The sequence below is a fragment of the Hemiscyllium ocellatum genome, chromosome 47 (genome assembly GCF_020745735.1).
Source record: "Hemiscyllium ocellatum isolate sHemOce1 chromosome 47, sHemOce1.pat.X.cur, whole genome shotgun sequence".
Classification (NCBI taxonomy): domain Eukaryota; kingdom Metazoa; phylum Chordata; class Chondrichthyes; order Orectolobiformes; family Hemiscylliidae; genus Hemiscyllium; species Hemiscyllium ocellatum.
In genome coordinates this window covers 29,181,983-29,254,071 of record NC_083447.1, presented here as the reverse complement: position 1 = coordinate 29,254,071, position 72,089 = coordinate 29,181,983, and positions in this window count along the sequence as shown.

Genomic DNA, 72,089 nt, shown 5'->3' with positions numbered 1-72,089 from the left:
TTCTAATTAGACTTCATCATCAAGCTGAGCTTGCAACGCTTGCATTATAAATGGTTATGCTGCAGCAAAATGATCAGATATTGGCCAACATTTACAGCTGGAAATAATCTGATACTGGCTTTGACTTGCATTTGTACATGACAGAGGACAGAACCTTAATGTACACAAGGAGGCTATTGGGCCATTGTGTATGCATCAGCTTGTGAAGTGTCTCCCAAATCCTCCTATTTGCTACCTCGATCACTGTTGCCCATTAAATTCGGAACTTTCAAATATATATCCAGTTCCCTCCTGAATCTTCATTCACAAATCTCCCAAGCCGGGGATTCCAAATCCTAACAACTCTTTCAATGAAGAACTTTTGCCTTATCTCACTCCGAGGTCTTGTGCTGACGGTCTTGAAACTGGGATGCTGTAATGCCAGCTTAGAGAAACGGAATATTCTTATTTTACTCTGTTTTTGCCATAATTTTGATCACTGCAATAAGTTCACATATTCGTCCATTCTGATCAATAAAGAGTAATTTTATTACTCTAATTTCACGCATCCTACCTTTAACTAATTTCTTCATTCCACTTATCATTCTGATTATTTATAAGGTTACAGGTATTCATCTTCAATATAATGAAGTGTGTGTGTGTGTGTGTGTGTGTGTGTGTGTGTGTGTGTGTGTGTGTGTGTGTGTGTGTGTGTGTGTGTGTGTGTGTGTGTGTGTGTGTGAGAGAGAGAGAGAGAGAGAGGGGTGGAGAGAGAGAGAGAGACAGAGAGAGAGAGAGAGAGAGAGAGAGAGACAGAGACAGACAGAGAAAACAATTCTCTGTAATGTGTGAATTACACCCAGTGCCTTGTGTAAAATGACTAGGTAACGATTAACATATGGTAAAAGAGCTAATTCAGTGGCAAGGGTTTCAGATTTCTGGATCACTCTTCCATGACAGGTGGTGGCTTTAAGAAATGGATAGATTGCATCTTAACTTGATGAGCACCAACATCCTGATGGGGAAGTTTTCTAATGCAAATTTGGTGCAATTATACTAATAAACCAGGAGGCTGGGAAACAAAGCAGCATGTCAGGAACTGAGCAGAAGGTAGAGGTGAGTAGGACATCAGGCACAGCCAGTCTCATGACCACACTGAGAGAAGGAATCAAATCAGTTCAAAATGTGAGTTGGAGGTTGGAATAAATGACAGAGATGTTTATCAGAGATTAACAAATGAAAATGAAATGTATGGGGAACGTGAAGGAGTGAGGTGTGTGAGATCAGGAAGCTCGTACTCAACAAAATATTAAAGGGGAATAGCAAATCAAAAAAACTTATTGAAAATCCTTAGGCCTAAAAGCACACAGCTTTTGGAATAAAATTGATGAGCTGGCAGTAGATACAGAGATAAATGGGTATGACCTTATAAGAATGATTGAAACATGGTTACAGGAAGGTGATGACTGGACCGGGAACTGGCCATAAGTAGTCGGTATTCCGAAAGGATAGACATGAAGGCAAAGGAGGTGTAATTGGTGAATTGGTTAAGGATGATATCAAGGTTATATTAAGAAATGATATTGGCACGAGGGAACAAAACGAAAATCCGTTCAGTTGCAAAGAAAAAGCAACTGAAGAAACCTAAAAGTTGCGAATCTGGTTAACAGCCTTGTTAAGAAGGCATACAGTATGTTAGCTTTTATTGGTAGAGGGATAGTATTTTGGAGGCACACGATCATACTGCATGTGCACAAAACTCCGTTGTGGCCACACTTGCAGTACTGCGTATATTTCTGCTTTCTGCATTACAGGATAGACGTGGAGGGTTTGGAAAGTGTTCAAAAGAGATTTCCGAGGATGTTGCCTAATTTAGAGGGAAGGTCATACAAGAAAGGTCTGAGGTAGTTGCTGCTGTTTTCATTCGAGCGAAGAAGGTTGAGAGGTGTCTGAATTGATCTGTATAAGATAATCAGAGGGTTAGATAGGGTGGACAGTGTCATGAATTTTTAAGTGTACTATAGCTTCAAGAGAGTTGAAAGGCTGGGCAAGGGCTTATCAAGCGCACAGAATACTGGAAAAATTAATAATGCAATACTTGGTCAAACAGCGACCAGTATCCGGGCTGCTATGAGACAAATTCAAATTCAAATTCAGCCAATCAGTTTAAATAATGTGCCAAGATGCCAAATGGTAATCAAGTTTGTATTTAGTGTTTTGAAAATATTACAAACAATGAAACAATCCATTCTTTCGTGGTATAAATATCAGACATTTTGAAAAGTTGGCCAGAGCAGCAAAGGGCAGCAAGCTGCCAACAAGTCCAGCCTGGCAGCAGAAAGATCTGCTGTCTGACAGGGACCTTTATCAGCCAAAGACCTGGGAAGCAGATTTCCCCAAAAATAAGGAAAGAAGACAGGAATATGGAGAAGAATCTACAGTTGCCTGGTTTTGAAATAAGATTTTTTTTAAAATCGTAAACAGGATTTCTTGATCGGACTATTATTGTAGAGGTGGAAGTATCAGAGTGCTAAAAAAGGCGAACTTGCCAAATTTTGGGCAATACCATGATGACCTTTATAATGCTAATGTGCTTGAATATCAGGTAAACCACTCAGCAACTTGGAGTATAACTAGCAGTGTAATCTGGACCAGCGAAGAGATCAATAGATTAATTGAACTGGAAAAATAGTGTATTGTCATAGATTTATTAATAAGGCAATCGCTGATCATTTAAAAAGTAAATCCCCTATATAAATTTCAGATAAAAGAAGATTTATTAATAAGCAAATTAACAAAGTTAAAGATAATATAATGGAAATAAATGGAACAGATAAATCTATAAATAGTTATAGGGCTGAAGGCTTAGAGGATGTTGATCATAAAGATATTAATTTCGATAGAGAGAAATATGAGAATGTAGAATTAGATGGAGAAAGTGAGGATAGCAAAGTTTTTAAATTAAAAGTCAAATAATGAACTTCTTGAATTAATCGAGAATGAGAAAAATAACAACTCAAAACGAAATAATGCTAACATTATGGAAAATATACTTAAGAGAACATTGAACACTGATTATAGTAGGAATAGAAAGAAAATGAAAATTGAAGTCAGTAGTGACACAACAAGGTGGAGATATGATCTGGAAATTAATAATGCAATAAGAAGATATATAAAATGGAAAAGCAAAGAAAGAGAAGTTCAGATATTATTCAAACATAAAGGGCAATATTTAGCGAGTGCAATATCGGGTGCACCATCGAATTGCAACTGTCCACTGGGAAAAAAATGTGAAATGCATTATATCAGCAGATTGTCTGTGAGCAACGAGAAGTGCAACATTGGAAGCTTTGCTAAGTATGAGAATATTAATTTGAATAGTCCCTCCTTTGTCTCCACAGTAACTGTAGCTGAGGTCAATCATGCTATATTAGTGTTGCCATAAAGTTTGCATCTGGTCCGGATGGAGAAAGTGAGGTCTGCAGATGCTGGAGATCAGAGCTGAAAATATGTTGCTGGAAAAGCGCAGCAGGTCAAGCAGCATCCTGTTCCATCTGGTCTGGATGGAATGGAAGTTAAAGATATTACTTTAATATTCATTAAAGATAATAATATCATCCCAAGATATTTCTCTGTTTGTATTAAAACCAATAAAAATTCCAGATTGTTTCAAAATAAGTAGAACGGTTCTTACCCCATATCCTATAATAAAGAAGAATTAAAGCAAATAGATAATAGGAGGCCCAACACAATTGGCCCCATAATACTGAGAGTATTTACAAAGATAATGGATTAAGCATTAAGTATTAGTATTAATTTAACCAATATGTAGAAAAGATTCCCAAACGGTGAAGCCAGGTGTGATCAAAATGTAAATATTCTAGAAAACATCATCGATGGAGCTGCAAGAGAAAGGAAACGAGAATTAGAGATAGCATTTATCGATTTATCAAAAGCATTTGACTCACTCGGACATAAGCACATAATTAAGGCCATAAATCAAGCGTAATTTCCAGCACAATTTAAAAAAATGATTACAAGTCTATATTCTAATAATTACACAATTGTGGATGGATACAAATGTAAAAATGAAAAATTCCATTTTTAAAAGTGGTCAGAAAGGGTGAATCTTTGTTATCCATCGGACCCTTTAATTGGTACATTGAGAAAAATAGCAATGAATTTTTTTTTAGATTTGAACGGTGAAACGTGCGAGGGCATTTCAAATATGCTTACAATTACAGAAAAATTCTGCAGCCACACGGTACTGAAAGTAAAAGTGAACTAAACTAAAGGATTCCATTTCAATTATCAAAACGTAATCATTTTTGTATAATAGTCGGGAGAATTGGAATCTTAATGGGAATAAAATTCAGTCTCCTGAGCCTGGTTAAACGGAAACATATCTGGGAACCAAGATAGATCCGTGGATTGGAATAGGAACCGAAAATGCGATAAAATTTTAAAAGAGTGAACGGAACATCTTTAAAAAGTCATATTTAAAACCCATTCAAAAGCATAATTGTTTACTCAAGGTTTGTGAATGTTTGTAGCACACGTTGATGTTTAGGGTGCAGGTTTGCGCGCTGAGCTTTAGGTTTGATATCCAGGCATTTAATTACCTGACTGGGTAACATCATCAGTGGCGACCTCCAAGTGAAGCGAAGCTGTGTATCCTGCTTTCTACTTATAGGTTTGTCCTGGATGGGGTTCCTGGAGTTTTGGTGATTTCATTTCCTGTTTTTGTTCTGCGAGTTTGATAGATGGTATCACGATCTATGTGCTTGCTTATGGCATTGTTGTTGGAATGCCAGGCCTCTTGGAATTCTCTGGCATGTGTTTGCTTATCCTGTCCCCGGATAGATGTGTTGTCCCAGTCTAAATTGTGTTTTTTCATCCGTGTGTAGGGCTACGAGGGAGAGAAGGTTGTGACTTTTTGTGGCTAGCTGGTGTTCGGTTTCCTGGTGGTTAACTTTCTTTCTGTTTTTCCTACGTAATGTTTGTGGCAGTCCTGGCATGGAATTTTGCAGAAGCCGTTTTGTAATGTCACACCCATGGGATCTCCGCTAATAGGATTCATAGCAGAAGCGGCAATGCAAAGACGAGAACTAACAGCCCTTTCAACCAACAAATCAAAAATCTGGGTCCACTACGTCGATGATACGCTTGTCATCACAAAACGAAACAAGATAGAAGAAAAATTTAACATCGTCAACAACACCCTCACAGGCATAAAGTCAACAATGAGGAAGAAACCGACAACAAACTCGCATTCCTGGACGTCACAGTCTAAGGAAAGGACAACGGAGAACTACAAACCTGCACATACAGAAAACTGACAAACACTGACCAAATCCTTAACTCCACCAGCAACCATCCCAACACACACAAACGAAGCTGTATCAGAACACTATTCCAACGAGCCACCACACACTGCAGTACAGATGAACTTCGGAAAACAGAGGAGAACCACCTATACAACGTATTCAAAAAAAACTTTGCTCAAAGAACACAGCACGCAGATTCCTCAAGACCAAACCACGACAATCAGACCAAACACATCCAGACACCTAACCGCCTTACCATACATCAAAGAAGTTTCAGAAATGACAGCCAGACTGCTAAGACCCCTCGAAATCCGAGTAGCACACAAACCCTCAAACACTCGCAAACAAAAACTAACAAACTTAAAAGACCCAGTACAACCCATGGACAAAACCAACGTCGTCTATAAAATTCCATGCAAGAACTGCCCCAAACACTACGTAGGACAAACAGGAAGAAAGTTAGCCACCAGGATACACGAACACCAACAAGTCACAAAAAGACACGAACCTCTCTCCCTCGTAGCCCTATACACGGTGGAAAAAAAACACCATTTCGAATTGGGACAAGACATCTATACTGGAACAGGCTAAGCAAAGACATGCGAGATAATTCCTCGGCGCCTGGCTCTACAACCACAACGCCATAAACAGACCATCTATCAACCCCTCAGAAAACGAACTGGAAATGGCATCACCAAGACACAGGATCCCCATACAGGACAAACATATAAATTGAAAGCAGTAGACAACAGCTTCGCTTCACTTAGATTTCGCCACTGATGATGTTACCTAGCCAGAAAATGAAAGGTCTGAATATCAAACCTGCTGCTCAGCGAGCAAACCTAAATTCTAATTCAAAACAGATTGAGGCCAACATGCTGAATAAAGCAGAGAGAGGGATACCATTAAGAACAAAGAGCCGCCATTACTAATTTCAGCACAATCGTGTTCAATATACTATGACCTTTTTTCATGAAGAAGTTTGAGGAAATAACTGCTTATGCGTTTTCTACTTTAATTTTAAAAAGGGTGTCTGGCATAATACATTCATTAATGGAACAATGTCCGCAAATCATCTTCTGAAACTACGTTAAAAAGAACGTTTTGTTGGGTGTGTGGGTCTGTGGGAATTGTGCATACTGAGGTGTTTCAGTGGCTTCGAAGTGATGTAATATTTTGATAAGTGATCCAATGACCCTGTTTCTGACATGACAATCCTTGGCCTCTTGTATGTCCAAAATATTTTATGAATAAATGAGCAGATATATGGTGTTTTCCCGGTTTACGATTTCCTTCTTGATTTGGAGGTACAGAAAAGCAAATTAATACAAAAGAATTCGTCATTTGAATGGCGATGTATTAACTCAGCAGTGTCCGAGGTGATTAAAGACCCCCTCTACGTAACATGAAACAGGGAACACGCATAACTTTGAAGAATGCACTGAATATGCACATAAAGTGTAATGACATGGAAGGATGGCTCCTCCTCGATGCACAAACCGTGAAATTGTGGCGTGTGTAGAGAGTGGTCGTAGTTTAGATAAACATGTTACGTCAGTCTCTTTCACACTCCAATCAGGAAGTTATCTTTCCCTCCCTCCTGATTAAGTGGAGCAGGACATCAGCTTCCAGCGTTGGCCTGTGTTTAAATCTCTCATCTTAATTATGAGGCAATGAGGCGCAATGAGTGTGTGTGACCACCATATTTGTAGGAGTTCAGCTTTTCACTGACTGGAAAAAGTGAGAAACAACAGGTCAGTATTGCAGAAACGTGAGTATTAAGTTGATGAGGCCTCACTTCTTCTTGAAAATGCAGAGCAATGGTAGACATTTGAGGAAAAGTGAACAAATCTTACAGCAAAAAAAATCGTCTGAAGGAAGTTTGCATATTTATCACAATCTGTACAGGAAAAGCAGAATGAACATTTAAAGTCAAGTGACCCTTCGTTAATTCTTTCCTCCATTATCCTCTGTCATCCGCCCCCATGTGTCAATGATCTGCAGCTTTCTATCAAATTTCAGCTGAAACTAATGAAACTAAGTAACAGTCATCTTCGAATGGAGAGTAAACCAATGATGAAAGAGGCAACAATTAAGGAATTTATTGCTGTGGACATTGTGAACCAAGTCACAGGAGATTACAATATCGTGAATCCTCAAATGATAGTTATGATCCACCGGAAAATCAGAGCAGGCATGTAACCTTTTACCAAGGAACAAACAGGATGAACGTACCAGACCTGCCTTTTCCAAAACTGTCGGAAGCGTGCAGAAATCACATATTGTGCATGAGCGAGGACTGTGTAATTCAGCTTTCCGTTTTATTTCCATTATATTATCTTTAACTTTCTTAATTTGCTTATTAATAAATCTTCTTTTATCTGAAATTTATATAGGGGATTTACTTTTTAAATGATCAGCGATTGCCTTATTAATAAATCTATGACAATACACTATTTTTCCAGTTCAATTAATCTATTGATCTCTTCGCTGGTCCAGATTACACTGCTAGTTATACTCCAAGTTGCTGAGTGGTTTACCTGATTATCCTGTTTATGTTTATGAGTCTTCTTATTTTGTTTACTCTTTTGATGCTTAGGGGCAGCATGCTTATATCTCTCATGCTGCCCTAATACAATCGATGAACTAAATTTTAGACGTCAGAGTTCACACTGATAAATCCTACCAATTTCATCCTCTTTAGTACCTCTACACTTACGATAATGACACGATATTATTTGATATCCTGTTACGCAGTCACATTAACTACGTTTAATTATTACAGAATTTACTCTTTTACAACTTTGTAATTGTTTCCTTAACTAATCTCTGTATTATAGAAGTTTAAGCAAGATTCGCATTTAAAATTATCAGTTGGATGCTTGCTAATTGCGTCTATTTTACGATTAGTGCTCTGTGTATGCTCTGTAAGTACAGGCTCATTGGAGGTGCGTACCTACCCGAATCTATGCTCTCTGCAGATATAAACTCCATAGACCTTTTCAACATTGTGTTATAATTATCCTCGCATTTAAAATTTCAACTCTTGCAAGGGCCTTCTCATAGTCTTGTATGATTTTGTCATTGTCCTTCGTTGTCACTAACTTGGCAATTGCGTGCCTGACAGAACACAGTCTGACAGGGAGTACTGTTAAGGTCTATTCCGTCTGGATTGTAACGGACGACATACATTCCTTATCTGGCGAATATATTAAGCGCACGGTTCCGCCAAAAGCAACCGTGAGAGTCAGTTATTTTCCCGGTTTTGAACCTATTCGTAAATTAAGGATTTTAGCATCATCGCCACACTGCCAGAAGGATTTTAACGCAAAAGTTACCGAAGGTCAACAGCCGATTCGTATTTATTTTCAGGGCTGTATTCGACGGCAAGACAATTGTAATACTCTCGCAACGGGAAGAATTAGTTGAAATTGCCAATGCATTTAACATCAGCACGGGATAAAATCAACCTTAACAATGATTAAATCCGAGCCAATAAAACCTATCTGAGTTAACTAAAATAATACACCCATTATCAAGATTCATCGGCCAGGCCGTTACTGGGGGGATCCACGTGGATGTTCGACCGTCTTCACAGTAAATAAAAGTACGTAAAAACAACTGTAAGGTGACTACTCAGGCACAGTTGGGAGACCAACTAACAAAATCTTTGTGGTCACAACCCTTTTCAAGAAGTCCTTGCTAAGCACTTCTGTGCATCAAATCGAAGATCACATTATTTTATTCCAGTCTCAGGAGATAATTTCAATTGATAATTATATTACATCTTTGGATTCATTTACAACATCTGGTTCGCTAATGTCATTTAGAATTTCAGTTGACAGTCTCCTGGCTTACGGAGAGTATCGCACCCGATGAAATTTGTCTGCACTTTACCTGTATTTTGAAATCTCCAGACAATGAAAGAAGTACAGTGTGTAAGGCAGATGAACTTAGGGCTTGGATTGCTGCCTGGGAATATGACATTATTGCCATCACAGAGACTTGGTTGAAGGAAGGGCACGATGATTGGCAACTGAATGTTCCATGCTGTAGACGTTTCAGACAGGACAGGCAGGGAAGTAAAAGCGGGAATGGAGTTGCATTGCTGGTCAGGGTCGATATCACAGCAGTGCTCTAGACACTATAGCGGTCTTGGGTAATGAGGCATTATTGGTGCACCTGAGAAATAAGAAGGGTGCAGTTACATTTTTAGGGCTGAATTACAGCAGTGAACGTGAGGTACAAGAACACAAAGGTAAACAGATGAGGAATAGATATCGAGGCAATAGGGTAGTTGTGATGGGAGATTTTAATTTTCCCAACACTGACTGGTATACACTTAACGACAGAGGTCTGGATTAAATAGAATTTGTACGAAGCGTCCAGGAGAGTTTTCTAGAGCAGCATGTGAATAGTCCGACGAGGGAAGGGGCCATATTGGACCTAGTGCTGGGGAAAGAGCCAGGACGAGTGCGAGACGTTGTGGTCCAGGATTTGTTGTGGTTCTGTTCGCCGAGCTGGAAGTTTTTGCTGCAAACGTTTCGTTCCCTGGCTAGGGAACATCATCAGTGCTATTGGAGCCTCCTGTGAAGCGCTGCTTTGATGTTTCTTCTGGTATTTATAGTGGTCTGTTCTTGCCACTTCCGGGTGTCAGTTTCAGCTGTAGTAGTTTGTATGTGGGGTCCAGGTCGATGTGTCTGTTGATGGATGTTCTTGCCGTTTCCGGGTGTCAGTTTCAGCTGTAGTGGTTTGTATATGGGGTCCAGGTCTATGTGTCTGTTAATGGAGTTTGTGGATGAATGCCATGCCTCTAGGAATTCCCTGGCTGTTCTCTGTCTGGCTTGTCCTATGATGGTAGTGTTTTCCCAGTCAAATTCATGTTCCTGGTTGTCTGAGTGTATGGCTACTAGGGATAGCTGGTCCGGTCGTTTTGTGGCTAGCTGATGTTCATGGATGCGGATTGTTAGCTGTCTTCCTGTTTGTCCTATATAGTGTTTTGTGCAGTCCTTGCATGGTATTTTGTAAACTACGTTAGTTTGGCTCGTGCTGGCTTTTGGGTCCTTTGTTCTAGTGAGTTGTTGTCTGAGTGTGGAAGTTGGCTTGTGTGCTGTTATGAGTCCTAAGGGTCGCAGTAATCTAAAAAAAAACACACCAAATCATCAACGCCACACTCACAGGAATACGATTCACGAGAGAAGAGGAAAAGGATAGCCAACTCCCATTCCTAGACGTGTTAGTAGAGAGAACACCCAACGGCGAATTCACCACAAGGGTACACAGGAAACCAACACACACAGATCAAGTCCTAAACTATGAAAGCAACCACCCCAACACACACAAACGAAGCTGCATCAGGACATTATTCAAAAGAGCCACAACACACTGCAGTACACCAGAACTGCGAAAAGAGGAAGAGGAACACCTATACAAGGTATTCGCCAAAAACGGATACCCACGCAACTTTATCACTAGATGCCTAAGAGGTAGACCATGGAACGAGGACATGCCACAAAAAAAAGGACTAGCCACACTATCATACGTCAGGAGCGTCTCAGAACTGACAGCCAGACTACTGCGACCCTTAGGACTCATAACAGCACACAAGCCAACTTCCACACTCAGACAACAACTCACTAGAACAAAGGACCCAATAGACAGCACGAGCCAAACTAACGTAGTTTACAAAATACCATGCAAGGACTGCACAAAACACTATATAGGACAAACAGGAAGACAGCTAACAATCCGCATCCATGAACATCAGCTAGCCACAAAACGGCAGGACCAGCTATCCCTAGTAGCCATACACTCAGACAACCAGGAACATGAATTTGACTGGGAAAACACTACCATCATAGGACAAGCCAGACAGAGAACAGCCAGGGAATTCCTAGAGGCTTGGCATTCATCCACAAACTCCATTAACAGACACATAGACCTGGACCCCATATACAAACCACTACAGCTGAAACTGACACCCGGAAACGGCAATAACATCCATCAACAGACACATCGACCTGGACCCCACATACAAACTACTACAGCTGAAACTGACACCCGGAAGCGGCAAGAACAAACCACTATAAATACCAGAAGAAACATCAAAGCAGCGCTTCACAGGAGGCTCCAATAGCACTGATGATGTTCCCTAGCCAGGGAACGAAACGTTTGCAGCAAAAACTTCCAGCTCGGCGAACAGAACTACAACGGACACCCGAGCTATAAATCTTCAACTAGACTTTAAGGTCCAGGATTTCTTTGGGAACAGTGAGCACAATTCTGTAAATTTTAGAACACTCGTAGATAAAGAAGAGAATGGTCCTAAGGGAAGAGTGCTAATCTGGGTCAAGGCTATTATATAAAAATAAGGAAGGAGCTGGGAAATGTGGAGTTGCAAAAGACATTTTAAGGGAAGTCCACATTTGATATGTGGGAGGCTTTCAAAGACAGGTTAACAGCAGTGCAGGATAGGCATGTCCCGTTGAAGGCAAAGAATAGAAAGGGCAAGATTTATGAACCTTGGATGACAGGAGAATCTATACCACTAGCCAAGAGAAAAAGGGAAGCATACATAACGTCTCAGCAACTGAGGACACGAAGCGCTCTGGAGGAATATCGGAAAAATAGGACAGGTTTTAAACAAGGAATCAAGTGGGCTAAAAGTGGTCATGAAATAGCTTTAGCGAGCAGACTGAAGGAAAATTCCAAAGCATTTTATTGTTATATAACAAGCAATTGGGTAACTGGAGAGAGTATTGGTCCACTGAAAGATAATGAAAGAAGGCGAAGGCTGTGTGCTGAACCTGAGAGAATGGGTTTGGTTCTGAATCATTACTTTGTATGAGTTTTTACTGAGGAGAGGAACATGATGAATGTTGTGATTAAAGATAGAAATTTGATTTACCTGGATCACGTTCACATAAGTAGTGCAGATGTGTTGGGTATGGTCGAGGTTATGAAGGTGGACAAAACCCCAGGACCGGATGGGATCTATCCCAAGTTGCTGAGTGAGGTGAGAGCAGAAATAGCTGGATCCCTGACAGATATCTTTATGGCATCCTTAAATACAGGAGAGGTGCTGCAAGGCTGGAAGTTTCCTCATGTTGTCCCCCTGTGCAAGAAGTGTAGTTGGGATATTCTGGATAACTACAGAACAGTGAGCCTGACGTCGGTGGTGGGGAAGTTGCTGGAGAGAGTACTGAGCGATAGCGTCTACTTATATTTGAAAAGGAATGATCTTATCAGTGATGGGCAATATGATTTTGTGCGGGGGAGATCGTGCCTTACCAACTTGATGGAGTTCTTCAAGGAAGTGACCAAATTGACAGATGAAGGAAGGGCTGTTGATGTAATATACATGGACTTTATTAAGGTATTTGTAAAGGTTCCCCATTGTAGACAAAGGGGAAAGTGAAGTCACATGGTGTGCAGGGTGATCTAGCTAGGTGGGTAAAGAACTGGTAGAACAACAGGAGACAAAGAGTAGTAGTAGAATCGAGTTTCTCGTAATGGAGAATGGTGACCAGTGGTGTTCCACCGGGGTCAGTATTGGGGCCCCCTTTTGTGTCTAATATACATAAATGATCTAGAAGAGGGCACTGTCGGTATGATCAGTAAGTTTGCAAATGACACAAAGATTGGTGGAGTGGCATAAAGCATCATGGACTGTCAGAGAATACAGGAGGATGTACATAGACTGGAGAGTTGGGCGGAAAAGTGGTAGGTGGCGTTCAATCCAGACAAATATGAGGTGATGCATTTTGGCAAGTCGAATTCTATAGCGAATTATACAATGAATAGAAGAGCCTTGAGAATAGTTGATGTGTACAAAGATCTGGGAGTGCAGGTCCATTATGCACTGAAGGTTGCTGCATAGCTGGATAGAGTGGTCAAGACGGCATATTGTACGCTTGCTCTCATTGGACGGGGTATTGAGTAGAAGAGTTGGCAAGTCAAGTTCAAGTTGTACAAGACATTCATTCGACCACATTTAGTATACTGTGTAAAGTTATGTTCACCACATAACCAAAAGGATGTGGACTCTTTTGAGAGGGTGCAGAGAAGGTTACGATGATGTTGCCTGGTGTGCAAGGTGTTAGCTATGAAGAGAGGTTGAGTAGGTTAGGTTAATTTTCACTGGAAAAATGGAGATTGAGGGGGACTCTGAATGAGGTTTACAAAATCATAAAGGATATAGACCGGCTGGATAGAGACAACCTTTTTCCCAGGGTGAATGATTCAATAACGACAGATCACGCTTTCAAGGTGAGAGGTGGAATGATTAAGCGGGAAGTACGCGGCAAATACTTCAAACAGAGGGTGGTGAGCGTTTGAAACGCGTTGCCAGCAAAGGTGGTAGAGGAAGGCACGATAGAATCATTTGAGAAGCGTCTGGACAAATGCATGAGTAGGTGTGTAGCAAAGGGATACAAATGCTTCTGAATTGACCAACAGGTTTAGACATTACATTTGCATCGGCGCAGGCTTGCAAGAAACGCCCCCCTACAACTCACCCTCCCATCCTGGCACATTCCCCTGCCACCGCAGGAATTGCAAAGCCTGCGCCCTCACCTCCTCCCTCACCTCCATCGAAGCCCCTAAAGGAGCCTTCCACATCCATCAAAGCTTTACCTGCACATCCACCAATATCATTTACTGTATCCGTTGCTCCCGATGCGGTTTCCTCCGTGCAGAGCGGTTTAGGGAACATCTCTGGGACGCCCGCACCAATCTACCACACCACCCTGTGTCCAAACATTTCAACTTTTCCTCCCACACTGCCGAGGACATGGAGGTCCTGGGCCTCCTTCACCGCCTCTCCCTCACCACCAGATGCGTCGAGGAAGAACACCTCATTTTCCATCTCGGAACACTTCAACCCCAGGGCATCAATGTGTACTTCAACAGTTTCCTTATTTCCCTTTGCCCCATCTCACCCCAGTTCCAAACTTGCAGCTCAGCACTGTCCCCATGACTTGTCCTACCAACCTATCTTCTTTTCCACTGATCACCTTCATCCCCTCCCACACTCACCTGTTGTACTGTATTCTACTTTCTCCCCAACCCACCTTCCTCTCACTTATCTCTCCACCATTCAGGCTCTCTGCCTGTATTCCTGATGAAGGGCTTTTGCCCGAAACGTCAATGTTACTACTCCTCTGAGGCTGCCTGAACGGCAGTGCTTTTACAGCACCACTCTAATGTAGACTCAGACTTGGAAGGCCGAAAGGCCTATTCCTGGGCTGTACATTTTCTTTTTTCTCTTTGTTCTAATACATTTTTATTTAGATGGCTCATCATTTCAAAAGATAATTGGGAATGGATCCAATGTGATCTCCTTTCCAGTGACTTTCCCGTGCACGGAAGGAGATAGGGTTATTACACGATGACTTGATCACTTGTTTCATTTGAACATTTATTCATTATTTTGGTGTGCTTAATTTAAACTGCCGAAAAAGGGATGATGGCTTAGGATTAATTTCTAATGTTTGATGACCTCAGTGATGTTGATTTCGTTGGCAAATTTGTAATATAAACATGGAGACGAAATAGAAAATTAATGGCTTCTCATATATTTCCTCCACTAATTCTTTTGGTCTTGAATTCACAGATGAAGCAGTATGAAACTGAAGTGCTTCACATTATAAATTCACAAGAATTCGTGGAGAGAGAATCGATAGTTAACGTTTCGAGTCCATCTTGTGAAAGGTCCGAAAGAATGGATACTGGACTCGAAACGTTTAAGCTGTCATTCTTTCCAAAGTTGTTGCCCATCTCTTGACTTTCTCAATTTAAGTTTCCATTATGTTTCAGGCCTTCAGTACTCGCGCTATTGTGTTCTGTTTGCTGCAAGAGGAGAATTTTCAATCATATTTTTTGTGAATCTGTTTAAACTAAAATTGTTCCAGGGATGATTTCCAAAACGTTTTATTATTATTATTATTATTATTATTATTATTATTATTATTGTTATTTTATTATTATTACTATTGTTATTATTATTATTATTATTATCATTATCGTAGAGAATAATTGTTATACAAGATCTGAAGACCGTTTGGAAACTCTGACTCTCTGATAAGTGCTGAAATAATCAGGGGGTCTCTGGACTGTTGAAAATTAATGAGGTATGATTCGTGAGGAGAATAACACAAAATGTCCGGGAAAATAATTAGAGTGCAGAAATCCTTCTAAAAATAACACAGCGACTTCGAGTCTCAAAGGAAACCATGGCGTATCAAAACGTGAACATTACATGAGTGTTGAAAACCAAAAGTACAAAACAGAATACGCCTTTAAAGCATTTCAGACTTTAGTGACTTTTTACCTCTGAATAATTTGATAATCAGATTCAAAGGATATTTCATTCCATTCGTTAACTCATTTCTGAATTTGTTCTGTGTACCTGCATAAATGAATGGATTAGTGCAGGAGCTCAAAAGCTGAAGCATATATCCACTTTCCTCAAGAATAAAATTAGATTCTTTGGAATTTGAAGCTGAGGAATAAGTCATGTTTGCAATTTGGACATAGAGGAACGTTATTAGAACTACGGAATAAGACATTATAAAACTTCCCGAGACACAGAAAAGTAAAACGATAGACTTTCTCCTCTTCTCCATCTCTGGGTCACTCTGATTCTCTCCATTCCTAGGAATCCGCAGGCGCCTGCGGGCTCTACTAGCTTCTAGAATGTGTCTGACGGTTAGAACATTCAACAACAGTATAATAACGAATGGGAGGCAAGTGGTTAAAACCACCATCATGCAGTCATACGCAATCCACGCAGGTGACGAATAAAATACTGCTTTTGTATTGCAGTACCAAGGAATGTTATCAATTACAAAGGCTGGTTCACAAGTAAAATACAAGGGGATGTTTCGTGCAAAGCTTAGAACACAGACAGAGACAACAATAACAACTGAGGCTTTCCTTGTACAATATTTGTTTTTCAGCTTCTGAGAGCAAATTGCGATAAATCGATCAATAGTAAATGCAACAGTGACCCATACAGAAGAATCTCTGATACCATAAATTAGAACAAAGCTAAGAGTGAGTACTGGAGTGATGGAAAGGAAACTGAATGTCAAATATCGACCTAAAATTCGATTTAAAACTACTCCGGTAATCATGACCAGGAGATCTGTCATGGCCATAGACATCATGTAAAAAGTGATACATCGAGAGAGACCACATTTTACTCGATACAAAACGATAATCACTGCCAAATTAGCTGTAAGAAATAAAGATAGAGAATGATTAAATGATAGAAGGAAATAAATACAGAACAGAAAATGTTGGAAGCATTTACGAAGATGCAACATGTCATATGAGTAGCTACTTCGTGAAGAAAAGGAACCTTATAACATGCAATGAAACCTCATTACATTATGTAATTCTAGCTCAAGTCTATTGATTCAAACTAACAGCAAGTGTTGAGTTCCCAAAGTGGTGAATGAGCTGACGGAATTATAATCAATCATGGCCTCACTTGATGGACGTGTTTTGGCAAAGGCAAATTCGTGATTTTGAAACTATTGCAAATCAATAGCGCACCAGTATAACATTTGCTCGAACTTCAACAGAACTACAGCAGAAGCCAAGCTGAAGAGATCAGGAATGGTTCATGTTCGCCATAGGTAACTAAAAGAAAAGAAAACTTATCTTGACACATGAAAAAAACGTAAAGGAATTCGTGCTGAATTTCGAAAACCTGGTGCTCCTGACTGATATTTTCCTGAAGCTCAACATATCAGTATTCTGTGATGGCTCTGATATTTTAAAATCAAAACTCGCATAGACTGAGGAAACATCTAAATAAATGATGCATACTGATATAACAATGGTGAGAAATTCTAGGGGAGAAACAGGATGCGTCCAATTGTAACTGTGTGGCATTTTTGCAGGCTTGTCTAACACACCAAATATTCACGCATGCAAAACTCATTTTTTGATGGAAATCTATATTTTGCTTAAAATGCATTTTATGTTCTCAGTTTTAAGTCTGAATTTCACTTCCACCATCAGCGAGAATTTATATACGTGTGAAATAGTTAAAATTTGGCAATTATATCCAATAGAATACATTATTTTTGTTTGTAAATATTTCAAAGAGAAACATAAAACAAACTGCTATCGGAAAGAACTCCAAACATAACTTAATAGTGCCAGTAAACTTGACATTTCATGCAATTAAATTGGAAAGTTAATATCCAAAAAGTGTAGAGGCCTTTCAGAAAATGGGAAACGTCATCTTAACAGAAGCATACATCTGTCCTATTAAACGGATCCATTTTATGTTGAAGCAGGGAATCCATACAGTCAAATTGACAAAATGTAATCATTAATAAAATATAGAGTTTTACCTGCAACTCCAATTATTGCAATAACTGGGTAATAAATGGCAAATACTAAGCCTGATGGTAATCCATGCATTGTTCATATGCTCTTCAGATGCTTTCTGCACTTCTCCGATGCACAACTGCAAATATATCTGATGCTAGGCTCTGGGGAGTTGTCTTGATTAATTAGACTGTGCGATTTTTTAAAAATCTGAAACGACTGTTTTTGTTTTGCATTGAATTGAATCTTTTTTCTTCTCAGATACAATGGCATCATGTTCATTAGAAATACTTGTAGAGTACAGTTGAATTATCATAGAAAACATTTTAAGCATCAGCCTACAATTTTAAAAGGGAACTCGTCAAAACAAAGAAACCTTGAGTTTAAGGTGAACAATTCTCTTCAGTTGCTTGCTTGCAAGGTATCACTTTCAGAAAAAAGTCTGGTAAGAAAGGAAAGTGCAGCCAGTTTCTTGATGTTGTTTGGTCAGTGCTCGTGGATACAGGTCACTTGTGAGATGCGTTCTCTGTTCTTGATGCAAGAAAGTAATTTGATTGAACTGTCAATGGTAACGAACATCGATAGCAGCGTTCCAGATGTTTCAATGTGCACTGATTCATTTGTCAATGATTACTTTCATTGCAGAGTTCCCCAGATCAGCGTCACTATTTCAAAATGTCAGTGGTCAAGTTCATCATGAGGTGCCCCACTATACCGTCACCAAGCCCTGTTAAACACATGCAATCAAAATGAAGAAGTGCAGCCCATTATGATTGCGTTCTATTTGGAAAAAAAAATGGCCTCCATGATTACATTTCAGATAAGCTGGTTCATTTCAGTTTAAGCATAATTAAGTTTTGTACAAACAAAATCTGATCAGAACCGATTGCCTCAGAAGAGTCGCTGTTATTTCACGGAATTAATAATTCTAAGATTACTCGGCAAATATTCTGAGGAAATATCTCATGGTCAATTGAATAAAACATCGAAATAAATATCGTGGCTAATGGCTGCAATCGCTATCGGTTTTTAACAAAATCAACATATTTCACCGATATCCTTTACCAATGAAAATCTCCATTCTTCTCAGCCGTAGATCAGACTTCGTATTTTTGTCACTCAAGACTTCTTATTTTGAGCAACTGTGGATGGATGACAGATGCTAGCGATGTCAACATCGTATGAAATATTACCTCATATTAAAGTAAAACTCTTCAATATAAGCTGGTTAATCACGGCAAAACTGTATAAAGCCTGGTCCATGATGGATAGATTCAATGTAGAACGGTTCAACGAAGCAAGGTTTTCCGAAGGACTATTAGATTCACGTATTCATCAAATTTATTGCAGTAAGTTTGACAGTTTTCTCCAAAGAACGATTGAACTGATACATTTGAAACATGTTCAGTAGGTCAATGTGAAATCCTTCAATGCAATGCACGGAGTAATGATCCAAAACTGTTAATGAGAAGTCTATTTTCTTTTCCATGTCCAGGTCCGTCCAAGATGGTTCCTTCCAGCGAACACATATTCGAGTCAGCTTGCGTAATTTAAGTGCAAACAGTCCATGATTCGATCGTTTGTAGTTAACAAGATTAACAAGATTATTACTTAACAAGATACTTCGAAGCACGGTGGATTTTGATGTGCAAGCACAAATTAAACCAGTTACTGGCAGAGCACGTTGTCCAAGAATGTGATTTTAATGTAGCGCAGCAACTTTAAGCTCTTCCCATCCGTGAATGATTTTGAGAGATGACAAATGTCTTGCAGACTGAAAACTTGATATAGACTTGAACAGAAAAACCGGCGTCTGACCACAACTGAGTTTATAAACGGCAGGGCAAGAAAAAAGAAACTGAATCACAAGTTCATTCCATTTGTCGTCTTTGGGGCTATTACAGAGATATGTAGGGTGCGTAATCGTGAGGAGGTTGAACACAATGATGAGTGTTTATATGACAAACATTACCAGGCTAAACTTAGTATAGATTAGAAAACGCAGAGTAACATGGAAGCACACGAAATGAAACAGAAAATGATCACATGATCCTTGAAACTTTAAATGCCATTTCATAAGATGATGATTGATCTGATTTTAATTTCAACCCTCAATTGGGGAAATTCCAAGACAATCATTCATCCCGTTGCTAATTAACAATTTATGTCCCAGTATTCCAAACAAGTTTTTGTTCATTTTCTGTTTGAAACGAGACACACCTTTCTTACAAGCTATAAACCCTCATTCTAGATTTTCCCGCAAAAAGACGCATCATTTCAAATTTACCTGGTCAAATCCAGGAAGGACTTTTTTTTCCACTTACATCATGCAGATTCTACGAAATTTCAGAGTATAGGATCTGCACTGTCCAAAATGTCTGCGTAAGGCAATCCGTTCATTCCTGGTGTGAGTCTACCAATCATTATATGACCCTTGTCCAAATCAAGCAACTTTACCATAAATGCAATGAAGCTTATTGCAAACAGTATTCCAGTTATGGGCACATCAATGTCCCATATAATTGTTGCTCTCAGAATAAAACACACCGTTCTGTTCATTGTTCTGCTTACATGCCGCACCCCCTGCATTTGTTATTTATGTACTTGATCCTTCCCAGATCTCACAATCTCTCACCACATAATTATGCTTCTTTCTCGTACGTTTTAACTTGGACAGTTGTACAATCTCCCGCAGTATACACCTTTCGCCTGAGCTTTCACCACTCACTTAACCGATCCATAAAATATTAAAGCTGCTTCTGCCTTGTTCACACTGGTAAGAAACATAGATTGCCTCACAGGCACTTCTCTATTCGAGGAGGAATTCATCAAGCGAAAACTCTGAGAAAAGTGGAGAGAGATCCAGAGAGAGAGAGAGAGAGAGAGAAAGGAGGGGAGAGAGCGAGAGAGAGGGAAAGAGAGAGAGACATTGAAAGAGAGGGAGAGTGGTAGAGACACACACAAAGAGGGAGAGAGATAGAGATAGAGAGTATAAGAAAATAGCAGAGATTTTTTACTGGAGCTTTAAAAAGTAGCTTTACGACGCCAACAGCAACTGCTCCCACTGAAAAACTAACTTTACAAATCCTGGATCGTTGGAAGCATATCTCTCCCATTCACCCTCCTTCCATTGTTCCTCCTTTAAACACGCCTCAGTTGCTTACTCTAGGGCTAGTCTATACACAGCTCCTCAGCTAGTGCTTCAACGCAGATTTCAGACTGCAGAATGTTTTTTCTGGTATTACTCTGTCCACTAAAATTCGCTGCACTTCTCCAGTAAGACAGTCAGATTAGATATCCCAACACAAAAGGTGGGTACGAACTGCAAATAAAAATACATGATCTCAGGAATTGTAGTACTCCCCTCTTCGTCAATGATGTGGGAAATTCCTATGTAACCTTCACGTTCCGGGGAGACATATGTCTACGTCCAATAACTTGGCCCAGCAACATGAATTGGGCTTGTACAAATTCACTGTTAGACAGGTTAAACACGAAGCCCGCCTCCTGAAGTCGGACAAATAATTCCGATAGATGCTGCAAATGTTCCTCCCACGTGAGACTGAATGACATCAGATCGTCGATGTATGCGGTACAATTGTGCAATCTCAAAATGAACTTATTGGTTAGTTTTGCAAACGTAACAGGCGAGTTTTCGAAATTAACTAACATAAATTTAAATTGGTATAGTCCATTCTGAAGGAGAATTGTCGGGGTTAACTATAGTTAATAGGGTAGAGGAATGCAACTGAGTGGATTACTCTTTGGAGGACCAGTGTGGTCCTCGTTCGTCTGAAGGGCCTGTTTCCCTAATCTCGGTATTCTATGATTCTAACTTTAACAGTGAACAAATCACTAACAAACTGAACAATCACTCTGTAACTAATTGCTTATTCTGGAATAAAACAAGATTTTCCTGACATGCGGTTTCACTAATGCGGATTTCACTCATAAATCCATTATTAGTAAGAACAAAGTTAAAACTGAGTCTCTTAAAGTTCATCCAGAATGGACTCTCTTGAAATTTCTGTATCTTATTCTCTCGTCTTTCTCTGTCTGAATTGCCTTTTTACTTGTTTTCTGGTTTCCAGGATATTTGCTCAGCGTGTTATGCGCCTTTATTGATGGATACGGCTTTTTAGGCAGAGCGTGGAGATTGTGTGTGAGACCCCAATATTTCTTTCGCAGATGATACTTCCCTGTCATCAATTTTTTCAGATACTAGTTGACTCAACCCCCTCTGTCCAATTGCCTCTCTGTTATATATCCCTCCTTGACACAAAAAATAAAATTATTATATGATTGGTTTCATATTGTTAGCACTAAAATGGATCCTTAACCTCTAAGTGCCTTTTTAAGTTAATTGACAGCATTTGAACTGTTGCCTGGATAAAAATGCTGCTTCAGTCAGACGACTGAATGGGTTTGATCTGTTCTGTCAATTTGGGTACCTGCAATCTGCTGACCAACAGACATTCATTCTTCTGTTTAATCAAAGAAAAGCACATTAGCCTTTTAAAGGTCATCATGGTATTTCCCAAAATTTGGCAAGTTCGCCGTTTTTAGCACTCTGATACTTTAAAAAATCTTATTTCAAAACCAGGCAACTGTAGATTCTTCTCCATATTCCTGTCTTCTTTCCTTATTTTTGGGGATTCTGCTTCCCAGGTCTTTGGCTGATAAAGGTCACTGTCAGACAGCAGATCTTTCTGCTGCCAGGCTGGACTTGTTGGCAGCTTGCTGCCCTTTGCTGCTCTGGCCAACTTTTCAAAATGTCTGATATTTATACCCCGAAAGAATGGATTGTTTCATTGTTTGTAATATTTTCAAAACACTAAAAACAAACTTGATTACCATTTGACATCCTGGCACATTATTTAAACTGATTGGCTGAATCTGAATTTGAATTTGTCTCATAGCAGCCCGGATACTGATCGCTGTTTGACCAAGTATTGCATTTTTAATTTTTCCAGTATTCTGTGCGCTTGATAAGCCCTTGCCCAGCCTTTCAACTCTCTTGAAGCTATAGTACACTTAAAAATTCATGACACTGTCCACCCTATCTAACCCTCTGATTATCTTATACAGATCAATTCAGACACCTCTCAACCTTCTTCGCTCGAATGAAAACAGCAGCAACTACCTCAGACCTTTCTTGTATGACCTTCCCTCTAAATTAGGCAACATCCTCGGAAATCTCTTTTGAACACTTTCCAAACCCTCCACGTCCATCCTGTAATGCAGAAAGCAGAAATATACGCAGTACTGCAAGTGTGGCCACAACGGAGTTTTGTGCACATGCAGTATGATCGTGTGCCTCCAAAATACTATCCCTCTACAAATAAAAGCTAACATACTGTATGCCTTCTTAACAAGCCTATTAACCAGATTCGTAACTTTTAGGTTTCTTCAGTTGCTTTTTGTTTGCACCTGAACGGATTTTCGTTTTGTTCCCTCGTGCCAATATCATTTCTTAATATAACCTTGATATCATCCTTAACCAATTCACCAATTACACCTCCTTTGCCTTCATGTCTATCCTTTCGGAATACCGACTACTTATGGCCAGTTCCCGGTCCAGTCATCATCTTCCTGTAACAATGTTTCAATCATTCTTATAAGGTCATACCCATTTATCTCTGTATCTCCTGCCAGCTCATCAATTTTATTCCAAAAGCTGTGTGCTTTTAGGCCTAAGGATTTTCAATAAGTTTTTTTGATTTGCTATTCCCCTTTAATATTTTGTTGAGTACGAGCTTCCTGATCTCACACACCTCACTCCTTCACGTTCCCCATACATTTCATTTTCATTTGTTAATCTCTGATAAACATCTCTATCATTTATTCCAACCTCCAACTCACATTTTGAACTGATTTGATTCCTTCTCTCAGTGTGGTCATGAGACTGGCTGTGCCTGATGTCCTACTCACCTCTACCTTCTGCTCAGTTCCTGACATGCTGCTTTGTTTCCCAGCCTCCTGGTTTATTAGTTTAATTGCACCAAATTTGCATTAGAAAACTTCCCCATCAGGATGTTGGTGCTCATCAAGTTAAGATGCAATCTATCCATTTCTTAAAGCCACCACCTGTCATGGAAGAGTGATCCAGAAATCTGAAACCCTTGCCACTGAATTAGCTCTTTTACCATATGTTAATCGTTACCTAGTCATTTTACACAAGGCACTGGGTGTAATTCACACATTACAGAGAATTGTTTTCTCTGTCTCTCTCTGTCTCTCTCTCTCTCTCTCTCTCTCTCACACACACACACACACACACACACACACACACACACACACACACACACACACACACACACACACACTTCATTATATTGAAGATGAATACCTGTAACCTTATAAATAATCAGAATGATAAGTGGAATGAAGAAATTAGTTAAAGGTAGGATGCGAGAAATTAGAGTAATAAAGTTACTCTTTATTGATCAGAATGGACGAATATGTGTACTTATTGCAGTGATCAAAATTATGGCAAAAACAGAGTAAAATAAGAATATTCCGTTTCGCTTAGCTGGCATTACAGCATCCCAGTTTCAAGACCGTCAGCACAAGACCTCGGAGTGAGATAAGGCAAAAGTTCTTCATTGAAAGAGTTGTTAGGATTTGGAATCCCCTGCTTGGGAGATTTGTGAATGAAGATTCAGGAGGGAACTGGATATATATTTGAAAGTTCCGAATTTAATGGGCAACAGTGATCGAGGTAGCAAATAGGAGGATTTGGGAGACACTTCACAAGCTGATGCATACACAATGGCCCAATAGCCTCCTTGTGTACATTAAGGTTCTGTCCTCTGTCATGTACAAATGCAAGTCAAAGCCAGTATCAGATTATTTCCAGCTGTAAATGTTGGCCAATATCTGATCATTTTGCTGCAGCATAACCATTTATAATGCAAGCGTTGCAAGCTCAGCTTGATGATGAAGTCTAATTAGAACTCAGTACACGAATATTTTAAATCTTGTATCACAACAAGTAAAGCAAATATTTCCTTTGCTTTGGCACAAAACTCTTCGAAATGTCTGACTGTTCATTCACACGAATATATGTTCTTAATTCTTTTTCACATTTCACATTAAATACCATTCATTCTAAAAATTGCTAGGTTTCAAATTGTTGTTCACTTTAATTTAATAACACAGATCATTTATTTAATCTAATATTATCTGTTCATATTGAATTATTGTCATTGTTCAATTGTTGGTAAAGAACTGAAGGTCGCACATTTAGTGAGAAATTAAACTGATCGATTATGTATAAATGTGTAAGAACGCTATTTCTATATGACTGTTCAATCATTTCTCACTCGAAAAATACAATCAGTCAGAAGCGAACGACTTTCCAAATGTTGGAGCAACGATGTATTCATTTGAATACTGATAATGAGTATGTAATTATAGAGAGATTTGAGAAGATTTGTAGCTCAGGTGGATGTATTGGATGTAGACTTCTTCGCTGAGCTGAGAGTTTCATTTCGAGATATTTTACCATCTTCATCTTCAGTGGGCCTCAGGGGAACCAATGCTGAAAATTCCTGCTTTCTATTTATATGTTTGAGTTTCTTTGGGTTGTTAATGTCATTTCCTGTTGTGATGTTATTACCCGTGGTGAAGTCACGTCCTGTTCCTTTTCTCAGGGGTGACAGTTGAGGTCGAACTCGATGGTTTTGTTGATAGAGTTCTGGTTGGAATGCCATGCTTCTATGAATTCTCGTGCGTACCTCTATTTGTTTTTTCCTAGGATGGATGTGTTGTCCCACTCGAAGCGGTGTCCTTCCTCATCCGAATGTGAGAATACTAGTGAGAGAGAATGATGTAGTTTTGTGGTTATTTGATGTTCATGTATCCTAAAGTATGTAATTGTGATCACCACTATAGTCAGATAACATGTTCTTTGTTTCATATTAAATAAAATTTGCATTCTTTAGTTTTGTTTCATAAAATGTTGACAGGAATGTATATTTTAGTTCCATAAATATGACATCAACATAATTGTTTCAGAGATGATGCAATTATTGTTTGTTTGAATACTAATAGTTCACATTTTTGTCAATCACAATTCACAAACATAGCAAATATCTGATTTTTTTCAGATCAGATTGCAATCATAACCTACGTTGAAAAAAGACTTTAAAAGATTTGAATTCAGTCACAGCTGCCTGTGATACTGGGTAAGACATTTGCCTGTTCTTAAATGAATCAACCGAGCTTCCACCTGGGTCAGGGCAGTCATTCAAACATTATTTCACAACAAATTATTTCGACTCCTTCTTCGGTCTGAGCCTTGACTGGGGACAGATGAATTGACATGGAGTGTCAGAATCACATCACACAAGTTACTTATGGTGATGGCATCTGGCCTGGCTCCCAGACTCCAAGCATCTGCTACATGGACCAGACACTGGGTGAAGACGTTAACAAGTTGACAGTATTCTTCAGCACTTTTTGTCTCGCAAAGAAACCTCTAAAACCGTGTCCAATAAATGTCACCTTCACATTCACCAGCATCGAAATAAAATTCTACATCTCTATTGATTGACAAAAATTAATACATGGGTCAACCAACAAAATCTATCTAAACAAAACAGCAGCAAATGGCAAGTCCAGAACCACCTTAATAACAGAACTTGACGGATTCTGTCTGATGTAGGTCGTCACACGCATATTGTACTGGTACTCAGGTGACTGTGAGAATGCACCCCAGAAGTGGACGTCTTAGTCTACCACCCCTACGAAGCTTCCTGGTCTCACACACATCACTCCCTCACATATTCAACAATTGATAAGGATCCACATGCTGGGTGAAACATAGAACAGTACTGTACAGTGCGGACCTTTTGGCCCTTGACGTGCTGCCGACTCTTTATCCGACTCTAAGATGAGACTTACCAACATACACTTCATTATACTATAATTCATTTGCCTATGCAATAGTCACTTAACTTATCCCCAATACAGCTGACTCTACTACAGTTGCCAGCAGTGCATTCCACCCATCCACCATTCTCTGTGTAAGAAACCTATCTCTGACATCTCCATTCAACATTTCTCCATCGTGATAGATATTTCCACCATCGGAAAAAGTATCTTGCTATCCACTCATCATCTTTGCCTCTCATCATCTTATACACGTCTGTCAAGTCATCTCTCATCCTTCTTTGCACCAATGAGAAAAGCCCTGAACTATTCTTTGTTAGCATCCTGATAAATCTTCTCAGCACCCTCATTAAAGTTTTCACATCCTTCCTACAATGTGGCGACGATAACTGATCACAATATTCTATGTGTGATCTCACCATGGTTCCATAGAGCTGCATCATAACCTCGCAGCTCTTAAACACTATCCCCCTACTAAAGGAAACATCATATGCCTTCTTAACAACCTTATCAAACTGGTTCGCAACTCTGAGATAGCTATGACATGGACCACAAGATCAACCTGTTCATCCACAATGTAGGAATCCTGCTTTTTTTCTGCATTCAAATTCGACCTTCCAAAATGAATTGCTTTGTACATTTCCAGGTTAAGCTCCATCTGCCACTTATCAGCCACGTTCTGCATTCTGTCGATGTCCCATTGCAAACTACAACAGTCCTCCACACAACCAACAAATTCAATAATCTTTGTTATATCGACAGACTTACTAACTTACCCTTCCATTTCCTCATCCTAGTCAGTTATTAAAATCACAAACAACAGAGGTCCCAGAACCAATCCCAACAGAACACCACTGATCACTGACCTCCAGACTGTATACTTTCCATTTACCACCACTTTGTGTCTTCTATGTGCCAGCCAGTTCTGTATCAAGACTGATCCTTGCATCCCATCTTTCCTTTCTTTTTGAATGAACCTGCCTTGGGGAATATTATTAAACGCCTTTTTAAAATCCATGTACTCCACATCCACTGCGCGACCTTCTTCAATGTGTTTGATCCCACCCTCACGAATGCAGTAAGATTTGTGAGGCGTGATCTGCCCCTCACAAAGCCATGCTGACTATGTCTAATCAAACAATGATTTTCCAAGTAATCATGAATTCTGTCTCTCAGAAACCCGTCTAATACTTTGCCCAATATTGATGTAAGACGGACTGGTCTGTAATTCTCGGATTAACCCTGGCACTTTCCTTGAACAAGGAGTTACAATTACCGCCTTCCAATCATCTGTCGCTACTCCAGTCGGCAGTGAGGATGTAAAGATCATCGCTAAAAGCACAGAAATCTTTTCCTTCTTTTCCTGTAGTAACTAGGATTTTGTCCGTCGAGCTAAGGGGATTTATCTTTTCTTATGTTTGTACTTCAATCAATCTGTACATCACCTCAAAATGTCCACTCTCTGTCTAAATGATTGACAGCTTTCCATTTTAGGGCTATATACAGTGCTGCCTTCTGGAACACATATGGTTCCCCATATCCTGTCAATCATGGAATGGAAAACATGGGAAGGTACCAATGTCTTCCTGATGAACTGTTGATTCCCAAAACTTTGACTCTCCTGTTCCTGAGATGCTGCTCGACCAGCTTTACCAGCGCCACACGTTTCGACTCTGATCCCCAGGACCTGCAGTTCTCACTTTCTCCATTACTTAGAGCTCTCCCCTCTGCACACTGAGCAGGGAATTAATCAGCAGAAACTCATTGCATGTGGAGCTGACTAATTAGTTCCGAAAAGTTGCATTTGATGAATACATTTATTAGAAGAGAAATTACAATTCAATCAATATTCATTCATTCCCAGAGTTACAGTTAAGGTTCATGAATTGGGCAGCTACAACGAACAATGAATGACTAATGAAGTCCACGTTGTAGAGTATTCCAGATGTTATATTCCAGGCTGGATGTCCTTTACGTTAATGCTGAGAATACTATCGGATATGTGATAACGGAATGAGGTGAAATGAGGAAGTGTGACATTTTTGCCATCACAAAGATGTGTTTTAGGGAGGTCAGGGCTGGCAACCCAATATCCTGTGGTACAAGATCTATAGGCACGACAGGGGAGGTGGAAAAAGAGGAAGGTGGGCTGCATTCCTAATTATCGAGTTAGGTACTGCAGTAAGATCGATCCAATGAGGCTGGTAGTTCGAGCTCAGGATCATAACCATGACAGACACACCGCTGGGGATAATTTATAGACTCCCAAACAAAAGAAAGTACAGGAGCTGATATAAAATAAATTTACTGAGGTGTGTTAATACAACAATAGGATCATTATATTCAAGCATTTCAATTCCAAACATTCATTCGGGCCCTGATAACTTTTTAAGACGGGACAGATGTCTTGATATTTATTCCAGAGAGCTTCTTATGTCAACGTGTAGCAGATGCATCAATGGGCGGGGCTATGCTGGGCCTCACCGTGGGGAACGAAACCAGTCAGATGTTGTAGGCAGGATTGGGAACGCATGGAAGGACCAGTGACCGTGACTCCTATGTCTCGAGTTTGCTAAGTAAAAGACCCAAAAAATGCTTGAAAAATAAAAGCTTTTTGGATTTGGGAGACCGATTTCATTAAAAAATATTACAGGATCTGGCCAAAGGGCAGTCGCTTCTGGGTGAAACTGTAGCAGAACAAGGTGGGACGGGAGTGAGGGGGTCACTTGATTAAAATGTAATTGATGACAGAGTCTGCCCAGCATGTTACGCCGAAGATGAGTTTTGGGAACACAAGCCCAGAGAACCTCGGATGTCGACACAAATTCTGAACAGAATTAAAAAGGAAAAAGAAGCTTCAGGATCCATGCCATGGGTACTTCAGGCTTACCTATCTGTTCTGTTGCATTTAAATACAGGCAGATTAATCCAACAGGAGTTCTTGCTCCCTGTTGTGTTCAAGATATAGAGGAGTTGGGCGACCACCTGAAATGGCGAAAGGAGTTGGCAGAGAAAGCTGGAATCCCCTGTGGCAATTCCCCTCGAAAACAAGTACACCGTTTTGGATACTGTTCAGGAGAATGACGTTTCAGCGGAAAGCTGCATCAGCCAGGTTGGTGGCAACCATTGACTCTGGGGCACAGTGGGAAAGGGTAACGGTAAACAGGACATTAGATATCGTAGTGTCGATTGTTAGAGAGACAGATCAGAGATTCTGTGGCCTCAAATTGGAATCCAGGATTTGTTACCTCCAAGGCGCCAGAGTCCAGGATGTCTCCGAGCGGCTGCAGAACATTCTCAAGCGGAGGTGACCAGCCGGAAGTCATTCTGCACGTTGTCACAAATGACACATTTAGATATAGGAATGCGGTCCTACAGAGTGATTACTGAGAGCTGGGAGAAAAGTTAAAACCAGGACCTTGACGGTAGTAATCTCCTGATTACTTCCAGTGTGATGAGGTAATGAAGGTAAGAGCAGGAGTATATGGCAGATAAATAAGTAACTAAAGAATTGGTGCGGAGGTGGGGGGTGGGGGCGGCAGAGAGATTCAGATTTTTACATAATTCCAGTCTTTTCTGTGACATAGTTAAACTGATCAGGAGGGGCAGGTGGCATATGCACTGATTAGGGGACTAATATTTTGTTGGCGAATTTTGTTAGTGCTACAAGGGAAGGTTTAAACTACATTGGCGAGGAGCGATACCCTCATGATCAGGGAGGCTGGAAGGAGATACAGAATCAGAAACAATAAAGTGATGAGACAGGCCATGCTGGAACATGATAAGAAGTAAGGAATGCCTGTTGGATTAAACTACTTTTATTTCGGTGCAAGAGGGCTGGCAGATAAGACCAATAAACTAACGGCGTGGATAGGAATGTGTGATTGGGATAATATAGCTTTTGTAGATACATGGCTAAGCGAGAGACAGGACTGGCAGCTTAACGCATCAGGGTGCAGGTGCTTAAGGCGGGTCAGGGATGGTGGAAGGAGGGGAGGAGGAGTTGAATTCCTAATTAAGGTGATTATCACAGCTGTGATCAGAGATAAAATAACTGACCAATCATCCAGTGAGGCTTTGTGGGTGGAGCTAAGAAGTAGGAAGGAGATGATGATGTCACCGGGGTTGTACTATAGGCCTCCAAAAAGTCAATGTGAATTCTAGTAACAAATATACAGGGAGAAGGGAGACATGCAGGAGCAATTTGGTTGTCATAAGAGTGGATTTTAATTTTTGTAACAGACTGAGACTGCCGGAGAGTTAAGGAAGTTGATGGAGTGGAATCCGATAAGTGTGTTTAAGAAAGTTTCCTCTGCTTGTCCAATAGTTTCGGTGGGCTGACTGGCTTTCTGACATTCTTGTGAAACCTGCTTGAGATGCTGAATGAGCTCGAATTTTTTAATCCTGTGGAAATGTTCAGTGTCCAGTAATGCAGCTGTGTGAGACAGAGAGTCCCCAACATTCTCTACCCTCTGAGAGAGGACAACACTCCCCACACATATACATTGGCCTATTGATATGAACAAAAATACGAACTCAGCGTCAGAGTGGCTGGCCCTGACATTACGGCAGGATTTGATGGAACAAGCTGTCAAGGAGTCTGAATAAGTTTGAACTGAATGGGACCAGGTGTAAACTCCCCACTGGATCATTCAGAAAACAATGTGTCTGGTGACAGCAATCCACTTAGTCGCTGGATCTCTCTGTGGACGAACTTTCGGGTAGCTTCCTCGGCACAAACACCTGCAGCTGATTTATCAAAGTCTTACCCTCCATTATTCGATCAGAAGTGAGCAGGTTCAGAAAAGATCGCATAAAGCATAAAAACCTGGAAACATTCAAGGTTGTTGTTAACGTGTAGGTAATATTCATGTCACAGCACTGCTGGACACGGAACATTTCCACAGGAAAAAAAAAGAGGAGCTCATTCAGCATCTCAAGGAGGTTTCACAAGAATGTCAGAAAGCCAGACAGCCACGAAACTATTGGACAAGAAGAGTCACCGCTAATTCACTCTGTCCTGCCCATTATTTATGAAGATTTTTTTTCTAAATTGCAAATATTAGAAAGCAGGAGGCTGGAAGACCACACCAAGTAAAGCAGCATCAGGAGGTGGAGAAGTTAACACTTTGTGTGTAACATTTCTTCAGGAGTGGGGATGTTTACAGATAAAGAAGCGGCGTGGGAAGGAGGAGGTGGTGTGGTGAGGTGGGATAGATCAACACTGGTAGAGGGTACCACTGAGTTAGTCGGTTGGAGGAATGAATGCAGTTGGAAGCTAGAAGAAGGGTGGATCAGAGGAACAGAAGGAAGCTGGAGGGGCTGGGAAGGGAGGGGAAGGTAATGGGATGGGAGTGGGAGGGACTGGGAAGAGAGTCAGAAGATTTGAAAGGAGGTTATTTGAAATTGGAGAACTCAGTGTTCTTGAGATACTGACACTTCAAAAGAAGAGGCCATTCAGCCCCTCTAAACTGTGATACTGAAACAGGAGGAGACCTTTGATGCTGCAACACGACAAACTAATGAAGTAGAAACTGCACAGACAGACTGATCCATGTTTTTCCGCCTGGCTCCATTGTTAATGGTACACACGTGTTAAGTTAACATGGTTTGCTGACCATGAGGAGGGAAAGTGAATGATTTGCACCAAGTTCCAAGGAGACATCTTCCCTTTCCGAGTTATAGGGACCAGTCTAGATCACTCGAAACATTCTCAAGCAAACAGCCCAGAGCATAACATCCCAATTTGTTTCATTAAGTGTACGACGAATATTGCCTGGTGTAATTTAGCTACATTGACTACTGGGTTTTAAAACAGACAAAAACTTTATTCACAAAAGTACGCAATGAAACACAAAGAACAGAATAAAGAACCCCGACAGAACTCAACCTGAGGGGCAGCACGGTGGCACAGTGGTTAGCACTGCTGCCTCACAGCGCCAGGGACCTGGGTTCAATTCCCGCCTCAGGCGACTGACTGCGTAGAGTTTGCACATTCTCCCCGTGTCTGCGTGGGTTTCTTCCGGGTGCTCCGGTTTCCTCCCACAGTCCAAAGATGTGCGGGTCAGGTGAATTGGCCGTGCTAAATTGCCTGTAGTGTTAGGTAAGGGGTATATGTTGGGTTATGGGTGGGTTGCACTTCGGCGGCTCAGTGTGGACGCGTTGGGCCTAAGGGCCAGTTTCCACACTGTAAGTCTAATATAATCTTATCTATCTTGCTCGACTTAATTATGCTGCTCTGAGTGCACATAAGAGTCCCAATAAGCAAACTCCCTTTCAAAACCAGTATAAATGGAACACATGCTTACAGATTGAAGTTGAAGGGAAGAGAGACTTTCCACACAGCTCCCTATTGAGCTTTCCAGTTCAAGACTCAACTGAAAACTGCTCAGCTCAGATAGTTCAGCTAAAAGAGTTCATCACTAACCCTTTCATTATACAGGTCACTTCTAAAACACGACCACGTTGGCCTGACGCCTCATCTGTTTACCGATAAAAAAAAGGCCTCTGAAAATCCTTTTAGTCTCTGTACCAAACCAGACTTACCGGAATCAGGCCCCGTTTTATTGTCCCTCTGAAGAAAAAATCAAAGACAGCGTCCAACTGAGCCAAGATAAAGCTTCTTGACAAAAAAGGGACTAGCGTTGTGACGCCTCCCCCCTTAAAAATGGACCATCAATACCAAAAGATGGCTGCATTTTTAACCATTCAAAGCCACTTGGTAGTCTAAAAACACACAAACATTATAGCGACTGTAAACATGCAAGCATGCACAATCCCATGCAAATTCAAACCGCGGTACACTCACCACCAAATGCTTCCATATTTCATTCAAGTTTCAATAACGCATCGGCAATCACGTTTTCGCAACCTGCCACATACACAATTGTCATAATGAATGGCAGCAACAACAAGCTCCATCGAAAGAGTCTGGCATTTTTGTCCTTAAATTTATCCACAAATATCAACCGGTTGTGATCAGTGAACATGATTGTCCCAGATGCATCGCTGGTGATATAACCACTGAAATTTTGGCATGCTAACACCAAGCTTAAATTCTCTTTATCCACCGTTGAATATTTCTGTTGATGAAGTTCAACTTCCTGGAAAAAATACCCGATGGCTCTCTTAATTCCCTCGTCATTCTTCTGCAGAGCACCACACTGACACCCACATCACTGGCATCGAGAGCCACCTTGACAGGCTTTGTGTAATCCGGCGGGGCTCATAGTGGGGGCAGTGGTTAACATAGTTTTTATGCTGTCAAATGCCTTTTGACTGCTTGCTGTCCACTGAGAGTTCTTGCCATTTTTAATAATTTGGTGAGTGGTGCAGCTACACTGCTAAAGTTTTGCACAGACTTTCAGTAAAATCCAGTCAATCCCAGGAACAGTAATACTGCGTTTTGCCGATGGTGTGGGAATTTTCCCACTACTTTCGTTTTTGTATCTCATGGGGCGATTGGTCCATGTACAATAACATGGCCCAGGGACGTGACTTGGGCTTTCGCAAATTCTTGTTTCATTAGGTGTACCACCAAGTCTGCCTTCTGAGGTTGAGAGAGCAAGCGTGATAAATACTGAAAGTGTTCCATCAATGAGTGACAAAAAAATCACCAGGTCATCAATGTACACTACATAGTTGGGTAATCCGGCAAAAACAACATTATTGTCAATGTCTGAAATGTGTGTGGAGCATTTTCCATACCAAATGCCATGACTTTGAACTGATACAGTTCATTTGGTGTTATGAAAGCCGAAATTGCCTTTGCTCTCTATGGCAGAGTTCGTTGCCAGTAGCCTCTGAACAAGAATAACTTAGAAATGTTAGCGACTTCTCCCACTTTTTCGGCACAGTTCTCCAAACATGGAATTGGATATGCATCAGTCTTTGCAATGGTGTTGATTTTGTGATAGTCCTCACATGACCTTCGGGTACCATCTGGCTTTGGCATCATAACTATAGGTGAGTTCCAGTCACTGTAACTCACTTCGATTATGCCATCTTGGAGCAATCACTAGCGCTCTTTCTGAACCTGTGCCAACGTTGGAGGGTTATGCCTATAAGGATGTTGCTTAATCAGAAAGCAACGCCTATATCTACATCATGCACAATTATGCATATACTTCCCAGTTTATTTCCGTATATCTCCCAAAGTGATAGTAATAACTCTTTTGGGTCATTTCGATTTTCTTGTGGAAGATAACTCAATAATTTATCCCAATTTTTGACAAGTTTCTCATTGTTCAGTTTGATTTGAGGAATGTCCAATTTAGAATCCTCAGAACTTGGTTCTTCCCTCTGTGCTGCAATAATGAACACCTCCTCTTGCTTTCTTTCACTATCAACCTATCTTTTGAGCATATTCACAAAACACACTTTGTGAGATTTCTTCCTGTCTGGAGTCCTTATCAATTCGTTCATCTAACTAAAGTTATTCTCAATTTGATAAGGTACACAAAACCTTGTTTTTAAAGGTTCACCTGTTACTGGAAGGAACACCAATGCTTTTTTACCAATTACAAAATTGTAAAGATGAGATTTCCTCTCCGCTTCCTGTTTCATTGTATACTGTGATACTTTTAAGTGTATCTAGCCAACTCTCCAGCTCTACTTAATCGTTCCCTAAAATTTGACACATTGTCCAAATGGGTAATCTCTGAATTCTGACTTATTAATTCCTCCTAAATCAATTTTTAATGGTCATGCTAGTTCTTGCCAAAAAATAATTAAAACGGACTGAATTTGGTACATTCATTCGATGCATCTCTGATCACAAAAAGTTAAAAAGTAATTTCCTTATTGCAGTCATTTGGATAATCCTGATCACAAAAATTCAACATGGTCTTCAGTTTTTGATGCCATCTCTCTCGTGCTCTCTGTGATTCTGGATAGTGAGCAGTAGATTTGAATTGCTTTATTCCCAAGATATCCATCGCCTCCTTGAATAGTTTGGATGTGAAGTTTGATCGTTGATCTGACTGTATCGTTATTGGTAGTCCGTATCTAGTAAAAACATTAACTATTTTTTCTGCAACCTTTTAAGCTGTGATGCTGCATAATGAGATTGCCTCTGGATATCTAGTCGGTACATCCATAATTGCTAATAAATGCTAATTCCCACCTTTTGTTTGTGGTAGGAGACCTACTCAATCAATCAAGACTCTTGTGAAAGGGTCCTCAAATGCTCGTATAGGTATTAAATGTACAAGTTTTATTACTACCTGCGTGACATGTTTGACGCGTCTGGCAAAATTCAGCTACAGCTTTATGCAGTCCAGGCCTGTAAACAAATCATTCTATTTTAGTCGGTGTTGTCCTCACCCCAAAATGACCTCCAACTGGTAGCTCAAGTGCCAATCGCGGCACCTCATTTATATACCCAACTGGCAAAACAATTTGATGAATTTCTGTCCATGCCTAATCTGCTTGAAATTGTGATTGTCTTCATTTCTTCATTAAGATATCATTTGTTAAGTAATAACAGACAAGAATGCTCTCTTTCTTGCTTGCTAAATGCATTTTGATATAACTGTTTTAAGTCCTCATCTTTCTGCTGCAAGACAATCAACTCAGCAGAACTAAAAATACTAGCATGTTTTCCCACCTGCTCCTTTTCTGTTCTACTTAGCTGATCAAAATACGATCAAGAGAACTCTACATCAGCTTCCTATTCATCCATGCCTTTTGATCTCTCCTGCGTCACCTTTTACATTGTGATCTGTGATCACACAATCAGGGAAAATTCCTGGATAAGCATTCTCCAGGTCTTCCATTGCCTGCATCTCAACTGGCTTTTCAATTAGAGTAGGTGAATCTGCTATACCATTTGCAAGGACAAATTTTATCCCTGGAGCTGAGTGTTTATGGTCCAGTACTCCTATCACACATTTTCCACTGCTCTCACTTTACACAACTGAGCAGTTTTTGGCTCACCATGAATTTTTGCTACCAGCACATTTTCTGACAATAGTCTCTCAGGAGTGCATATTTCCTCATCCCTCAGCATTACAGACTGAGAAGATCCCGCGTCCAATAAGATTGGATCTTCCTTACATATTACTCCTAGCCTATGTGAATTACCTTTAAGCTTGCAATATATATTTTTAACGAGATCTTGACACATCCTCATTAATCAACCTCTGATCATCTTTAAACTCTGAGACAGTTGCCTAACCTCTCTTGTACTTTTTGTTACTAGTCCAACAAAACTTCCACCCTTGTCTCGTTTTCCTAAATCTGGTTTTCTGCTCGCCCACCAACGATTTTTTGTGGCCCACTTTATTGCAATGAAAACACCTGCGCCTTTTAACTTCTCTGTCCCCCTCAAGGGTTTCTTTTTTTCCCTGTGGTAAATTATCCTTATGACCTTCACTAAGATCTAACTTTCCCTTTCCATGTGAGGAAATCTCTTTGCTCCAATTTCTATCCCACATGGACTGAAATTGATTCTGGAAATTGATTCTGGAAGCCCAACCGAGATTATGGAACAGTTCATAATCATGAGCCACTTCAACAGCTCACCTTGCTGTTTTAGCTCTCTTCTTTTCCATGTGAGTTCACACCACTTCAGGCAGTGAACTTTTGACTTCATCCAAAACTCCAAAACACTTACCTCTCTAAGGGCATCATAGTTTTGATTGATTTTTAAAGTGCTTTTCCATTCAACGAAGTAACTCTGTTTGATTGTTTCGAACTCAATGGAGGTTTGACCAGGGTCCCTCCTTAGAATTCTGAAAAGTTATCTATAGCCTTCTAGTACAAGCTCATATGAAGTTAGAATGGCTTTTTTCACCTCCTCATACTCCCCAGATACCTCCTCTGATAGGGATGCAAATACCTCACTTGTCCTACCTACAAGTTTCGTTTGTATCAACAAACCCACATTGCCTCTGGCCACTGCATTTGTTCAGCCACCTTTTCAAATAATTTGAAAAAAGACTTCTACATCCTTCTCATCAAATTTAGGCAATGTTTGAACATACTTAAAGAGCTTCTCACTGCGCATCTGGCTTTCAGGGGCTTGCTCATCCTCACTAAGCCCCCAAAGCCTTTCTTTCCAGCCTTTTACGCTGACTTTCCTTTTTAAAGTGTCAGTTTTCGCGGTCAAAAAAGCGCTCTCATTTTTCTCCTCTAATGCTCTCTCTTTTTCCGTTTCTTTTGCTTTTAATCGTAACTCAAACTCTTTCATTTCTGTTTCCCTTTCCTTACCTCTCACCTCAATCTCAAGCTTCATCATTTGCAATTGAATTGTTGCCAACTCTACAGATTCTGATGGTTTCTGCAGCAGGCTTAATTGATGTGCTACTGCTGTAACACAATCTCATTTCCTCACAAAAGCAGGCAGTTCTAATTCCAGCTTCTCTGCTATTTCTTGCTACTTGATCTCTTTCACTTTTTGTTAAATTTCCAGAGTCACTGCATCCACATCGAAAAAACCTCTGGCGACTGAAAGAGAAATTACTGTCCCAAGCTTTGCCTACCCAACAAAACCAACACCCGAAATAAGGATACGAGCACCGCATACTCGCTGTTTAAATTCCCGCAAAGAGCCCGCAATCTGTTATGGGTTAGGCTAGACCACTCAATCCTTTAAAAGCAGGCAGCCCAGATCATAACTTTGCAATTTGTTTCATTAAATGTACAATGGAAATTGCCCCGAGTAAGATAGCGAGGTTGTCCACTAGATCTTAAAAGACACAAAAACTGTACTCACAAAATTACACAATGAAACACAAAGAACAGAGTAAAGAACCCATATAGAACTCAACCTATCCAGCTCGATTAATTTAAGTATTCCGAATATATACCACAATCCCAAAAGCAAACTCCCTTTAAACCCAAGTATAAATGGAACACATGCTTACAGGTTGAAGGTGGAGGACAGAAAAGAGAGAGAGAGTTTCCACACAGTTCCCTGCTGAACGTCCCAGTTGGAGACTCTAGTGAAAACTGCTCAACTCTGCTCAGCTTAGCTAGTTCATCTAAAAGACCTGAACATTCCCCTTTCATTATACAGGTCACTTCAAAAGCATGACCACTTTGGCCTGAAGTCCCATCTGTTTACATATAAACAAACATCTCTTAAAATCCTTTTCATCTCTTTATGAAAACAAATGATTGGAGTCAGTCCTGTTTTATTGCCCATAAAATCAAGGGCAGTCTCTTTGAGCCAAGGAACAGCCTTGAGAAAACAAAAGGGGCTAGCTTATTTTTGACAGAGAAGAGAGGCTAGTGTTCAGTATGGAGATCACAATCTGATAGGAATGGTTAACTCGATCAGAGGATGACTGCTGACAGATCTGTGAACAACATGACGCTTAGTGCAGGGTCAGTTAACAACTGGACATTGAGGAGGTGAGAGTTCATTCAGAACCGGGAGCTCTCTCTCAAACATCATGTTGGGGGTGTCCACAGAGCAATGTAAAGTATCATAGAGTCATAGAATCCTACAGCGCGGAGACAGTCCGTTTAGCACAAACTGGTTCATTCTGACAAAAATATCCACTCATGCTAAACTAATTTCTCTGCACTTGGCCCATATTCTTCTCAACATTTCCTATCTATATATTTGGCCAAGTGTGAAGTCGTGTATCGCGGAAAACACGTTATGTTTCACGCTATCAACATTTTGGTTTGGAAATAATGAGAGTTAATCCATAATGCTCAAGTTTTAATACAATCAGTTCATTTTTAAAATTATGTTGTAGATATGCAGCTTAAACACTCATTTCCTTCACACTGTCCTCATGGTACCATCACTGCAGGGATAGTATGTTGAAACTCCATTACAATATCACTCTGTAGCAAGGAGATAATTCATTATAAAGGAGAGAAAATCTGTTCACAGTGACAATGTACTGTCTCAATAACAAATTACAACTGCAGAAAGGTGTCATCACACTTATACATTAATCATTTTTGCAATGAACGATACCACACATTTACTGTGCTGATTACTTACTGCTCTGTCTGAATTCTGTCAGTGGTTCATGTCCAAGGACATCCAGCTCCTGTTCACCAAGAGCATTTCCCATCAGCTCGCCTTCTCATAAATACAAAATGAGAAGGATGGCGTATTTTGCCAAATCATTTATTTGCCTTATGAATCAAAGCCACACCAAAAGCATCATCACTATTGTCAGTGGAGATGCTGAGGAGGCGATGGTCTAGCTGTATTATCTCCGAAATATTAATCCAGGGAGCCAGGTAATGACCCAGAGCCGGGATTTGAATCCTACCACGGCAAATGTTGGAATGATATCAATTAAATATCAGGAATTCAGAATCAAATAAAACAACGAAACCCATTCTCGATTGTCCTACTTGGCACCCTCATGCTCTTCAGGGAAATCAATCTACCAACTTAACCAGTTCGGGCTTACATGTGACTCCAGAACTACAGCAATATGGTTAACTCTCAGTTGTAGTTTGAAATGGCCAAGCCAGCCACTCAGTTATATCACTCACTACACAGTCTCAAAGAAATGAAACAACACGGAAGTAAGCACTGTCTCCTTACAGCCCACAGACTGCAATGGGTCAGGAAGGCAGCTCATCAACATTTTCTCAAGGACAATGTGGAAAGAGAATTAAATGCTGTCTCAGCATTCCTTAATGAATACACGAAGATGATCACACTCAGGGAAGAGAGACAAAAGGGCATAATTCATTTCAACAGTGACTTTGATTTATGCCTTACATGGGCATGATTTTCAGTAATATGGGAACAAGAGTAAAATAAATATGGTTAATCTCGTTTTATTTTCCATCCCTGCTGACCATCAACAATCCCTTTGTTTGCTTCTTTCTCTCTGTCCCTCACTTTCTCTATCTATTCAACACAGTCCTACTCCCCTTTACACAGATTTCCCTGTCACCAGCATTAATCACGCTATTTCACAGCTGTGTTCAGTTCTGATGTATGCTCATTGTACTTGAAATGGCAATTTTGTTTTTCTCTCTATCCGAGGCTGCCAAATCTGCTCAATGTCTCTGGCACTTTCTCGTTCTCTTTGCTTCTGATCTCTTGCGAAATTCTTTGTTTTATTTAACCTTTAATTTTGTTATTACATGGGATGTCTGCATCGCTGGCAATGGCAGCATCTTTCAGGCAGTATACAGCCAAACACATTGTCTGTGGGTCTGACGTCAGTCTTATGTTGTACCAGATAATAATGCTAGATGTCTTATTGACACAATTCAGGTGAAGTTATGTTTGATATGAGTGAAAATCGCTTTTATTTCTAATTCCTGTCATTTGGGTTTAAGTTCTGACATCATCTGTGGTAGGATCTGAAAAACTATCATTATATGTCACAACCTTGGCCTCTGACTTAAATTTGTTGTGACATTACGAATATTACAGTGTGCCTCTCGTGGAGTTAATTTAGAGAAAGGACAATGCTGTGATCAAAATAGTTGCAACTGAAATCGTGCTTCGAAGAAAGCTGGAACCATATAGTCTCAATTTTATCAAGGTATAGATAATCGTTTATTAAGTATCAGAATTGATGCCAAGATAGTAACTGGGAATAGGATTGGTGACAGCCAGAATAACAAGACATAAATTAATTCAGGGAAAAAAAGGTACTTCGGGACTGTGAACAGTCTTGTTCTCAGATATCTGCGAGGCCAGGACCGTGGGCGATTCGGAAATCTGTGGGTAATGAATGGGATGTGCAGTTAAAACTGAAGACAACAGTTTCGGTCTTTGCTAAATATAGATAGCAGAAATAACAATGAAGTTTACCATGGTTTATGAGATTAATGAATGGTTAGAGATGGAGAGACTTACCAGGAACACCAACAATAGCAAGCATGGGATAGTAACCTACCTGAATAATCAACAGCACACCATATAGCTGATCGGAAAATGTCGATCCAGGCCAAGAAAAATAGATAAGACCCCAGGATAAACTCCTGTCCATTGTTGCAGCATTCCAGTCTAATGTTCTCAGATTCTGGTCCATTAATGGAACATTTCAGAATATTCTCAGATGTTGATCTCTCCTCTTACTGTCCCTGGAACTGTTGGTCAATGTTAGTGTTGGATGTGATGCATCTGCTGCTACAATTTGATAAAGCATTGCAAGTATCCCCGTACTAATAGAAGAGGGAAACCATCCAGTGACACAATTAGGATCCATGGAGACTGATATCAACTACAGTCACTGAACAAACAGATTGAGTTAACTCCATTCAGTACGGTTCCTTCGGAACAGAATAAGAACGGGACTGGATTGAATGTGGGTGTTTCTGGCTATTGGTCACATCTCCCATCACCAATTTTTCGAGTGAGGTTAGTTGGGAGGGAGAATGATTGATGTTTTCTTCTCACAGGCTGGATGATTCTTCTGTATTGTCTGTTGCAATGCTGTAACCGCTTGAACCTCCCACCATCACCCCCAGAAAACACAACCTCGATGTTGTTATCGAGCCAATCTCTTCTCGACTAGACAAGCAAAGCTAATAGACTCCCACTGGGCATATTTTCCCTGACCATGCACAGTAAGTGTTGGTCTGTCTGGGCATTCATTTTATTGTTCTTTGTATCTTCAATACACAATGCGCTAAAGTATTTTTCAATACAAATTCACAAACATCTTAATACACTTGATTTGCATCAAACCAGTAAGTTTTACCATTTCTTTGAATTCAGCACAAAGCCAAATGTGACATGTTACAAAGCCGGTCCATTTAAAAGTTTGATTGTCCTTGTTTCTTTTCAGAGAGGGTTCTAAACTCGGTGCCATTCTCCATGTGTAACCTTGACTGCATTAGTCTAATTTCCCATTCTGTCTATTTCTCTGTCTCCTTTAGGTATTCCTGATGTCCCTGACTCAGCAGAATTCTCAATTCCTTCTCATCCTTCACCACATTGAAGACGGTTGGTCAGCCAGAGAGAGATGGAGTGAGAGATCTGGAGCTTCAGTAAATCCTGCGGCCGGTAAGATCACAGTAAACAGCACAGGGCATGATGTAGGAACAATGCTGGGCAAGGAATATGAGACAAATCTCAGGTTTCATTATCACCATCCTGTCTGTAAATTTATCTGTTCCACAGACCCCTCCCTATGTCTGTCAGTTTCTCCACTGTCTGTTTCATAGATACCACATCCTCTATATCTATCAGCCACTATAATCCTGCTTATCCATGTATGCTCCTCATATCAGTAAAACTTTCCAAGTCTCTGCCTTTGCCTTTAATCCTGGGTTCTGTCACATCTCTCCTTATCTGTGAAAAACAACTCTTCAGTTCCTTCAGCCATCCCTGTCAGTGTAGTTCTTTCCAGCCCTGAAAATCTTCCCTGTCATGCCTTTTTCAAACTCCTCCTACTTCATGATCTCCGTAAACTTCCCCGTCACGACAACAAAAACGCTCTGGACCTTAACAAACTCCTCCAGCTGTTAGACTCCTCCTTGTCTCTGGACACAATGCTTCGCTGATAAATTAGTTTCTGCAATTCTCATGATGACCATGAACTCATCCTGTCTCTAAAACACATTCAGCCTCTGTAAACTCTGCTGGTTCCACTTCATGTAATTTCCTTCAGAAACTACAAACCTTTATGCCTTTAACCTCCAGACGCAACCACACAGTTTATTTCTAAAACCTCCATGAGCCATACAGTCATCGAGATGAACAATATTGAAACTGACCCTTCAGTCCAACCTGTCTGTGCCGACCAGATATCCCAATTCAATCTCGTCCCACCTGCTTGCACCCGGCCCATATCCCTCCAAATCCTTCCTATAGCCATCCAAATGCCTATGAAATGTTGCAATTGTACCAGCCTCCACCACATTCTCTGGCAGCTCATTCCATACAGGTACTATCCTCTGTGTGAAAACGTTGCCCCTTGGGTTTCTTTTATATCTTTCCCCTCTCACCCTAAAGCTATGCCCTCTAGTTCTGGACTCCGCGACCTCAAGGGAAAGGACTTTGTCTATTTATCCTACCCATACCCCTCATAATTTTGTAACTCTCTGTAAAGTCACCCCTCAGCCTCCGATGCTCTCGTGAAAACAGCCCCAGCCTGTTCAACCTCTCCCTGCAGCTCGTATCCTCCAACCCTGGCAACATCCTTGAAAATCTTTTCCGAACCATTTCAAGTTTTACAACATCATTCCGATAGGAAGTTGACCAGAATTGCACGCAATATTCCAACAGTGGCCAAACCAATGTGCTATACAGCCGTAACATGACCTCCCAACTCCTGTAATCAATACTCTGACCAATAAAGGACAGCATACCAAATGCCTTCTTCACTATCCTGTCTACCTGCGACTCCACTTTCAAGGAGCTATGAGCCCACACTCCAAGGTATCTTTGTTCACACTAGGACCTTACAATTAAGTGTATAAGTCCTGCTAAGTTTTGCTTTCTCAAAATGTAGCACCTCGCATTTATCTGAATTTATATCCATCTGCCACTTGTCAGACAATTGGCTCAGCTGGTCCAGATCCTCTTGTAATCTGAGGTAACCCTCTTCGCTGTCCACTACACCTCCAATTTTGGTGTCATCTGCAAACTTACTATAAGTGTACCTCCTCTGCTCACATCCAAATCATTTATGTAAATGAGAAAAAGTAGAGGACCCAGCACCGATCCTTGTGGAACTCCACTGGTCACAGTCCTCCAGTCTGAAAAATAACCCTCCACAACCACACTCTGTCTTCTACCTTTGAGCCAGTTCTGTATCCAACTGGCGAGATCTCCCTGTATTCCATGAGATCTAACCTTGCTAAGCAGTCTGCTATGGGAAAATTATCGAACGCCTTACTGAAAACCGTATAGATCACATCTATCACTCTGCCCTCGTCACCCTTCTTTGTTACATCTTCAAAAAACTCAATCAAGTTTGTGCGACATGATTTCCCACATACAAAGCCATGTTGACTATCCCTAATCAATCCTTGCCTTTCCAAATACATGAACATCCTGTCCCTCAGGATTCTCTCCAACAACTTGCCCATCACTGAGGTGAGGCTCACCGATCTATAGTTCCCTGGCTTGTCTTTACCCCACTTCTGAAACGGTGACACCATGTTTGCCCACCTCCAGTCTTCCGCCACCTCATCTGTGACTATTGATGACACAAATATCTCAGCAAGAGGCCCAGCAATCACTTCTCTAGCTTCTCACAGAGTTATCGGATGCACCTGATAAGGTCCTGGGGATTTATCCACCTTTAAGAGTTTCAAGACATCCAGCATTTCCTCCACTGTATATCTGGACATTTTACAAGATATCACCATTTATTTCCCTACAGTCTATATCTTCCATATCCTTTTCCACAGTAAATACTGATGCAAAATATATTTAGTATCTCCCCAATTTTCTGTGGCTCCACACAAAGGCTGCCTTGCTGATGGGGCCCTATTCTGTCCCTAGTTACCCTTTTGTCATTAATATATTTGTAAAAATCCTTTGGATTCTCCTTAATTCTGTTTGCCAGAGCTATCTCATGCCCTGGTTTTGCCCTCCTGATTTCTCTCTTAAGGATACTCCTATTTCCTTTATACTCTTCTAAGGATTCACTCGATCTATCCTGTCTATATCTGACATGCTTCCGTCTTTTTCTTAACCAAACCCTCAACTTCTTTAGTCATCCAGCCTCCCCTGTCACCCTGACAGGAATATACTTTCTCTGGATTTTTGTAATCTCATTTCTGAAGGCTTCCCATTTTCCCCCTGTCCCTTTACCTGTGAACATCTGCCTCCAATCAGCTTTCGAAAGTGCTCGCCTAATTCCGTTAAAATTGGCCTTTCTCCAATTTAGAACTTCAACTTTTGGATGTGGTCTATCCTTTACCATCACTATTTGAAAACGAATAGAATTATGGTCGTTGGCCCCAAAGTGTTTCCCCACTGGCACCTCAGTCACCTGTCTTGCCTTATTTCCCAAGAATAGGCCAATTTTGCATCCTCTCCAGTAGTAATCCTGAATCAGAAAATTGTCTTGTACACAATTAAGAAATTCCACTCTATCTAAACCTTTAACACTATGGCAGTCCCAGTCAATGTTTACAAAGTTAAAATCCCCTACCATAACTATCCTATTATTCTTACAGAAAGCTGAGATCTGCTGACAAGTTTGTTTGTCAATTTCTCTCTGACTAGTGCGGGGTCTACAATACAATCACAATGAGGTGATCATCTCTTTCTTATTTCTCAGTTCCACCCAGATAACTTCCCTGGATGTATTTCTGGGAATATCCTCCCTCCGCACAGCTGTAATGTTATCCCTTATCAAAAACGCCACTCCCCCTCCTCTCTTGCCTCCCTTTCTATCCTTCCTGTAGTTTCTTTCCTGGAACATTAATCTGCCAGCCCTGCCGATCCCTGAGCTATGTTTCTGTAATTGCTATGAGATCACATTGCCATGTTTCTAACCATGCCCTGAGTTTATCTGCCTTCCCTATTAGGTCCCTTGCATTGAAATAAATGCAGTTTAATGTATTAGTCCTACCTTTTCCCTGCCGGCCCTGACTGTTTGATTCACTTCTGTTCTCAGCTGTACCCGTCTCAGATCGAGCTCCCAAAATCCTTCCTGTGATTGATATTATGTCCCATCCCTGCATTCCTCTAAATCCGTGTAAAGTCCTTCCATTCCTAAAACCTTCCTTGTATTTGTCACCTGTTCCAGCTTCCACACCTCTCCCTATCTCTGTAAGACACACTCTCGTCCAAGTTACTACGGCCTGCTGTATCACTAAATGCCAGTAGTCACTATAATATCAGGGTAAGTTGTGAAAGCAGTAATACTGTACTGGGTTAGATATCAGTCCTGATCATATTGAATGGTGGGACCGACTGTGTTATCAATTGCCGATACCTGCTCTTTTTCCTGTGCTTCTCTATAAACTTACTATCTCAATAACCTCCTTCATGTCCCCACAGTCTTCCCTACGTGTGTAAGCCCCTTAAGTCCCCACAGCCCTCCCTATCTCCATAAACTCCTTCAGTTCCCACGACTCTTCCAATCAATGTAACCTGTATCATTCCCAAAAAAACCTCCATAACTCCATAACCTTCAAAAGGCCCCACGACCCTCCCTAAATCCATAATCTCATCCAGATCCGACGACCCTCCCATTCAGAGTAACCTCCTTCAGTCCCCATAATCCTCCTGATCTGTGCAACTTCATTCAGACCCAACAGCCCTCCAGATCTCTTTGGCCACTTTCAGGCCCCACATCACTCCTAATCTCCATAATGTTTTCAGTCACCACGGCACTCTCTATGTCCATAATCTCATACAGTCCCCACATCACTTCCTATTACCATAATGTCCTTCAGTCCCCATGACCCTCCGTATTTCCAAAGCCTCGATTACCTGTTGAACCTGTAAGCTACCTTTTTCAGATTGAGAAACAAGAACTCCCATAACCCTGTCTGCTGTCAGTCTGAAACCACACAGTGTTAGCCTGACAGTAGGTCAGGAGCTGTAATGTGTTAGAAATGAGAGGTCAATAAACAATAACTGGACTGTTAGAAACGCTTTTAATAAAAAGCAATTGTGGTTTTGAGCCTGTTGGATTGTATTTTTATTGTTGTGAGTATAAATGGCCGAATAGATACGGGTGTAGGAGTGCTTGTACATTGGATATAGTTTATTTGAATTTTCAGAAACCTTTGCCCAAGATTTAATAAGGGCTAAGGAGTAACTTGGTACAGAATAGACACTTTAACTGTCAGGAGGTGGGTGAGATATTAGACAAAATAGTCTTGTCAGTATTTGTTGTGGAGAAAGACATAAAAGCTCGGGACCTTGGGAAATAAATAGCGATGTCTTGGAAGGAATCCTCACCAGAGTAGAGAAAGTGCTGGAATCTTAAAACAAGTAAAGATAGATCAATCCTCAGTAGCTCATTAGATCTAACCTAGAATATTATGGGAAGCGAGAGAGGAGATTGTGGTGTCCCTAACAGAGATATTTATATTATTAACAGACACAATGAGGTGTCAGAAGACTACAGGATGCTTAATGCTGTTCAAGCAGTTCAGGGCTGCAGGGAAACGCCAGGAAATTACAGCCCATTCAGCCCAGTGATGGGGTAGTTGTTGGAGGAAATTCTGAGAGAAAGGAGCTACATATATTTGGAAAGGCAGAGGCTGATTAGAGATGGTCAGCATGGCTTTGTGAGTGGAATTCCATATTTCACAAACTGGATTGACTCTTTGAGGAGGTTGCCAAGAGATAGGTGAAGGCAGAGCAGTCAACGTTGTCTACATGGACTTCAGCAAAGCATTTGCCAAGGTTCCAAGGGACATAGAACATCTAGTCAAGAGGAAGAAGGAAGCTAAATTAAGGTTGAGGAACCAAGGATCAGAAGCAGGGCTCTAGAGAGTTACATGGGCCAGCACGGTGGCTCAGTGGTTTGCACTGCTGCCACACAGCACCAGGGGCGCGATTTTGATTCCAGCCCCGGGCGACTAACTGTGTGGATTTTGCACATTCTCTCCATGACTGCATAGGTTTCCGACAGGTGCTCCGCTTTTCCACGAACAGTCCAAAGATGAGCAGGTTAGGTGTATCAGCCATGAGTTGTTTAAAAAAGGGAATAGAGATAATCCTCTTAACTACAGACCTGTCAGTCTTCTGTCTGTGATGTGCAGATTATTGGAAAAGACGCTGAGAGACAGGATTTATGATTCCTTAGAAAACCACAGTTTGATTACAGAGAGTCAGCATGGCTTTGTAAGGGTAAGATCATGCCTCATAAATCTTAATTAATCTTTGAGAATGTGACAAACGGCATTTATGGCACATTGGAAAAGTACAGAACATGGGATGGAGGGAAACCTGCCAGTCTGGATACAGAATTCCTGGTCCATAGAAGACAGAGGGTGATGACAGAGGGAACGCATTCAGCCTGGAGCTCGATGACCAGTGGTTTTCTGCAGGGAGAGGTTACAGGACCTCTGGTCTTTGTGAGTTTATGAATGACTTGGATGTGTGAGTGGAAGATTTGGTCAGTAAGTTTGCCAATGACAAAAAGGTTAGTGGAGTGGTGAAGAGTGTGGAGGTTTGTTATAAGTTGCAACGGGACTTTGACAGGATGTAGAGCTGGGCAGAGAAGTGGCAGATGAAGTCAAATCTGGAAAAGTGTGAAGTGATTCACTTTGCTGAATACAGGGGTAAAGGCAGAATACTGGATAGTCTGGAGGAACAGATGGATCTTGGATTTCATGACCTGAGATCCGTCAAATTTGTCACCCAAGCTGATAATGTTATTAATTAGGAATATGTTGTGTTGAGTATTAAAGCCATGAGGTTATGCTGCAGCTCTATAGAGCCCTGATTAGACCGCACTTAGAATATTGTGTTCAGTTCGGATCCCCTCATTACAGGAAGGATATGAAATCTTTAGAGAAGGTGAAGAGGAGATTTACCAGGATGCTGCCTGGACTGGAGTGCATGTCTTATGAAGGAATGTTGAGGGAGCTTCGGCTGTTCTTATTGGAGTGAAGAAGGGTGAGCGGCAACTTGGTAGAGGTGAACAAGATGGTGTGAGGCATAGATAGAGTGAATAGTGAGAGACCTCTTTATCCCATGGCATACATGTTTCAAGGGGTATAATTTTAAAGTGATTGGAGGGTGGGTAAGGGGATATTTCAGGTCTAGGTTCTTTACACAGAGAGTGATGGATGGGTGTAACGGGACATTTAATAGATTCTTGGTTAGGCACATGGATAATAATAAAATCAAGTTTATGTAGGTTAGTTTGATCTTACAGTTGTGTAAAATGTTGGCATGGCATCATGGCCGAAGGGTATTATGCTGTTTCATTCTGTGTTCTATAATCTGTATGATAAACTGGATAATAAGCTCAGATCAATGTAAAAAGATATGGCATTCAGGAGGAGACAGTCAACTGGATACAAAATTGGCTTGATGGTCGGAAACATAGGGTGGTGAGAGACATGTTGTCTTTCTGACTGGAGGCATGAGACCAGCGGTGTAGTGGGTCCACTGTTGTTTGTCATTTGGATAAATGGTTTGGATGGGAATATTGGTTTCCTGGTAAATAAACTTCTTGGGTCATACTGACATTGGTGGTAAAGTGGACAGTGAAGAAGGTTATCTATGATACAACAGGTTGAACAGTACTGCTGGGATAGTGGGCTGAAGAATAGCAGATAGAGTTTAATTAGATAAATGTGAAGTGTTCCATTTTGGTGAAACAAAGCAGGGTGGGACTTGTACAGTTAATGTTCGGGCCCTGGGTGGTGTTGTCAGTCAGAGACACAGGGATGCAGGAACACAGTTCTTTTAAAGTTGCATCACAGGCAGGCAGGCTGGTGAAGCAGGCGTTTGGGATGGTTACCTTCATTGGTCAGAACATGGAGAGGAGGAGTTAGGATCTCATGTTGTATCTATACAAGACATTGGCGAGGCCAAAGTAAATACATTGCTGATCAGTAGGAAGAGCCCATGAGGTTCACTTCCCTGCTTTCGGGAAGGACAACAAATATTGTCATCTGGTCTGGCCAACATGTGACTCCAGAGCCACAACAAGAGTGCTGACTCGGAGCTGCCCTCAGGTCAATTCAGACTGGGTTCAAAGAATGTTAGTCCAGGCAGTGACAACCACATCCCATAAATGGATAAATCCCTACTTCTGCAAACCCCTCTAGCTGCACCAATCCGTACTTAGTTCGAAACATTCTTCAGGTCGTGACCACTCTCTGTAACACTCTCACCACCTCCAACACCATCACCTCTCCCTGTTCCTATTGTGACATTATAACCTCACAGGGATTCCTCTTCCAACTGCCCTCCTCCTGCTTGCAGACCCTTTACAACCCCATTTAAACTTACTCCTAAAACACTCCCGCACTTCAGGATTTTAAGTACTTTGTGGTGATCTTCTCAGCCTCATAATCTAATATGATCCATTTTGTTCTGAGTGAGGGACAGGTGTGAGTTTCTTGTTGAGGTTTTGTCTGTTTCAATGGAATATCCTTTTGTTGAGTGATTTACACTGTTCCTTCAAATGTTTACCACTGTTCATTTACGCACACACGTTTCAGTCTGTTTAGCTTGTTTATCTTGGTCAGGTCTCCTCTCAAACTCATGTAATTGGCATTTTTTTTGTTTTTAGTGGTAGCTTGTCCTTTCTGCAATTCACTTTAAAATTTTATATTTCTTTAAAATGCATTTTATCACACTTTCCCACAGGATCTCTTCAGGTGACATGACTCATTCAGTAAGTTTCATCACACAACGTCGATCTGACATAGTTACATCCCTAGCCAGTTGCACAATGTGTTATTTAAAGAAACACAAAAAAATCTCCGAACTTCCCTTCCAATATCACTGTTGTCAGTGTGATTGTCAAGATTATACGAATTTTGAATTTTCACTGAATTGTCATTATGCATTTGTTACAAATTCCAATGAGTTCCTGTTTAATGCAGTGATGAGCAATGAAATGCTGTTCAGTGGCCCACAACCGTCCTGCTGTTTGTGTCCATAGCAAGTAGTAGCCAGAATTTACATTCAGACTGACTCTACTTCATGATCTGAGGCCAAATACTTTCTCTGTAATGCCTTTGTTATCCATTATTGTTAGCGTTGTCCACTTTGCCTGAGTTTGCACAAGATGGTGAAGCATTGAATATTTATGTCTACCTTTTTTCATCCTGTAACCACGTCACCCTGGTGTCTAACTCTTTTTTTATCTCTGTGTCACAAATCCATCTACCTTATGGCAGAGACTTTGTCCATTCCACAAAAACAACCATAATTTACTGTTTCCTAAAATTTCCTGTAACACATTGATTCGCTGACGTACAGTTTTAGTTAAACTTGGTCCCATCCTGTTCCTTTCTGCTTGTCTTCACAGTGGTTAGCACTGCTGCCTCACAGCGCCAGGGACCTGGGTTCAATTCCCGCCTCAGGCGACTGACTGTGTGGAGTTTGAACATTCTCCCTGTGTCTGCGTAGGTTTCCTCCGGGTGCTCCGGTTTCCTCCCACAGTCCAAAGATGTGCGGATCAGGTGAATTGGCCATGCTAAATTGCCCGTAGTGTTAGGTAAGGGGTATATGTAGGATTATGGGTGGATTGCGCTTCGGCAGGTCGGTGTGGACTTGTTGGGCTGAAGGGCCTGTTTCCACACTGTAAGTAATCTAATGTAATCTAATCTAATCTTCAGCCTCATTCCCATGCTGTTCCAAAGCTTCACCTTTTCTATTTGGATATGGAAAGTTCCTTTCACCTGAACTCTGTCCCTGATCCTCTCTGTCATTTTAAAGCCCTGTCCGTAAACCTACCAACGTGATTGGCCACGATACTGGTCTCAGCACACTTCCAGCGGGACCATCCGAATGGTTTATTTTTAAACTCAGGTATGGGATGTTGGTGTCTCTGGCTGACCAGCCTTTCTTGCCCAGCCCTAGCTGCCCTTGAGCTGAGTAACTTGCTCGGCCATTTCAGAAGCAAACATTTTGCTGTGGGGATGTCGTACAGACCACGTGAGGATGACAGATGTCCCCAAGTGTATTTTTCACGAACAAACATTGTTTTGGACATCAGTAATGATTTCGTACTTATTCATGGATTGTTAATTGCAATTTTTAAAAAAATGATGATTGCAAATTCCACCATTTCTGATGTTGAGATTGAAACCTGCCTCCACTGAACATTGGATGAGCTTTTGGATACATGCTCTCGCAGTAATAACACGAGACCATCATTTCACCTGCTCAAAGGTTGCTCATTCCTGAGCAGTGATACCAGGGCATCAGGAACTTAAACCTGTTCTTCCTCCACGATTGTTTCGTTATGAAATCTTCCTGCCCTCTGGTGATATCACTCAGACTCACTCCATGTGGTATCCGTCACTGTGAGGGTCTAATTGCTGCTTCTGTCAGTGTCTCTCATTCTTGCATCTACTGCGGTCCTGAGCCAATTGAATTCTTCACTCCAGAGAGACGCAGCAGCACAGGCCAGGGATGGAGACAGGGATTTTTCAGATCTCTGTTGGACTGAGTGCCATTTTCCATGTGTATCCCTCACGGGTTCAGTCTAATTTCCCAAACTGTCAATTCCTCTGACTCCTGTAGGTATTAGGAAGGACCTGACTCAATAGACTTCCCAGCTGCTGGGTGTCTCGTCCATCGCCACGTTGAAGATGGTTGATCAGCCAGGGAGACAAAGGTAAGGGAGATTTGGAGTCTTCAATAAATCCTGCAGTGAAGTAAGATCACTCACAGTGAACAGAGCAGAGAGCAAAGAGAGAGCTCCAAACATCGGCTAACAAAACATGACATAGATACAGTGCTGGAGGGGGAGCACAATTCAGACACACACCTGGCTCAATCAACACCCTTATAGTAAGTTCTGTTGTGCTAAGACTCACTACTCTGCAACACTCTATCTATGGCATGTTTTGGCGACCAGTGTCTTCAATAATTTGTAACTCCTATAACAGTTCCTGTCCCGGTAACCTCCTCCCTTCCCTATACTCGATCCACAAATTTGAATTGTACTGCATTACAGACTACCATCCCTATCGCTGTAACTTTCTTCTGTACCTTATCTCAGTAGTCTCCTCCTCCAATAACAGGAGACAGGGTCTTGCAGCACGGTAGCGGTTTCTTCGATCCAACTAGTCCATGCTGACCAGAGTCGCTGAATGAGTCGCGTTTCCCTGCTTTTGTCCCATATCCCTTCAAACTTTCTCCTCTCCATGTACCTACTCAAATGTATTTTACATGTTGTTATTGTACTTTCCCCTAAAACTTCCCCTGGAAACCCATTCCATACCTGCACCATACTCTGTGTGGAAAATCTTCTCCTCCAAACACTTTTAAGTTTTTTTTTCCTCACCCATCTCCTACTTATGCCCTCCAGAACACAGAACATAAGAACATGACAGTGTAGTACAGGCCCTTCGGTCCTCAATGTGCGCCAACCTGTGGAGCCAATCTGAAGCCCATCTAACATTCCCTATTCCATTCTCATTCATATGCCTATCCAATGACTGTTGAAATGCCCTTAAAGTTGGCAAGTCTACCACTGTTTCAGGCCATGCATTCCATGCCTGACAATTCTGAGCGAAGATTCTGGATTAGTGGTGCTGGAAGAGCACAGCAGTTCAGGCAGCATCCAAGGAGCAGCGAAATCGACATTCCGGGCAAAAGCCCTTCATCGGGAATAAAGGCAGAGAGCCTGAAGTGTGGAGAGCTAAGCTAGAGGAGTGTGGGGGTGGGGAGAAAGTAGAATAGAGTACAATAGGTGAGTGGGGGAGGGGATGATGGTGATAGGTCAGGGAGGAGAGAGTGGAGTGGATAGGTGGAAAAAGAGATAGGCAGGTAGGCCAAGTCCGGACAAGTCATGGGCTCAGTGCTGAGCTTGAAGTTTGGAAATAGAGTGAGGTGGGAGAAGGGGAAATGAGGAAAATATTGAAGTCCACATTGATGCCCTGGGGTTGAAGTGTTCCGAGGCGGAAGATGAGGCGTTCTTCCTCCAGGCGTCTGGTGGTGAGGGACAGGATGTGAAGGAGGCCCAGGACCTCCATGTCCTCGGCAGAGTGGGTGGGGGAGTTGAAATGTTGGGCCACGAGGCAGTGTGGTTGATTGGTGCGGGTGTCCTGGAGATGTTTTCTAAAGCGGTCCTCTAGGAGGCGCCCAGTCTCCCCAATGTAGAGGAGACTGCATTGGGAGCAACGGATGCAATAAATCATATTAGTGGATGTGCAGGTAAAACTGTGATGGATGTGGAAGGCTCCCTCAGGGCCTTGGATAGAGGTGAGGGAGGAGGTGTGGGCGCAGGTTTTACAGTTTCTGCGGTGGCAGGGGAAGGTGCCAGGATGAGAGGGTGTGTTGTAGGGGGGCGTGGACCTGAACAGGAAGTCACGGAGGGAACAGTCTTTGCATAAGTCAGAAAGGGGTGCGGATGGAAATATATCCCTGGTGGTGGGGTCTTTTTGGAGGTGGTGGAAATGTGGTCGGATGATTTGGTTTATGCGAAGCTTGGTAGGGTGGAAGGTGAGCACCAGGGGCGTTCTGTCCTTGTTACGTTTGGAGGGGTGAGGTCTGAGGTCGGAGGTGCGGAATGTGGACGAGATGCGTTGGAGGGCATCTTTAACTACGTGGGAAGGGAAATTGCAGTCTCTAAAGAAGGAGGCCATCTGTTGTGTTCTGTGGTGGAACTGGTTCTCCTGGGAGAAGATACGGTGGAGGCAGAGAAATTGGGAATACGGGATGGCATTTTTGCAAGAGGTAGGGCGGGAAGAGGTGTAATCCAGGTTGCTGTGGAGGCGGTGAGTTTGTGAAAAATGTCAGTGTCAAGTCGGTCGTCATTAATGGAGATGGAGAGGTCCAGGGAGGGGAGGGAGGTGTCAGAGATGGCCCAGGCAAATTTAAGGCCAGGGTGGAATGTGTTGGTGAAGTTGATGAATTGTTCAACCTCCTCGTGGGAACACGAGGTGGCGCCAATGCAGTCATCAATGTAGTGGAGGAAGAGGTGGGGACTGGTGCCGGTGTAATTACGGAAGATCAACTGTTCGACGTAGCCAACAAAGAGACAGGCATAGATGGGGCCCATACGTGTGCCCATGGCTGCCCCTTTGGACTGGAGGAAGTGGGAGGATTCAAAGGAGAAATTGTTAAGGGTGAGGACCAGTTCGGCCAAACGAATGAGAGTGTCGGTGGAAGGGTACTGTTGGGGATGTCTGGAGAGGGAAAAACAACAGAGGGCTTGGATACCCGGGTCAAGGCGGATGGAGGTGTAGAGGGATTGGATATCATTGGTGAAAATGAGGCATTGGGAGCCGGGGAAACGGAAGTCGTGGAGGAGGTGGAGGGCGTGGGTGGTGTCTCGAAAGTATGTGGGGCGTTCCTGGACTAGGGGGGATAGGACAGTGTTGAGATAGGTAGAACTGAGTTCAGTGGGGTGGGAACATGCTGAGACAATGGGTCGACCAGGGTGGTCAAGCTTGTGGATCTTGGGAAGGAGGTAGGACGGGCAGTGCAGGGTTCCCGGACTATGCGGTTGGAAGCTGTGGGTGGGAGATCTCCTGAGGTGATTAGGTTCTGTATTGTCTGTGAGATGATGGTTTGGTGATGGGGGTGGGATCATGGTCGAGGGAGCAATAGGAAGAGGTGTCCTCGAGTTGGCGTATGGCTTCAGTAGTGTAGTGGTCAGTGCGCCAGACTACTATTCTGAGTATAGAACCTACCTCTGGCATCTGTCCCATATCTATTAATAATATTAATTGCTACCTCAATATAAAGCTATTTGCCCTCGTGTTAGGCATCGTCATCCGAGGGAAAAGGCTCTCACTGTCCCAACCATGTCACCCTCTGATTATCTTATATCTCTCAATTAATTGGCCTTAAATTCTTCTCTCAAACAAAAACAGATTCAAGTCCCTCAGCCTTCCTCATGACATCTTTCCTCCGTACCAGGTAACATTGTATTAAAACTCCTCGGAACCCTTTCCAAATGTTTTAACATTCTTCTTCTAATGCGGTGACCTGGACCATAGGCAACACTCCAAATGCGGCTGCACCAGAGTTTTGTACAGCTGCAGCATCATCTCATGGTTCCAAAACTCAATCCCTGTACCAATAAAAGCTCACGTGCTGTATGACATCTTAACAACCCTATCAAACTGGGTGGCAACTTTCAGCGATCCATGTGCATGGACACAGTGATTTCTCGGCTCATCTGCAATATCAAGATCTGCTTTACCCACATCCACCTGTTTGGTCACCTCAAAGAAGTCAACAAGGTTTATAAGGCATGACTTACCCTTCACAAAACCGTGCTGACTATCCCTCATCAACATATGCATCTCCAGATTATTATAAATGCTAGTTTTTACAAGCCTTTCCAACACTTTACCCAGAATCAAAGTAAGGCTCACAGCTCTATAATTACCAGGGTTGTCTCTATTCCCCTTCTTGGTCAAGGGGACAACATTTGCAGTCGTCCAGCCTTCTGACACTATTCCTGAAGGCAATGATGACATAAAGATCAAAGCCAAAGTCTCAGCAATCTCCTTACTGGCCTCCCAGAGATGCCAACAATAAATCCCATCTGGCCCAGGGGACCTTTTGTTTTCACTTTCCAGAACTGCTAACACCTTATCCTTCTGCAGTTCAATCCCATCTAGTTATGGACTCCACTTCTCTGGGTAAAGACGTTGGCTACCTGTAGTGCCTCATGGTTTTATAAACCTTTATGAGGTCACCCCTCAGACACCTACACCCGGTGGAAATATGAAGGACAATGATATAAATATTTCTGCTCGCGTCCCTGCTACTACTTTGCCACAACGTTTCTGTATACACTTGTTCAAGACCTAGGGCTTTCGCCACCCTTGTGTTCTAAGACCTCCAGCACCACCTCTTCTGTAATGGGGACTCTTTACAAGCCATCACTGTTTCTTTCCCTTTGTTTCCTAGTCTTTGTTCACAGTACGTTCTGACATGAAACGCTCATTTAGGCTCTCTCCCATCTCCTGTGGTTCGACACTTGGATGGCCTCACTGATCACTGAGGAGCCCTCGTGTCTCTCCAGTTGCTTTTTTGTACTTGTGTGTTGTAGAAAATTCTTCGCATTCTACTTAAACTTATCTGCCAAATCTATCTCATTACCCCATGTATTTTTCCAGCTTATCCAGCCTCTCCGTTTCTGTCAAACCCTCCAGGATCAGTAACATCTTCGTCAATCTTTGGTCCATTTGCAGTTTCAGGAAATGTTTCCCAGATCAGGATGATCAGAATTCTATGCAGCGTTCCAAGGCTGTGCGGACTATCCCTAATCAATCCTTATCGTTGCAAATGTATGTAACTCCTGTCCTGCAGAATTGCTTCCAACAAATTCTACATCCCTGACATCAAACTAATTGGTGTTGATGTCCCTGACTTTCCCTTGCAGTCTTTCCTAAACACTGGCACAACCTTAGCCACCCTCCAGGCTTCCAGCTCATCACCCATGGCTCTCAGTGATAGAAATATCACTTTATGGGGCACCACAATTTCTTCCTGAGCTTCCCGCAATATTCTGAGATATACGTGATTAGTTCCCAAGGATTTGTCCATCTTATATGCATTATAGGACCTTCAGTACCTCCTGTTCTTTTAAGTGGAGTTTTTTGAAGATGTCACTGTTCCTTATTCCCTGACTTCCCCAGTATTTCTCCAAGTTAAATTCAAGCATGAAATTTTTGTTCAGGATCTCTCCCATCTCCTGTGTTTCCACACTTGGATGGCCCCATTCGTCGTCAAGGGGCTATATTCTTCCTCTAGTTAATCTCCTGAAGAATATACTTGAAGAATCTCTTTGGATTTTCCTCAGCCTGATCTGCCAATGCTTTTTGTGGTCCGCTTTGTGCCCTCCTGATTTCCCTCTTAAGTGAATTACTCCACCCGCTATGTTCTTCAATGGATTCCCTTAATCCAGCTGCCTATATGTGACACGTGTCCCCTTTTTGTTGACCAGAGTCTCAATACCCCCAGTCATCCAGTGTATCCCACTTGTGCCAGCATTGTCCTTCACACTAACAGAAATATGGTGTCCCTGAACTCCCATTTTATCTCTCTTTTGAAAGCTTCCCACCTGCCTGACATCCCTTTACCTGCAAATAGCCTCTACATTCAATTGCCAAAGCTCTTCACTAATACCTTCTGGATTACAGCAAGACGAATTTTGATCTTTGGCTTGTGGACCAGGCTGGTGCTTTTCCATTGCTATTTTCAAACTAATACAATTGTGCTCACTTTGCCATAGTGTAGCCCTAGTCCCTTTCCCTACCTGGTCCCCAAGGGGAGGTCAGGTTTTACCCCTTCCTGCAGTCTAACCATTTACATTCTGACTGAGACATTTTTCTTGTACATGCCTAACAAATTCCATCCATTCAAGCTCTGAGCACTCTGGTAGTCCCAGACTAGGTTTGGAAAGTTAAAATCCCTGACCATTCCAACCCTATCATTTTTACAGATATCTCAGATCTCCCGACATATTTGCTGCTCAAAATCTCGCTGACTGTTGGGGGCCTGTAGTACAGTCATATCAAACTGATGGCCCATTCCCATTTCTCAATTGCATTATTATCGCTTCAATGGGCATTCCCCAGGAATATCCTTTCTAAGTGCTGCAGTGATATTTCACTGATCGAAAACTCCACCCCCTCCTCTCTCACCTCCTGTTCTATCCTTCCTATGCACTCTGTACCCTGGAACATTGAGCTCCCAGTCCTGTCTCACTCTCAGCTGTGTTTCTGCCATATCTATGGTATTCCAGTCCCATGTTCTCATCCATGCGCCGACTTCATTTGCCCTAATTGTTAGGCCTTTGATTAAATTGGATTAATTTCAAAATAAATCAGTTTTCCCTCATTGTCTGTTGTGCTCTTTCCTGATGTTTCTACTTAAGTTCCTGTCTTGAAATTCTGTCCCAGCCTCTACCTTCAGACTGCAGCCTGGCACCATCCACCTCACTATGGACAACACGCTCACCTTTCATGTCATTTGCAAACCTACTAATGATACCTTCTGCTTTCACATCAGAGTGATGAATGTATATAATAAACAGCAATGGCTCCCGCACAGATCCCTGTGGTACACCCGTTGGTGAAAGAATTTCAATCGTAAAACAGCCCTCCACCAGTTGTAGATCCTGTTTGCCAAATTGCCTTGGATCCCATTGGTCTGTTGGACCAGCCTTCTCTATTGGACCTCGTCAAACGATGTAATGAACTTCACGTAACCCACATCATCTGCACGGCCCTCATCAAAAATTTCAATCGTAATTTCAATTAAAAATCTCAGCTGAATTTGGGAAAGGATCTTACTCTACCAAATCTATTACGAGTATCCCTAATTGATCTCTGCCTTTCCAAATTTTGATCCATTTTGTTCCTCAGAATTGTTCCCAATAATTTCCCTCCCCCCTGCTGTCAGACTCTCTGCTCTGTAATTACCTGGCCTATCCCTGCTGCCCTTCTTGAACAAAGGAACCACATTAGCGATCCTCCAGTCATTCAGCACTTTACCTGTGGACAGCAAAGTGTTAAATATATCTACCAGGGCCCCGGCAATCCTTACCTCCCATAGCAGCCTGGGATACATTTCATTGGTCACTGGGGATTTCTCCACCTTTTAAGCCTTTGAAAACATTTAATACCTCCTCCTTAGTGATCTTAATATGTTTGAGAACCTCACCATCCCAACTGAAATCTCTGGCTACAATGGCTCGCTCCTGTGTGAATACAGATGGGAAGCATTCATTGAAGACCTCACCTACTTCCTCTGGTTCCATGCACCGAATGTCCCTTTGATTTCTTACTTTCCCCAGTAATTCTGTTATTCTAACTATACTGCTAAAATACCTTGTGGCTTTTCCTTAACACTATCTACCAAGGATGTTTAATGGCCATTGTTTGTCCTTCATTTTTAAGGAACCCCCTTGCACACTCTCTATACTTTCGAATGAATTCTCACTGTATCACTTTATCATAACACATTTGACAAATTCCACCCCATACAGGACTTTTACACTCTGGATGGTCCAGTCAATACAGGGGAAGTTAAAATCTCAAACCAATACTATTCTATTATTTCTATAGGTACCCGCAACCTCCCTTCACATCTGCTCCTCTAGTACCCGCTGGCTATTTAGGGGTCCAGAACACCATCCCTGCAGACTGACCATCCTCTTTTTGTTTCTGACTTCTAACCATATGACCTCATTTGATCACCCCGAAAGAGTATCCTCTCTAAGCACGGTTGTTATGTCCTCCCTTCACAATAAGGCAGCTGCCCCTCCTCACTTACTTGTCCTTCTGTCACGCCTGTACCATCTGTATCCTGGAACACTGAGCTGCCAGTCCTGCCATTCTCTCAGCCATGTCTCTGTTATGGCTATAATATCACAGTCCCCAGAGCCAATCAATGCTCTGAGCTCGTCTGCCTTACCAGTCAGACCTCGTGTGTTGAAACAAATGGCCTTTAAACCAGAAGTCTTTTCCCTCCCTATACTGTGCCCCGGATATCCTGGATAGGAAACTTGCTCTCGATGGCTGATGTCTTTTCCCCTGACTGATTGATGGTACCTCTCTTACTCAGAGTCCAAACCCCTGCCAAACTAATTTAAACCCTCCAAGGTAAGACAAGCAAATCTCCACCCATGGATATTGGTGCCCTTCTGGTTCAAGTCAACGCACCCGCTTTCAAAGTCCAGGTGATCGTTCTGAAAGATGAAAACTTAAACAAAATTTGTTTGGTATTACCTTCCATCACACTGCAATCCTGTTGCTATAAATTCTGTGCCTGATTATTGTGCTCCACAACCACCTGATGAAGCAGCGCTATGAAATCCAGTGCCTCCAAATAAACCCGCTGGACTGTAAGCTGGTGTAGTATGATTTTTAACGTTGTACATCCCAGTACAACACCAGCTCCTCCACATCATGCACCCATCCACTGGGTAGTCTGTTTGAAGGAAAAGAAATGACTGGCAAATGGGAGGCTTTTAGAAGTGTGATCTCAAGAATCCAATATGTCCCTGTTAGAGTGAAGGGAAAAGCTCGCAGGTTTAGAGATCCCTGGCTGATGGGGGATATTGAGGCTCTGTTCAAGAAAGAGAAGGCTTCACACATTGTCTTTAATGTTTCCGTATCTACGTAACCTCTTCCATTCCTAAAGACACTATCGCTCGGTGAAGACATAACAATCCTCTCTGGTCCCTGCAGCACTCCCGATCTGTATAACCCATTGAAAGCCTGTGATTCTCCCGATACAGTTTTGACAAGACTCACTCTCTGTGTAACAACATCCCATCGCTAACACCCAAACTTTCAATGTAAACCCCTCCTGTATCTCCATCCATTTACTCATCTCCATAACCTTCTCCAGCTCTTACATCCCTACCTGTGTAAACTCACCCTCCCCTACAACCCTTTCCACTTTGACCAAACTGGAGGAGGTTACTAATGCTTCCTTATCTGTGAAACTGTCTCCAACCAAAATTGTTGCCCTTCTGGATAAATCTGTCAGACTCCACACCCTTCATATCTAAATAATCTGCAGAAGTAAAACTTCCTATATCTATAAACATCTTCAGTCATGACTACCCTCTAGTCTATACAACCCGCTTTATCTCTGACATCTGCTCCATTCACCGAAAATCCTCCCTGTCTGTGTAAACCGTTCCATCCTACTAACACCCTTCTCCCTGTAAACTGCTCCATCCCTTCCAACCTCTCCATCTTCATCAACACATGTAGACCGTACAGCTCTCCATATTTCTGTAACACCCTGTGTTTCCATGTGCTCCCTGTGAAACCACCTCCAGTCCCCACAACCCTCCCAGTCTGTGTTGTTTTCTCCATATCAGACTATTGCTGTCTCTGTTACCTCTGACAATCCTCATAAACCTCCCTAATGTATCTATTCATTCAGATCCCATCCTCTTCAGCCTCCTGAAACCTCTCCCTGCCATTGTAACCCTCCCTATTTAGAACATCGAACAGTACAGCACAGTACAGGTCCTTTAGCCCTCAATGTTGTGTCAATCTTTTATCCTACTGTAAGATCAATCTAACCTGCAGACCATTGAAAGAACAAAGAAAATCACAGCACCGGAACAGGCTATTAAGCCCGCTAAGCCTCCGCTGATCCAGATTCTCTGTCTAAACCTGTCGCCGATTCGGTCGCCTATTTGGTGAGGATCTGTACCACTTTGCTCCCTACCCATTCGTACATCTATCTGGATATATCTTAACTGACGTTATAATTCCCACCTGTACCATCTCCGCTGGCAAAGTGTTCCAGGCTCCCATCACTCTCTGCGTAAAGATCTTTCCACACATTTCTGTCCTAAACCTTTCCCATCTCACTGTGAACTCGTGACCCCGAGTAATTGAGTTCCACACTCGGGGTAGGGGGGGGAAATGCTTCTTGCTAACCACCTTGTCTATACATTCCATGATTTTGCAGACCTCAATCAGGTCCCCAGTGAACCTTCGTCTATCTAATGAAAATATTCCAAAACTATTCAATTTCTCTTTATTGCTAGCGCCCTCTATACCAGGCAACATCCTGGTGAACCTGCTCTGCACTCTCTCCAAAGCAGGCACATCCTTTTGGTAATGTGGAGACCAGAAGCGTACGTAATATTCTAAACAAAAGTCCTATACAACTTAACATGACCTGCCAACTCGTGTACTTAATACCACATCCGTTGAAGGAAAGGATGCCGTATGCCGCCTTGACCACTTTACTGACCTGCGTAACCACCTTCAAGGAACAATGGACCTGAATACCCAGATCTTAATTTTCCCCAGGACCTTCCCATTTACTGTATAATTCACTTCTGACTTGGCTCTTCCGAAATGCATCACCGCACATTTGCCCAGATTGAACTCCATCTGCCATTTCTCTGCCCGCCACTCCAATCTATCTATATTCTGCTGTATTATCTGACATTCGCCTTCATTGTCTGCTACTCCACCAATCTTAGTGTCATCTTCAAACTTGCTAATCAAGGAACTGATACCTTCCTCCAAGTCTACCAACATTCAGCTCCTCACCACCTCCCTCCCCCTTTGCAGGGGAAGGATCCTGACCCTAACAACCACGAGAGACTGACTGACTGTGACCAAGCTCCCAGACTGGGATCTGAGACTCCTCTTGACTCATTGTGCCAGGCACCGTGACTGACTGTGGACAATGATACCAAGCTCCCTGGGTTTGTGTTTGCACTAAACGCCAAGACAATACAGCAGGCGGGTGAGCCTGGTAGCTCTAGCTGAGGAGTAACACTGCTAAAGGCAAGTTGAGATGAGGCAATAATTATGTGAGCATTCAAGTCAGCTCAATGTGAATATGTACAAACACGGAGTGAGCAGCCCAGAGGGACAGTCCATGAGTTGGATGTGTATCCCTGAGCACAGTGTCCTTGCAGCAGCATTGAATGTGTACAAACACGGAGTGAGCAGTCCAGAGGGACAGGCCATGACCTGGGTGTGTCCCTGAGCACAGTGTCCTTGCAGCAGCATTGCAATGAGAGCTGTCAGTGCACCCTGAGCTGCAGCATTGAAGTGCAGAAGCGTACTGTCAGTATGTCGGAAATCTGCTGGGATGGCATGGTGAGGCTGACATATGTCAGATGTCAACATTGGAGGATATGTAGTACATCCGGCTTTGGTCTGTGCAGTGTCCCCTGAGACGCTGGTGTCCAAGACAGAAGGCCACAGGAGCAAGGGTCATGATGGCGTCACCAGATACCAGCATTCATGTCAAATTGTCCATATTGAGTTTCCCCACAGTGGGAGGAAGGACATGAACCTCAAAATTAATAAGGAGAGATCTGCATGAATGTGGCTGCTGATCATCAGGAGTTATTCAATCAGCAATTGGCCACTATCTTGCTGAAATCTTGTCTTGAACTGTACAGCACAGGAACAGGCCTGTCAGCCCACTAAGTTGCACTGATACTTGTGCCTTTAGAAGTTATAAAATGTTGTATATCATTATATTCCCTGCTAACTTATGTATATGTCAAGATACCATCATTGCTGTTGTATCTTCTTTTACAGCCTCCTCCATCAGTGCATTCCAGACACTTTCGCATTCTGTTGGAACAGAGCAAAAAAAAACTTGCTTCTCATATCTCCTTTAAACTTTCCCCCATTTACCTAAAACTTATGCCCCCTAGCAATTAATATTTCTACTCTGGGAAATAAAAAGACTCCAACTGTCTATTCTATCCACACCTCTCATAATTTTGTAAACCTGTAACAGGTTCCACTTATGTCTAATATCCTCCAAACCAGACAACATCCTAGTAAACGGTTTTCAAACCCTCTCCAATACCTCGACATCCCTTTGCTGATCTGGTAATAAGTCCTGCTCACAATATTCTAAATGATGCCGAAATATAGTTCTATCCAGCTGTAACATGTAACAATGTTTTCCTGTGTTGCTACTTTCAGGGAACCATGGGCCGATATGCCCAGATGCCTTCAATGTTGAAGCTACTTAGAGGTCTTTCATTTATTGTATATTTCTCTCCTGTAGCAGACTTTCTCAACGTATCAACTCGCAATTGCTTATTTTAAATTGCATCTGCTTTTTCTGCATTCAAGTCTCCAGCCCACGTATATCCTACTGCATCATCTGCCAATCATCCTGACAATCCGCAAATCCCCCAATCTGTTCACGAATATCCAGACCGAAACAAAACACCCTTCCACCACTACAGACTGCTATGACCAAGTAGTTCTCTGTCTATGTTACTGACTGACCGCTGATCCTATTTCTCATCACCTTCTGTATGACCCTGCTGTAAGGAACCAAACCAAAGGCCTTGCAGAGGTTCAGGTGGCCAACATCCAGCTCCATGCCCTCATCAATCACTTTTGCCACTTTCTCAAAATATTCAATCAAATGTTTGAGACGAAATTTTCCCCACACAAAGCCATGTTGCCCATCATGAATAAGTCCATATTTTTCCAATTGTGAGTCAGTCCTATCACTAAGAATCTCCAATATTTTCCGTACCACTGATGTAAGACTCAACGAGCTGAAATTTTTGGAATTATCCGTGATGCCCTTCTTCTACCAAGGAGCAACATTGGCTTTTTTCCAGTTCTCTGCAACCTCTGCTGTCACTGAAGCACAAACCAAGTGTGTGCACAAAGTCTCAGCAATTTGCTCCCTCGATCTCCTCAGTATTCTGGGATTATTCCCATCATATCATGGAGACTTGTCGACCTTAATATTTTTCAAAACACCCAATGCAGCCTCCATTTTTAATATCAAAATGACACCGGATATCAGCATATCCATCTCTTGACTCACCACCCACCATGTCCTCCTCCGTTGTGAATACCAATACAAAGCATTTATTAAGGACTTCACTCCCTTCCTCCAGCTCCATGCATTAATTCCCTCCTTTGTCCTTGATCGGGCGTACTCTTTCCTTGGCTACTCTGTTCCTCCTGATAAACTACTTTGGCATTTTCCTTAATCCTGTTTTATAAAGCCATATCATCATGCTTTTTCATCCTCCCAAATCGTTTTTCCTGTCTTTTATCGTGTTTTTCGAGGCTTCTGAGTGTCTTCAGTTCCCAAGCTCTTAGATGTGCTTCGTTTTTCTTTTTGATTGAACTGACAATTTCTCTTGTCATTAAACTTTCCTAAATCTTGCCATCCTTACCACCCTGTCTCCATGACCAGATCTCACATCCCTGAATATAGTAACATCGAGGAGGGTCTGATGGACTTCTCAGACAACTCTCCCAGATTAATCACAATAGCCCACATTGTTGAGGTCCTTTAAGCTTTAATTGAAACTCAGAACTATATACAAACCTTCAACAGTTTCTATTCCTTGCCTTTTATATTCCTTATTTTACTTTTCCTTCTCTGGTCTGAAAAGAAATCTGCTAAAGATGACTTGATATTTCTTGACAGCATCATTTCACAAGCACTGTTTGCTTTCTAATTTCATTTTGGATCTCATCCCTCCACATTCCGCACTCCTCTCGGCATTCTGTAGTATTACGTTCCCGTTGTGTGATGTAAGGTTTCCTGTTCTGTCTTTGTATTCCTAGATTTCAAGGGAGCTCTGGATTTAGCTGCCTAACCCTTTTCACTTTGAAAACACATTTTCTTAGAACCACTTTAATCTCCTCTCAGACTACCTGCCACTGTTCTCATTCTGATTTATCTTCTAGTTACTTGTTTCTGTTTACTTGAAGAAGTAAGTTTAGACAGTGTCTTTTTAGTCTAGCTTTGTCCTTTACAATACTTATGTTAAAATCAAATGAATTATGATTACTATTCCCTACATATTGTCCTTTTCTTTCCAACTGGCAGTGGTAAAGGCTGCGGATGGTGCTAACTGAGGAAATGTCAATGTACTCATACCTGCTGCTGAGGGTAGGTGGTGGAGGGAGCGAGTCGTTGTGGGTGGGGACTATTTATTTCGGCTGCTTGGTCTTTAATCGTGTCAAACTTTCTGAGTACTTCTGGAGTTGCACTCATCAAACACGTGGAGATTATTTGATCATATTCCTGACTTGAACCTTGGAGATTTTGGCCATACTTTGGCAAGGCAGAAGAAAAGTTACTTGCTGCAGGATTCCTAACTTCTGATCTGATGTTCTCACCGTAGCAGGGAAATGGTCTTGGATTAACCTGAGAATGTTAGTGCCAATGGATTCAGCAATGGTACTGTCTTTGAATGTTGAATGCCGATGATGAGATGGTTTCTGATGGTCATTGTCTGACATTTGTGTGGCACAGATGTTACTTGTCACTTGTCAGCCCCGAAGACTGGCTGCTGTCCAAGTCTTGCTGCATTTGGACTTACTTTTGTGATCTGAGGAGTTGGGAATTGTAAACACATAAGCCAACCTAATCACATCTGACCGTATGAAGGGGTGAGCTTGCAGATAGCTGGTTTTCCAAGTCCCTGCTGCCTTTGTTCTTCTAGATGGCAGTGAGTTTAGAAGGTACTGTCCAATAAGCCTTGGAGCAGTGAGTCTTGTAGATGGTATACAATGCTATTGCAGCGCATCAGTGGGATATGGATGGATGGTCGTGGAAGTGATAATTATTAAATTGGCTGGAATTTCACCTTAAGTTACGTTGCACGAATAACCATCACGGGTTTTGGGGAGTTAGTAGGTGAATTCCTAACATCTGACCTGCTCTTAAAGGCAATGTTATTAATATGGCTATCCCAAGGCAATGCCGAGTCAATGATGGCACCCAGGATGCTGACAGACACCGTGTTGGGGACTCAATGATGGGAATGCTGTTGAAAATCAAAGAATCATTGTTTGAGTCTTTATTGTTACATTTATCGAATGTTTGAGTGTCGTGAACATTACTTGCTGTTTGTCAGGCAAAATCCGGATGTTTTCCAGGTCTTGTTGCATTTCAGCATGGCCTGTTTTAGGAATGGTATAATCAGTGACCATTCCCCCATCTGACCTTATGATGGAGAGAGGGTCATTGCAGCAGCTGGAAGTGGTTGAGCCTCAGACACTCTGTTTCCTGAGGAATGGCTGCAGAGCTTTCCTGGAGTTCCAGTTACTCACACTGACAACAGGCATTATTGTTGCTGGGGATAATTACTCACACTGACGACTGGCATTATTGTTGCTGGCGATAATTACTCACACTGACAACAGACATTTTTGTTGCTGGGGATAATTACTCACATTGACAACAGGCATTATTGTTGCTGGGGATAATTACTCACATTGACAACAGGCATTATTGTTGCTGGGGTTAATTACTCACACTGACGACTGGCATTATTGTTGCTGGGGTTAATTACTCACACTGACAACAGACATTATTGTTGCTGGGGATAATTACTCACATTGACAACAGGCATTATTGTTGCTGGAGATAATTACTCACACTGACAACAGGCATTATTGTTGCTGGGGATAATTACTCACACTGACAACAGGCATTATTGTTGCTGGGGATAATTACTCACACTGACAACAGGCATTATTGTTGCTGGGAATAATTCCAACCAGGAGAGTACTTGCCCCAGATTCTGATTAACTATAGTTTTACTCGGGCTTCTATTTTCACACCCTGTTAAATGGTGACTCAGTGTTAAGAGTAATTACTCTCACTGCCCCTTTGGAGTTCCACTCTGTTAAACTGAGATTGTAATCTGAGTGAGCCTGACAGGACACTACCTGAATGACACTGAGCAGATTATTGCTGATTGATCCCATTATTGCTGACATCTTCCATCACATTTCCACGGTGGACCGTACACTGATGGGTCAGTGACTGGCTGCAATGCAAAGGCCCTGCTTTTTGTTCACAGGCCACACTCGGGCAGTTTATCACATTGTTGGGAGGTGTCAGTGTTCTTGCTGGCATGGAACAGCTTGGCTAGAGATGTAGCAATCTCTGGAGTTAAATCACAGTTTACAGTGTCCCAGCAATTTCTTGACATTGTGTGGAATGAATCGAATTGTCTGAAGATTGGGGTCAGTGATGCTGGGGCCTACTGAAGGGGCCTGACATGGATCATCTGCTCAGCCCGCCTGGCTGGAAGTTGTTATAGATGCAGCAGCTTTATTTTATTCCTGATGTGCTGAGCTCTGTCCATCACTTGCTGCTGGTGCTGTCAGAATACAAGTTGTCCCGTTTTGCAGCAGAAGGCAGTAAGAGTTTCGCCAGGTTGCCCCTCGTCTCTGGGTCTGCTCCCAGCATGTTCTTCTGCACTCATCACTGACCCAGTTACTGTAGAGTGGGAGATATATTGGGCCGAGACGGTTACTGTAGAGTGGGGTCGGGGGGGGTGTATGTTGGGCGGTGATGGTTACTGTACAGTGGGAGGTATGTTGGGCCGTGACGGTTACTGTACAGAGGGAGGTATGTCGGGCCGTGACGGTTACTGTACAGTGGGTGGTACGTCGGGCCATGACGGTTACTCTACAGTGGGTGGTACGTCGGGCCGTGACGGTTACTGTACAGTGGCAGGTATGTGGGGCCGTGATGGTTACTGTACAGTGGGAGGTATGTGGGGCCGTGATGGTTACTGTACAGTGGGAGGTATGTGGGGCCGTGATGGTTACTGTACAGTGGGAGGTATGTTGGGCTGTGATGGTTACTGTATAGTGGGAGGGGAGTTGGTCCATGATGGTTACTGTCCAGTGGGGAGTATGTCGGGCCGTGACGGTTACTGTACAGTGGGAGGTATGTATGGCTGTGAGGTTACAGACCGTATGAGCTGTACAGAGTATGGTTCTGCTGCTGCCGATGGCCCTCTGCCACACATGGCTGCATCATCTTTAATTATTCAATCTGTGTAAACTCTGTCCAATTCAGTACTCAAGGGACTACATATCATGGTAAGGAGGGTCTGCAAAATGTGAAGATAGCCATTGCGCAGTGACCATTCTTACTGATATATGAAATGGCGAGGTGTATCTTCAGCAGGCAGATCGGTGACAATGTGGTCAATGATATGTTTCCCTTTTATTGGTTCCACCATAACCTGCCACAGAGCAGTCTAGCAGCCACAGGATCCAGCATCAATGCTGAGCATTATCATTAGATTCGATTCGCTACAGGATGGGAACTGGCCCTTTTGTCCAACCAGTCCACACCGGCCCTCCGAAGAGCAACACACACCTCTCTGACTAATGCACTGACCACTGTGGGCAGTTTACCATGGCCAATTCACCAGAGCTGCACATCTTTTGACTGTGGGAGGAAATCCACGCAGACACACAGAGAATGTGCAAACTCCACACAGGTTGCCCGAGCTGGAATCAAACCTGGGACCCTGGTGCTATAAGGCAGCAGTGCTAACCAATGAGGCACCATGCCGCCCTATATTGTCTATATACCAAGGAGCTGTCCCCCTCTGCTTGGCTGTGTCCTGTCAGTGGGACAGAACCTACCAGAGAGGGTGGTGGTGTTGTCTGGGACATAGTCCTGTTCACAGAATCCTGCTTTACAGACAATATCTGACTGTTGCTTGATTAATCTGTGGGAAATATATACCAGGTCAGTTTAACATTTTCTGTAATGAAGAGTTAATATCGCTTTATTTCTTACATATTTTAAAATAAACCAAGCATAATTGTTTTTCAGTTGAAAACAACTGAAGTGAACAATAATTGAATTACCAGAGCGCACACCTAACTATTACACAACTCAGTGACTGTAGTAAAAAGCTGATTCATGTTCAGATCAGTGAACACACCATCTTGCTGGCAGCAAAGCTGTTGAAAATGACTTTAAGGAAAAGCCTGAATTCAGACATAGTGTTACTGGCCCTCACCATGACCTCCAAAACACTGGCCATCTCCAAAACCTGTCCAGTGAGCTTCCAAACTGGAGCTGGGCAGCTACTCACACAATCCCTCACAATAGACTGTTCGAGATACACCTGAACAACAGGGAGATGTGTGTGGGGTAGACTGGTCAATAGACTAGCACATGGCGCTGGTCCAGACGCAGTTCAATGTTTATAACAACGACCTGTAAACAGCGATGTCTTGCAAGTATATCACTTCTTGTGTGCCATCTAAACTCTGTAATTCTGAACCTTGTACCCGATCCTGAATGATGGTGTTATAAAGGGGTTCCTGCAGCACATGGCATCTTACATTGATTCCCTCATAAACCATATCCAGTGCCCCACAATATCAGTATCCAAACAGAATTGTACAGCTCCATTGATAGCCAGTATGATCCCAGCCCAACATCCTTGTGTGTGACTTGAGCTGGAAATCTCTGTGTAAATGTTTGCAGCATGATTCTAACTGTTAATAGCCATTATGTAAAGTCTCTTTACTGAAGGTCCGATATCCTTTCATACTACGAACCTTTAGATGGTCCAATAAGCACAAAATCACCGATTTATTCAGTACACTGTTATAACAGCAATATGATGAAACTTCACAGTCAGTAGCATTGAAATGATGAGTCTCTTTGCCACACCCAAGACCACATTATTATTAAGTACAAGGACTTTGAAAATATACAATTGCTTTCCCTTGTGTTAATATTGTTAACTAATAGTCGATTCTCCTGTTACTCAGATGCTGCCTGAACGTCTGAGTTTTTTTTTCAGAACCACATTTTTTGAATCTCCAGCATCTGCAGTCCTCACTTTCTCCCTGCTAATATTCACTCATAATCATTTTCATGGCAAAAATATCACTGTGTTCAAAAAATGTTCCAGTCAGATATGAGTGCATTTTCAGTTGCTTCTGTCTATCTCAGTGCTCAGTATTGTTGGACGAGAATGCCAGTGTCTGTGATGCTCAGTATGGAGGCCATGCCTCTGAGAGACTGATAGATTGTTTCAAAGAGCATATCCATTCAACTGTTCACAACAAGCAAAGTACTGTCTGGACCATCCAGCCAAGCTCACAAAACCCAAAACACAGTGTCCTGTATTTTTTTATGTTACTTTATTCATGAAATGTGATTGGGACGGCATTTATTGATAGATAAGGAACGGCAATATACTTCCCAATCAGGATGGTAGATGGCTTGGAACAGAACTTGAACATAGTGGGGTCCCGTGTATCTGCTTTCCTTATACTTTTTGATGGTTGGGGGTTCAGAGGTACGTTGTAAGGAGCCTTGGTAAATTTCTGCAGAGCACCGAGTTGATGGCAGGTATTGCTGATTCTGAGCGTCATTGGATGAGGGCTGAAGCTGCACTCACGCAGACAAATGGAAGCATTTAATCACACACACTTAGCAATAGGGGACAAGCTTTCGGAAATTTTGAGGTGAGTTATTCCTGCAGAATTTCTAGCCCCTGATATATTCTTGTAGGCAATGAATTTATATGCGTCAAAAAGTGGCACTGGAATAGCGCAACAGGTCAGGCGGCATCTGAGGTACAGGAGAGTCAATGTTTTAGCATAAGCCCTTCACAGGAATAGGTAATGTAATCATATGGTCAGTCCAGTTCGGGCTAACGATAATCCCCGTGATATTGCTTGGTGTGTGTTCAGTTATGGTGGTGGCATTGAAGGTTAGTGGATGTGTTTCAATTTTCCATT